This window comes from Epargyreus clarus, unplaced genomic scaffold (genome assembly GCF_041222505.1).
Source record: "Epargyreus clarus isolate Ecla_fem2 unplaced genomic scaffold, WU_Ecla_fem_2.2 ptg000014l, whole genome shotgun sequence".
Lineage (NCBI taxonomy): Eukaryota > Metazoa > Arthropoda > Insecta > Lepidoptera > Hesperiidae > Epargyreus > Epargyreus clarus.
Window position 1 is genome coordinate 9092250 of NW_027332222.1, and position 72089 is coordinate 9164338.

General features: G+C 34.8%; 2 protein-coding genes and 1 long non-coding RNA gene across 12 annotated transcripts in view; 2 read left to right on the plus strand and 1 right to left on the minus strand.

Moving 5' to 3' along the window:
• Positions 1-812: 812 nt before the first annotated feature.
• LOC140747471 (uncharacterized) lies at positions 813-2407 on the plus strand. Its single transcript, XR_012102874.1, has 2 exons — positions 813-1187; positions 1848-2407. It is a non-coding gene; the product is annotated as an uncharacterized LOC140747471 (long non-coding RNA).
• LOC140747470 (ATP-binding cassette sub-family C member 4) lies at positions 1531-35292 on the minus strand. Its single transcript, XM_073079935.1, has 24 exons — positions 34869-35292; positions 28764-28895; positions 27927-28131; positions 25947-26172; positions 24719-24816; positions 22748-22945; positions 21550-21676; positions 19082-19237; positions 18426-18607; positions 14935-15099; positions 14215-14352; positions 13411-13578; positions 10863-10982; positions 9924-10168; positions 9460-9509; positions 7395-7604; positions 6922-7152; positions 5925-6031; positions 4990-5113; positions 3433-3606; positions 2774-3024; positions 2429-2551; positions 2194-2354; positions 1531-2106 (listed from the first exon to the last, which is right to left on the minus strand). The coding sequence occupies exons 1-24, from the start codon at positions 35084-35086 to the stop codon at positions 1827-1829; spliced, it is 4089 nt and encodes a 1362-aa protein (XP_072936036.1). The 5' UTR covers positions 35087-35292; the 3' UTR covers positions 1531-1826.
• Positions 35293-50137: 14845 nt separating this feature from the next.
• The window catches only part of LOC140747472 (potassium voltage-gated channel unc-103), a 42600-nt gene continuing 20648 nt past the window's right edge, over positions 50138-72089 (plus strand). For 7 of the 10 annotated variants that reach the window (XM_073079937.1, XM_073079943.1, XM_073079940.1 and 4 more), the window contains exons 1-2: positions 64477-64976; positions 67449-67932. In XM_073079937.1, coding sequence (XP_072936038.1) covers positions 67666-67932 — 267 coding nt within the window. In that variant the 5' untranslated portion in view covers positions 64477-64976; positions 67449-67665. Of the gene's footprint in view, positions 50426-51138; positions 51440-64476; positions 64977-66380; positions 67933-72089 lie in introns of those variants that run through there. The other 3 variants (XM_073079946.1, XM_073079939.1, XM_073079938.1) reach the window with 3 other exon arrangements.

Genomic DNA, 72089 nt, shown 5'->3' on the forward strand with positions numbered 1-72089 from the left:
CAGCCCACCTAATGGTAAGTGACTACTGCCGCCCATGGACATCTGTAATCAACCCCAGATGGGATTAGATATTCCTACCTGAGGTCGGCCACAGATGCGCCGCTACCCCTGAGGACTAAGCTGGAATGCCTCGGAAAAGTATGTCTCCCTTACCACACCCTTCAAAACGGAACACAGCAGCTCTAACACTGCTGTTATTAGGCAGAAATAGGGGGTGGTTCCGCCGGAGTCGAACCACAAAGGGTTCTACCACCTTCAACTTTCACACTTAGCTTACACCTACATGCTAATAATGATAGAAAGAATTAGTGAATGGAAATAAGAATGTATTTAATGATGGCGTCCCTGGTTGGAGAGAAAGTTGCAAATTTCACGATTTATTTCCGCGACTGTGTGCGCGGTTATTTTTTCCCCTCTGTAACAGTGGGTAACTTGTATCCGTCTCTTTCTGTCCGATCAACAATCGTATTTCACCTGGGTTTGCGGATGCCTCCGTAACCGCAGCGGCTATGTAAACGCATAAAACTGTAGAGTGAGTTTTAAAGTAAAACAGCTATTTTGCGCGATGAAAACGCCTGGAGTTCTCACGCTATCGCAGATGTAAAAATTTTTCTGACTGGCTGAAGTCGATTCTACATAGATCTTGTACACGGGATAACCCTTCTTGAATAAGAAGCAGATGAATATACATATAACAATGTTCGTCCGATTTCACACTATTATTATAAACAATGAAAGTCCCAAATCAAATAGGCTGTCGCTTCAATATTATTTATCTGTATTTATTTTATATCTGTAATACAAACGCCAATGATTATATGTCAGTTCCGTCGATATCTGACACGATGTAACTTTTAAGTATTCGAAAATAATCATTACCAATATGATTCCCATAGTACTTATTAAATAACAATAATTAAATAAAATATGGAAAATGTAAATTATTTTTGCAAACAAAGGAAGACGGGATCTACATTGGCACTAGTGGTCATACCATGAGTTGCTGTTCAGACTGTTATGATGATTCTTGGAGGGTGATATTAAAAGACCGGAATGTCCAGGGATTTTTGTTAGGATTGGTTATAATTGCTCTGTTCCTGGGTTATCGCTTGTTTCGATGTCGACATCCCAGAAGGAGACTGCTATGCAGTTTGTAATTTAAATAGATATTCCAGTTTAAATTCAAGGTAAGGTTTGCCGTTACAGATTTTTGGTTTAAACTTTCAAATTATTCAATATAAATGAGAAAAATTCTTATTTTGGGCTTCGGTATACTTGCACTACTTTTTATATTTTTGGACTTGGGTATACATCTTTAATAATAAATAATTGAGATAATTGTATTGTAGTTCCGATTTCTTTCTGTTTTTTGTAGATAAAAGAAGGGATTGGATCTATTAAAAGAAATTATGAAATGTAGATCGTTTAGATGTCATATTGTAAACATGATGTAAACTGATGATTTATAACGTTGAAGGTAGAACTAGACAAGGAAAGAAATTAGGATTATCAAAAATTAAATTTATTCATTACAATTAACACACACAGGCACCATGCTTAGATAATTCTAAACAATTTTTAAATGTCCAAAGATATTGAGGTTATATAATTCAAACATTATTATCTATTAAGGCAGTATTCGCTAGTATTTGATTTTCAAGGAGCTGACGATAAGTAAAGAACGTGGTAACATTACGTCTTCAACGTTTGTTTCACACTTTGCTTTTATCACTTAGATACATTGAGGTTACGCTCACTTGGGAAATTGATTTAATGTCTATAAAGTTTTTGTCATACACTGAGTATATTATGAACTATTATTTTATTCACCTAACATTTTCTTTTAGATTGCTCTCAAAGTACGCGTCCCTCGCGACCTGCAACAGTTGATCGCTGCTCTTCTTGCCAGTTTCTCGAACTAGAGATGAGAAATTGCTATTGGGATCTGATAATAATATAAATGGGTGCTCGAATTCCAAAACTTGGCCGCTACCCATAACGATGACCCGGTCGGAATCCATAATCGTGTTGAGGCGATGAGCGATCGTTAAAACTGTACAAGATGCAAATTGCCGCCGGATTGTTTGCTGAATAAAATTATCCGTCCTGAAAAAATGGCATTGTTAGATTAAATGTCAAGAATTCAATTTGGAACTGAATTACATAATGAAGCTAACAATGTACGATACTTACTGCGGATCCACATTAGCAGTCGCCTCATCCATTATCAGTATTTTGTTCGATCTTAATATGGCTCGAGCGAGACACATCAACTGTCTTTGTCCAACCGAAAAATTAGAGCCACCTTCTGTAACTTTGTAGTCTAAAGAGGGGATTGCAGATTTCATGTCAACCTGCAAATAGATTTACATTAGAACGATTGCAATAAAATACATAAGGATCGCAATCTTGATGTTTATTTTCTCACCTGCTCAAGTGCTCTCCAAAGATCATTGTCACTGTACACATCGAAAGGATCCAAGTTATATCTTATTGTAGCAGAAAACAGTATTGGCTCTTGAGGTATTATTGAGATTTTCGAACGCAATTCCTGTAAGAAAAAAAAAAGGTTTAGTGTGCGTAATTTTATAAAGTGGTTAAATAAAAAACGTGTACTGAATTAGCCCCTTTTGGCGTAATTGATAAGTAAGCACTACGTAAAAATATGGGTTACATCGGCGCATGTCCAAGCTCTAAATACTTAATAAATCTGTTTCCCTAATGCATCAAAAGCAATATATCTTCCAAAATATTTGATGCGCAAATAGTTTACCTGTCTGGCTACCAACGATATGTCAATGCCATCTATCGAAATTGTGCCTTCCGTATACGCAAATCTAAATAAGGCAGATATGAGCGATGACTTTCCAGCTCCGGTGCGCCCGACAATGCCCACCTTCCAGCCACTCTCGATATTAATGTTTAAATTTTTTAACACCGGTTCTTCATCTACTGCGTATTTCATATTCACATTGTCGAACACTATTCGTCCTTGCGATGGCCATGTGGGCGATACTGAGATTTCTGGAAAAGACATTGATATTATGAGTTTATTTGAATTTATACTTTCGTTTTATGAAAACAGTTATTGAAATTCGGTTCCGGGGTTCTAGTGAGGCAAAAATCTCGGATATTTCAATATTATGTGCATAAGAAAAATATTGTATTAGAAATTTATTATAACTTGTTTTTACGGTGAAGGAAAACACAACGTGAAACGTGGAAACCGACATTCCCGGTAGCTCTGTAAAAATAAGATAATGGCTGAGACCCATTACCCGGCAGTGGCACTATTATGGGTTAACATCAAATTATTTTATCATTTTTTAGTTTACCTTCACCTTTAAGCAAAGTCAACATTATTTCTGGTCTTTATCCATGGAAAGGAATGATCTACGTTAAGTCCACACGACACTCGGAAAAGCTACTTACTCCCTTCAAATAGATTGGACTCGGGTTCGATGCGGGTATACTCGAGTATTCTCTCGACACTGGTGAGCTGCGCAATGAATTCGACCAACATGCGGGCACCGTGCTGCAACATGGCCGTCAGCGTGTTGCTCTGTGTTACCGCCAACCCCACGCTGCCCACTGCGATTGCATCCCCTGCAGCGAACGAGATAATTGTAAATGGACTTACGTACGGATAATTGTTATTAAACGATATAAGCACGCATAGATTTACAGCTCGTGTAGATAACAACCGATCTGCAAAGTTAAGCAACGTCTTCGAGGCTCTATAGGTGGTTTGAAATAATTATAGTTTAAAAACTAAAAACCACGCTAATATAAACCACGCACAAGGAACATCGTTAGTCCTGATTCCTGACGATCCTGATGAGGAGAAGGGGATAAAATTATTAAAATCGTGTGATGTCATCGGTTCTTGATAATCGTTCAAAATTTTAAATTAATCGGACCGTTCAAAGTCGGTAAAAATCGAGTTCAAAGATTCCGTTACATACATACAAAGATACAACCCAAGCTAATAAAAGCGTGGTAAAAAGCTGAAGCGTGATGGATATTAACTCGTACCACCTACCACCGATATCAGCTTTTATATATTTGTTACATATTTTTAAAGAGGGTTGCGGCCAAATGATATGATTATTTATATCAATCGACAATCTCGACGAAATGGAAGATTAAACGAGTCTATCGTCCCGAAACGTTATTATGACTAAGCTTAAGCCCTATTACTAATCTTTTATATTCTTTATATTGTATAATGTACATGTAAAATTACTCACAAAAAATTCAAGCCAAAAAGCAGTTCAACCAAACATTTCATTACAGACATTTTCCTAAGGAACGCAGCCGTGCAATTTAATAATAAAAACGGAAAAACATCTAGCGGCGCAAGAAAACCACATCGCCGACCAAAATCACCGCTTAATATGCACCAAACAGAGTCTGTTCATTCGAAATTGGTTCTGCCGCATAATGGTGTTGCCGCAGCTTGCCGTATGGCGAAAATCGAATAAATGTTATGTAAGAGCGATTACATGCATATTTTTATATTTTTACAGAGGTTCGAAAGTAACTGGTAATGGTTTTGTAAAGTAGATTATGACGTCGACCAGAACTGACTTATCGTCATATTTGAAGGATGGAAATATTAATTAACTAAACATTCATACGTAGATACCTACTGAGGTAGATATTATTGGTTTTCGTATGACTACGTGTATCATAAATTAATTTAATGTTTAATTGTTATTATTTATCATCGTGTATATTCGTGTATCGTTCTAATTAACAATAAATAAATACATAAATAAATCATTTCCGATGACCCACCCAATAGCATACTAAACTAGTTACGATCTTTAAATTACACAGTATAGTCCGCGCCAAACTGCTAGTCCGCTCTGAAGTGGATGCGAGCAGGTGTAGTCATACAATTTACAATGGCGACGCGATTCATTTCTATATTCAGAGCGGAATAGTAGTTTTACGCGGACTATACTTGCCATTTTAATAACTTACCGAAGTCCAGATACAGGAAGACGAAAATGACTGATGCGAGGTAAATTAAACAGATAGTGTCCAAGTAGAAGCCGAGAGTAGATCCTCCACAAATAAAAGCATTCCATGCTGAAGTATGTAGATCCTAAAACCATTTTTAATTGTTAGCTATTAATAAATTACTTCAAAATTATAAATGACTAGCTGACCCGGCAAACTTGGTACCGCCTCAACATCTATTTATCAAATTTATTTCCTATAAAATATAGCCTATGTTTGTCGTGGATAATGTAGTTTTCGAATGGTGAAAGAATTTTTAAAATCAGTCCAGTAGTTTTTGAGCCTATTCATTACAACCAAACAAACAAACAAAGTTTTCCTCTTTATAATATTAGTATAGATGAGCAGTGATAGTGAATTTAGAATTCCTTCGATCAACAATACCAAATTCAGTCCTAATTTCTAAAGTCCAAGGTTCAAGTCCTAGGCCTCAGGCTAGGCGAGGAAACAAATTATGGGAAGCGATTATTTGATTCACGCGATTTAATCGAGGCACAATATGGATATAATATTAAGTGGGCACTCCGATTTATGTATACGTTATACGTGTAGCCGTTACCTTCCAATTACGGCATAAGTGCTACCTAAAGCCAATTACAGATGCGTTGCTATCCCTTATGTAGCATACATACATAAATATGTTTCTAATACCATTGCGCACAATTAATTTCATCACGAAGTATTCCTCCACCGATTACGTAAAAGATATTATTTTTTTACGTATATAACTGAAAAATTAGAGGTGCGTGCCTTAGTTTCGAACTTCGCTCCTCAATTGTTCAGTTTAAGCTATCACTGCCTATCACGCTCTATCACTTACCTATATGATTGCTGTAGACAAAGAGTCCTACTATACCTTCGATTTTAAGTAACAAAACAAACACGAGGCCACTAACCTGATGGTTATCGAACTCATCGATCAGTCTATTTTGAGCGCCTGCGGACCTGATTGTAGCTATTCCATTGAGAGACGATGACACCATACCGAAAACAGGACTCTTTGCTGCAAAATAAAATACATTAGTGGCCCACAAGTAATATTAAAGCGGCACAAATAGCATAAATCCCAATATTATAAATACGTACTTAGATAGAGTTACTTTTGACTCAATCCAGAGCTTTTCTTCCAAATTACAAAAAATAAGGGCTAAGATTTTATTAGACTATATTATTCATATCTCTTAAAACATGCAGGCTATAGGATTTTAGCCGATTGCTTTCAGTTATTTTTAGAAGGTATCCTTGAAAAAACATTTGAAATTCAAATATTAGGGGTCGAAAGGGAAGGCAATTACACTTGGCGAAACGACTTCGTACAATTTTAGGAGGAAGTACTCGGTTAAAAATTTAAGAACATTAACGTTCGCGCTGCGAACGACAACGAGCCGTAAAAAGAACATTCCCCTCCGAAAATAATGTGTTCGTGTAACGAATTTTGAATACTATGCAGGAAGGCCTAAAAATTAAAACATCTCTTTTATACTTAACCTTTTGGTTGTTCAAATAACAACTTGTTTTTGTCTGTATCGAACTAAAATTGTGCAATTGACAGTATTCTATTTTACTTATTGAGGTGTTAAATTACATGTCTCAGAACAAGTAACTTCGTATAATAGTATGACTGCACAATTCCTGTCTTTGCGGCTAAGTTACGAATGTTACGATAAATACAAATACAGACTAAATTATTTTTATACAAATTATTTAGTTTGCCACAGCCCGTGTCTGGCACATTTGATGTTTGCAGATGTAAATGAAGCTTAACCATCTCCATCAAACAAGCTAGTCCAATATCATTCTCAATTCAATATCATTAACTTCTATCCTTAAATAGCCTACACTTAAAGTATTAAACTTTCGTTATGAAAAAAAGAAAAACATCAAGAAACTTACTAACTCCTTCCAATCGCTTAACACCTTGAGCAGTACGTAGATAGATCTTGACGAAGAAGAAGAATATGACCAGAAGCACCACAGATGGTATGAGAGTCCAGTAGAGAGCGATCGCGTTTAGAACCAGAATGGCCAATAGGGTGCTGTAAATCTGGCCCACATCTAACAATGTTCTAGGCAACATTTCGTCCAAAGCACCCATGTCCTTTGTGAACCGATTCAGGATTCGGCCTGCAATAATTTTGCTGTGTAATTCTTGGCACAGACGTGAAATAACGTGGAAAGTAATAAATCTTTTAACAAATGTAATACATACTGTGTATATAAAGTTAATAAAATTTCCTTTAATATTTTATTGTACTATTGCTTAAACACATCTCACTCTGAGAGGAGACCTGTGTCCAGTACTGGGACAACAATTATGTGTTAACGAAAAACTAGTATAATATTTATAGGAACACAAATACACGTACCCGAAGAACTCGTGTCGAAAAATCGCATGATCGATTTTATCATGGTAGAAAACATGAAGTTATGTAACTTTCTGGATGCATTAACACACATGCTGGCGAACGGGATGACTCTGAGGTTGGTGAGGAGGATGCAAGTGATGATTATGCATCCGTGGATGATAATGTACTGGCCCGTGGTGAATGGTCCCACTTGTACGTCCAATCCTGGGTCTGAAAAATTAAATAAAAATTTAAATAAAAAAATTAGCAAAGTAGTGGTATAATTCGGCTGGGAACGTACCGCTACCACGCCTATTTCAAGCGTAAAGCAGTTCTTGCATTTCGGTGGATGGGTGTGTACGCTGGCTGACATATAAGACGATCTTAGTCCGTAGGGGTGAAAACTCTCGAGTTTGTTACAATTGTTCCTGATAGGATAGTGATCATTTACCATGTAATTGGTTTATTAAAAGTTTTACGATGCAAATTATGTTATTTTATTTAAACGCACAAAATACGACATCAATTCGGTTTTTTTCATTTATAAACCTTAAATTGTTATAAAATTAGAAGTAACATCTTTAAAAGTTTATAAGTAGAACATAATTCTATTCCTATTAACAGTGAACCACAGAGGCTCGTTCATTATTCAGTCTGTAGCTGCAAATACGCTTATAAGACCCGTAGTCGGGAAGCGCCTGTCCACATTAGGTGGTTTCGAAACAACACCGCACCTCCTACTAGGCGATTCTGGGAGAATGTACCAGTTCGACCTAATGTGAGCGAGGCCTCACCGCTGAACAAAATTTAATGCGCCTTTCATTATTCTTGACTGAGGAGTTTATGCATAAATCACGCTCCCGCGACGAGTTCGCAGGGCCTGTTTAATTATGAACTATAATAACGGTTCCCGTGTCTGGATTTCGTTGAAAGTATTTTATACTAACTTTTCTCTTGTTGTACCAGATTGGGTATCTATCAATAATCGAAGACTTCTTGTGGAGGCTTTCAACATAAATACTACTTACAGGTAAAGTCGATTTACTATTCTGAATCGACCCTTAATATGCTTAGATTAATTTATTTTTTATTTCCAAAATGCACACTGTAACCTTACATCGTCTCGACGATTCCCTTAGAAATAGCAAAATTCTATAATTTTCCAGACAAAAGGCTCAGGTTATTTTTATTTTTATACCAAGAAACACATACAACAATGAAATTTAAAAAAAAATGCATGATTTAGAATATCTTTTTTAAAATTGTTAAATTATATGCAATTAACAACACATAAAAATATTAATATTTACATGTATTGTATCCATACGTTGGACCGTTATGAAAGCGATAATATACATATTCTGTAATATTTTTGCGCTCACAGTTCCGATTTTAGAAACATTTTGTAACTTAAATGACTGAACCAAAAACACTGTCATGCTTCGTGTATCAATCAGCTGTGCTATTTTTATTTTTTCGTTCAAACCTACCAACTATTATGCAACTTCTCTGTCCGTTGGAATTGAAAAATGTAGATGTACCTTTTGTAAATCAATGTAAAAAGTAACGATGTGCCGTGTAAAAACACCAAAATCGTTCCAATAAATGTAAGTAAGGGATGATAATGCCTTTTTGGAAATTACACTAGAAATATTTTATCTGGAAGCACCACCGCTACACCTGTTTCTGTCTAATACCAATATTATTAAGCGCTTTTTTCCGGTTTGAAAGGTTTGTAAGAGAAACATACATATCTAAGGCATTACTACGTAGTCTTCAAACGTAACATCAGTGGATAAACTCAGGTCAAACTTTAATCTTTTCTGGGTTTGATTACAGACCAACTAACTAACCATTACATAGAGTTTGCTACTTCTATAATATATTATACAAAAGAAAAAATGCCCAAGAGTAGATCTTAACAACTTGACGACGGAACATGATAAACAACAACCCAAAATAGACAAAGAATTTATTTCGTGAATGGTTGCGGGCATATAGTCCATTGTTGCGGAAATAATGCGGCTTTGGCAACGAATTAAACCGACTCCATCCATTATATAACACTGAGCACGTGAACACAAACCTAAATCAACACCACCCATCTCCTCTTCGTAAATCGCCATTTGATTCGACCTGAAACAATCAAAGATTAATTGATTATAACTTATAGAATTAACTCTATGTGATACTTGTGTGTAGGTACGGTTCTGATAGATTTAATAGCATGAACGGACACACGTGAACGCCGTATAACACTGAACTGTCAAAATCAATCCAATTTGTTCGAAAAATGATCTCCTTAAACTCCCTGGATGACTTGTATTGGGGACGGCAAAATTTAACTGACGCTTCCGGGTGACATTTTTAAGAGCGGCAAAAGTTTTAAACCTTTCGACGACACTTAGTTAAGTAAACATCATGTATAAGGCAAAGCCACTTGGCCAGCGCGCGTGACTATGGCCTAATCCTTCTTATTCTGAGAGGAGACCCCTGCCCAACAGTGGGACAATAATGGGTTGGTGACGATAAGGCAAAATGCGTACATACCAGAAACTAATCCAATAATCAGCTCCCGCCGCGCACGCCGCAGTCAGCAGGATCATGAAGGCGGTGAAGAGCAGGAAGCATACGTTCCCGCCGGCGTTGAAGTACGCCGCGATCACCTCCCAGCGCAGGTTGCCCGACTGCCGCTCCTCCGCCGCCTGCTGCTGCGCTTCGAACTGCGGCAGCTCCTCGGCTTCGTTTGCAGAGATACTCCTTAGCACTCCAACTTTTTCCTTGTCGTCTGATGCCTGTTGCGATTTTTTTATAATATTATTTTGGAAGTAGCAAACGAGCATGCAATCCATCAGATGCTATGTGGTAACTGCTGCCCATGGACATTAGTAACCAACTTCATATAGGCGGATTTCTTTCTGAAGTCGATGTCAGATATGTTGCTACTCCCGAGGACGGACTTGTAATAAAATTGTTTCATAATTGTGAAAGACTTTTTAGTCATTCACGTATTAGGAATTAAATATCATACACGTAGATTGTTTCTCATTCTAAGTAAAGTTTGTTGCTTCGCCTATCGTGTACCTCGAATACGATACACTGGTGCCTCAAAGTTATTAGGACAAGACCCTACTTAACGTTAATTATAGCTGCGTTGCCCCGAGGATTAAGTAAGAACGACTCATGAAAGTTTATGTGCCTTACCACACACCTTGAACTAAGACATGACACATTTCTGTTATATGGTAATTAGATTAATACTTTTAGTTACTCACGTTCAATGTAACTTTTGAAATATGTATATCTAAAGAGTATTTACTTTACATGTAAGCTAAAATTTAATTAGAGATTTTTTATAAAAATAAAACCTATACTGTACGTTTTTGAGCTATATATATGCTCGAAAAACACTTCTCTCCACAGCCGGGTAATAAAATATACATGCTAGTATATAGTGGTACTCTCCACGAACTATAAAATTCAACTTACTCCTGATCCGACGCTCTCAGAATCCTTGTCTTTTCCTTCTTGTAAAGTTGCCAGCAACATGGCGAAATCCTTCCCTGATGACACGAGGTCGTTGAACGTGCCCATATTTTCTATACTGCCCTGAAAGTTATTCTTTTATAAGTGCCAGTGGATTCGGGCAGAAGTTGACCAAAAAATAAAACTCTATATCAAGCCCACCTATAAGGTCCAAAAGTATATGTCAACTGTTACCATATTAGTAGATTATTTGTTGCAATTCAATTTATAATTTTCTTATTTACACGTGCCACCTATCGAAGAACATCTGTGCTACGATATATATGTATGAACTTAACTAATTTATAAAACTCTATGGCTATTCTACCATTCCTCCAATGGTGTAGTAATGCATAATGAAAAGATAAAGTAACATTAATGATATTATTAATATTGTACGGTATTTTTGCTTCTTAATAATAATAATAATAATAATAATCATCTTTATTTGCAAAAAAATAAGGTACAATTTGGTATTAAATAAGTCAATAGGTACAATTTCCTCTTATTTTTTGCCTGTAAGGCGTGCAAATTCAAATTAAAACATTAATACAATTAATATCATTCATTCATTATCATAATTACAATTAAATATCAATCATTCTACACGAAAATACTTAATACAATATAAAATGTCAATACGAATTAATACTAATCAAATACAGTTATATAATAAATATAAAGTCAAATACAATTGTCATAATTTGACATACATTAAAAAAAGGGAATTACTAAATTAACGTGTAATAATTCTTCTTAAATTAACGTGTCTATTTGTTTTCCAATTACAGTTCCACTATTGATAAGTACGTTAGCAAGCGAGCATGTAGTCCGTAACGTTAAGTGCCCATTGCAGTCCATGTAATTTAATTAAAGGCCGAAGGTCGGGTAATGCGCTTCTCTATTTTGCTTTAACTTCCTTAATATTAAAACTGACTAATCAAGACTGAAAAAGTTTAGTGATATAAACGCATATAAAACATGCGCATGTTACGGCATCTTGACACGACCGTAAGTCGTGACAAAACGCGACATCGTATATATAAAATTAAACTGTCAACTTTTGGAAAACTAGGACGTGCTTCGTAAAAAATTACGACATCGTCAAAATTGGTGTTGCATTTTTTTACAAAGTGATTTCCGGCATTTATGAAAATACGGACTCATTTTACTTCATGATGAACGATCACTTTAAGAAAAAATAAGATTGTAACACCAATATACACGACGTTTTATAATTTAACGATGCGCGTCGTACATATCCACTACACGACATCGCTACATACACGTGGTCTGCGATATATCGTGTGTGTTTTCTCTGTAATACGAATACCGTTCATATTACAGCTATCGTTCAAAACACACGGAATGTTACCTGAGCATGCCGTATGAATAAAAACAACAGAACAATCTAATCAAATTTTATTGCTGCCGTTAACGCAACCCTCAAAAAGCGGTTTTGAAGCTAACGCCCGCTTCCGGCGACAAAAGTAGGTCACCTGTGCTGGGAAATTATAACTGATGATTACGAAAATGGGAAAGGTGTACAAGGCTTCGGCGGGATTTGGTTTTACCGTCACGTATGTATATCTACTACAAAAACTACAAGTTATTTCTAATTCCAACTTGGTTATTAAATCACTGTTTTATTTGAAACTGGAAAATGATGGCGATGTCGCCTGATATTGGTACTATTTCCGTGGATTCGAATGTCGACTGTGTAGATATTTGTGTGTCTATCTGTTCCAATACATAATAATAAGAACAATAAATAGACGCTTTACATACCTACCTACTTATAGCTCAGAAATCAATTTGTTTGGTCAAAATATGTATCCAATACTTAGGTGCAAACTAAATGTCTAAGTTCCTCTGATCTACTTAATCTAACCTGGGTTTCTAAGTACATCCATTTTTATACAAACATACCTACAGAATGAGAAGCGACTTGCCCGCGCCACATTGTCTACAGCAAGCCTCGCGTTTTATACGTTTTGTACAGAAGTGGATGAAAGGCGTCGTGTTCGCGTCAGTCTCCCTCTCTATGGGACTCACATGTGGTTTGCAAAAAGTAAATACAACCACGGAACACCTGCCAGCCACATATAACTTCAAATACGTGAATACGAACAAATGTATATATGCATGGTGTTGGTATACCACCAACATTCTAAGAAATTAAACGATTGCGATATCTCCTTTATGTTTTCTGACATTTGTGAAACACTTGAATAAGTTTCTTTGCTAGTGACTATCCTTGTTAAGAACACAGTAGACTAGTAGTTAACGATACATGAAGTTTACCAACAAGTCAAGCTAAACTTATTTGGTCTATTAGTTAAACTAAATTATTTATTCTCAAAGAGGACATTAGGATACACGTACCTAACAGCTGGTCTGTGGAATAATAAAAAAGTGTTCAGCGATGGGACAGTTAAGTACTGTTTTGATGAAATGCAATGCGTGCGGTACTTATTATAATTTTAACACGTTTAATAAACAAGTAACAAACCTCATTCAACACAATAATAACGTCAGCCGCCTTCAAGAAGTGTATCTGGTGTGTGACGAGGATCCGGGTTCGACCCCGCAGGTACCCATTGATGCACCCTTCAAACAGCTCGCGGCCCACGTTCGCGTCGACCGCGGAAAGTGGGTCGTCCAGTAAATAAATGTCGGCCTGCAAACGAAATGCACTTCTATAATTAAAACCGAAACAGTCTTAGAAATGTTGACGACTTATTCATACTCTCGTCGCTCAATAGCAATTTTGTTAGTAGATGATGGTTTTCAGCATAATATTTGAAACCTTCGAGACATACGCACTACAAATGTATAAGTAACTTCTGAGATGCTGAAATAAAAATCGTTGCAGCATTAATTTAAGTGATTGATCATTGAATCCATGAGTCACCGACCCTAAATAAGAGAACAAAGAGTTAAGCATTGAAAAACACATCAATACCTTCATATATTGAAGAACATAAAAGAACGAAAATAAGACAATAAATAATATTTCTTTTACATTTCGTCTTTTATATCTCGAATCTACCAAAACATGAATTGCATAAACATTTACCTAACATTGAGTAAAAATAAGGTTATTAATGAAATAAATCATATTGATTCCCCAGCGTAAAAACTTGTTATTTTCCGCGCTTATTACAATTTTCGTATTCCCTAGACGAAAGTCAACCTGGCAAGAAACTATGTAGTTATATCCAATTTCCACTTAATTGCTTTTCGAAAGAGAAAGCCATGTGGATTTTTCGTTACAATATGAACTTGTTTGGAGAACAAATAAAAAATCAATTACTTCTCTGTAGACTGCTCGAGCTAAATTGATTCTGGCGCGCTGACCCCCCGAGAGTGAGACCCCCCGCTCCCCCACTATCGTCTGGTCGCCGTACGGGAATTGCTTAAAATCTTTTTCCAAGCAACACGCTCTGCATACCTAGAATGAAATGCACTTAAGATACTCAGCTATTTCCACTTTGAATACAAATGGGGCATAATGTAACACTCGATACAAAAGTAGTCTATAAACGTTTTAAACCATCAACATCGATTTTTCTAATGTAAGCATTTTACTAGGTGACTTTAACCTTTCAAATGAGACTACTTGTTGAAATAATCAGATTTAAGAAAGTTAAAATCTACCCTGTTTGTTGAAACTCTACGTCTCAGTCGAATTCAAGTTTAGAATTCTTCATTTTTGAAATGTGCGTTTATAAATTAATTATCACTTGCTTTAACGCTTAAGGAAAACATCGTGAGGAAACCTGCATACCTGAAAGTCCTTTAAAGTTTTCAAAGGTATGTGAAGTTTAATAATCCACACTTGGCCAGCACAGTATACTATGGCCTGGTCCTTCACATTCTATGAGGAGATATGCCCAGCAGTGAGAGTATGGTGGGTAATGGGTTAATGATGAAATTCGTTTTTTTAAGTAATTAGAACATTTTATTACATATCCCATAAGTTCAGCTATTATATTTTAAAATACCATGTACAATTCTACTCTATATTACTTACCATTTTATATTTATCGGGGTCATAGGACAAGCCGAACAGAATGTTTTCCCGAACAGTGCTCGGAAAGAGCCACGCCTCTTGGCACGCGTAGGAAACGTTCCCGGATACTGACACGGTGCCAGCGGCCGCGGGCAGCTCCTTTAGCAGCAGTTGGAGGATCGAAGACTAAAAACGAACGTAACTTATAGTTGCGATGTAATCTCAGTATTTGGAGGATACGGTAGAATAAAGGCATTATTGGTTTATACTATTATACCTAAATGTATGTAATGTATGAACAAAGAAATAGGATATTTATGCGTATTGTTTTGGTAATATCAGATATTTTATAAGGACTTAAAAATGGATTACTTAATTCTAACAATAAATAAGTCGGTTTTAATGGAACTTTTCGTAAGTTTATTTGTAGAGTTTGTAAATAAAACAGGTCTAGTACTTTAGTAAATTGGTTTTGTACGTTTAATAAGTTTAATTTTGCGTTTTGAGTGGTTGCAATGGGCAGTCCGATGCCATTTCAGTTCTGGTATACCCAATGTCCTCGTTGTCCTGCTCCTCGTAGTCGTTTGATATGTTATTTGTGATAATGTCATTACAGTATTTAAATCAATACTAGGATAAACTGAGACTATACGACTCTTTCAACTTTAATAGATCATCTAACAAGATTCAGCTAGAAAAAAATATATATGCGACAAATAACCTCTCTTCTTTGGGAAGATAAAAACAAATGCTGGCTGAACCCTTATAGACATTGCTATTAAAGGTTAATCTCAAAGTTATTAGCGATTCAAATATAAGACACTTTGCGACAAAAAAGTTAGATTACCCTCCTTAACGAGCGATTGGACATTTTACTTCAATAATATGATTTATATGAATAACATTTATAACCAAACTTTTCTATAATAATAGCACAAGTCATTTCAAATTCATGTTAGAAGTAGACCAAAGTAATAACAAGTGAACTACGAACTAGTTATCCGAACCACTTGCCTTGCAATTATAGTTCAGATACCTAATCTATTTTGACATGCAAATTTCAAATCAAATTCAGATGATTCTGCGAACAGCGGGCTATATTGACTATTGCCGAACTATTCAGATTATTATACGATCAAATGAACTGGACAACACAATTTGGATTACACTGGAAATAAATCAGCTCTGCATTTAGTTGAAATGCAGAATTTAGATGTAACCGTTGAAACGATTAATACTACGAAATATACCTCGTAAATGTGAAAATATTTTTGACGAAGTTTTTGTGGTTGAAAATAAAATGAATAATGAATATAAAAATATGCGGTCAAGGGGCTGCCCCGATGAACGAAGTTGTTCCAATTATAATCAAAATATAGTGTGGTGCCAGCTTATGCCAGCTTAATCCTCAAAGGTAGCGGCGCATTTGTGACCTCAGGAGGGAATCTAATCTTATCTGGAGTTGATTACAAATGTCCATGGACGGCAGTAGCCGCTTACCATCCAGTGGGACTGCATGCATTGCAACAGACAGGCAAATACATCGGACAGGCAAAGGATGCAAATGGGAAGGGGACTTAACGTTTTTTTCTTACGTGACGATTTCTACCATTCAACTCCCACCAAAAGCCACGTTAAAGAACTTCATTCCAAAAAGTAAGCGTGTACCCGCTTTTTTATAGTAAATATATTTTTTCTCTTAACAAATACCAATCTAGAAATTTCATTACTGGAACGTTTGTCGCATAACAGCAAATACGTGGAGCGCAAGAAAGCTTTGTACGGGCGAAAGCTTCTAATTAGCGAGCTTACACGAAATTACAGTAGGTAAACTATGCCAATTAGGCCAATCGCATTATGGAATACCGAAGAACGTATTTTTACATATTGCACGATGCAATTTATAATAAATTGGGCACTTACTACTGTATCAAATTTAGAGCACATAAGTTTCTAATGAATAGTATTCGGACTCTATTTTTACTTACATCGCGCACGTTATATCTATTTATTTTATAGCAATAATGTCTAAACACAAAGAATGGCTAAATAGTTGTAGAAGAATCGTAGGATTCTTGGGTACACGAGATTTAATTCCTTAGAAACGTAAGGGTCATCTAGGACAAATACATTGTGTAGAAGTACTCGCATATTATACTCCATTTTATTGCCCTACTAGGATCAAACTCGAGAGAAATTATGTATTTATTTAAAAATTATGCGGGATTATATAGAGAAAAAAATGATTTACCACGAGAGAGAAATCTTTAGAAATATTTGAAAATCTGGCGATGTCGATATAAGTTTTTAAGCGTCTTTCTTATACCAAACCTCATAACTAATTATTATTAAACTCTCGATAAAAAATATAAAATATTTTTCCATAACACTAAAGTAAGCAATGAGAATACAACTTAGAATTAATACTTTTGTACGGTTCTTTAGCGTGCTTACACCGCTAAGCTGTACGACGGCACTCCAGATTAGGGTTGCCAACCGTACTTTATAATAAAGTATTGTTCGTTATTTTAAGTAATTGTACTCCATACTTTATGAGAACGATAAAGTACACGAAAATACTTGATTTCGCATGATTTGATTTAAACGTTTAATCGTAAGTATTTTTTCTTTAAACGAAATTTATCGATTGGTGCTGAATCGATGTCGTCACTCGCCAACGCGACATCCTTTAACTTAAATATATTAATATTATAATTTATATATATATATCTATATATATATATATATAGTGTACTTTATTTTGATACTAAGTACTTTTTTTCTTACCTATAATAATCAATATACTTTATATGCAAAAAAAAGGTGGCAACCCTACTCCAGATCCCCGTGAATGCGTAGAGATGCTGAGTGGCACCAGATTTGGGTCACTGGTCTCGCGGGCACATGGCTTACTGGAATCGTTGTATTGTCCAAATCCGATAGTCGTTTGAGCGGAAATTTAACTACTTAGAAATCATTTTGTTTTGTTATTCTTTCCGTGAATCGTTATATTGTCAACACCGGATAATACTTTAGTAAACGAACTCTTAGTTTATACTAACGCGAAAAATTAACGAAATACATAAGTAAATTAATTTGTTTCGTTATTTTTTCCGTGCGAAAGATATTGGAGTGTGTGATTTTTAATTATTAAGTTTTGTTACATATTGGCACAATGCCAAAACGTCTTCTTTTTAATATTGTTTTGTGTCTCCGTAACACGTAACTGGTAACTAAAGTCTGACCAAATATACGACTGCCTTCGAAGTGCGATATGATATTTTTTGCGTCATAACTTAACGAACTGTTATTGTTTTTATCTGTATTGCTCATTACCTTTTCTTTTTTGTTTGTTTTCCGATGTCCTTTTTCTTTAAAGGAGTTTAGACAGCTTCTTCTTCTTTAAAGGAGTTAAGAGCTTTTAGAGAGCTTTCATGTTATCAATAAAATCAAGAGGAAAATTGGAATTTTTTTGCCTATGTTTAAATTAACCAATAAATTCTGGCACTTACTTTGCCGGAGCCCACAGCCCCGATGATGGCGCACAGCTTCCCCCTGCGTATGCGTAGGGAGAGGTTCCTGAGTGCCAGCATATTGGGGTCGCCCGTCCAGCTCGCCGTCACGTCGCTCAGCTGTATCACCGTATCGCTCTGGTGTGATAAGCTTCTGCGGAATTGCCGATTTGCAGGGGTACCTTAAATAAAATTATAAAACTATTTTTATATATGTTTATTATGGCCCCTGAAATTCAACATACAAGAGAGTATATAAGTTATTTTATTTACTTCTTACTGTCCCATTAGTGAGCTCGTTTTATATTTCAAAAAATAAAGTTCAACTTACTGGCCAATTAATATAATCACTTGTGTAAATTTAACTACGATTATATTACCATAATGAATTACTCGTACCATAACCATAAATATTTTTATATACAAATAATTTTTCAAAATCGGGAATAAGACCCATTGGCCTGATATTAAATGGTACTGCAGCCCTTAGAGGTTTACCTCCAAATGCAAATATGACCTTTTTTATATTAATGGCATAACAATACATTAATAGAATCTCATATACGTCAGAAGCAACCTCCGCATTGCAATCAATAAAAAGACCAGCTTCTCATGTATTCAATCTACAATCTTTCGCAATCACTGACGTCACCTACCATTCGTGAAGCCGTTGCTAATGAGATCAGGCTTGTAGTGATAAGAGACTGGTCGCACGCCATTGTCTTGTTTCTCCTGCTCCTTGAAGCTGCCCGTGACGTTCCGGAACAGAGTGGTCGGCGCCACCGGACTCGCCACCAAGTCGGATCTGTCGTCTATAAATATAAAATTAAAAAGACCGGTCAAGTACTTTGGCTGTCGTGCAAAGGGTTCCGTAACTGGTTAAACAAACTGCAATTTCTAGATTTACAAACTTTATTTGGTTTTTTTTTCAGTATTTAAAAGCCGTACTGATGAGTTTCTTGTCGAAATTGCTCAATTATATCATATTTATATAATAAAAAAATAGTTGCAACTGATAATTTGTCATGTAAGTCAAAATAAATTAATTATATTGTACTTATATGACGTGCATGATCAGATGGGTGTCATCATATTTTATCAAAACATGCGATTTCATTAACCTGTTTTTCAGCCCTGAAAATAACTAAATTTTCTTATTTATCGTACATATAAAAATAAATCGCAAAACTTGAGCAAATAGTGTTTGATAGACAAACATAATATCTACGGACTCAAAATATTATACTTAGGGGTTTCAACAAGAGTTAGGGAACTCTAAAATTGTTCATCTTGGCACCGAACAAGAAGTTCATGCCAACGACTCGTTGTCTTAATACGCCAAACTTATTACCAGCGGATTTCTTCGTCTCAGTTTTTGTATTGTGCATGAAATTTCCTCTTGCGTAACACCAGACATAAGCCTTCGTATTATCGTTTCTATAAGCGCCTACACGAATAATCTCTGCAGTTATTCTGTACTCTCTATCAAGTGATTTCTTTTTTTATAGTTTTTTGTACGAAGTTGGTGATGTCTAAATTGGTTTAACTTTTTGAAGTTTGGAAGAAATGATTAAAAGAAAAGGAAAAATTCTAAGTATTCTAAGTTATTGGTGTATTTTAATTTTTGTCAATATATTTAGTACTTGTCGTACCTTGTAAATACCGCCAATGTATCATCAACTTAAAATAGTTACCAATATTCGCTGTACACACAAAAATCAGTCTATAAATACACATAAAATTATTTTGAGTGAAGCCACCATTATTTAAAAATAGAGTCTGGCTGTATTTTTTTAAAATAAAATTATACAACAGTATATTACGTAAACAACTATATAGTTTATTTATTTTATTGAGCCTAAGAAGACATTATCACAAAGAGATATTGCCGTTGCATAAACTTCTTGTTTATTTTACGATATCAAGTGTAACAACGCGTTTATTTACCACATGAAAGTCAACTAACAATACTATGATAAACATAAGCGTATGAATGGTAGATAGGTATAGTCCGTGCGAGCAGTACCCTTACCACGAGTTTTTACGTTTTGACAAATATGACTGTTTTGGTATTTGTTTACGTATTGCCCATACAATTTCCAATCAGCGCTCCTAGCGGATTGTATCAGAACTATAGTGTCAGTAACGTAACATTAAATGTCTAAATTGACAAAATGGCGCTTTATGTTTTGTCTCTCTTTTTTGCGAACATTTGAGGCAGACAAAAAGACTTGAGCACTTACTTATTGTTACGTTTACTCAGTCTACTAAGCAAACAAAACGGAATAATGGATTGAGTAAACGTTACGTAAAATTGTGGGATGTTTTGATAACTCATGGTAATGGTACAGGTGTAGTCATACAATTTGCTATGGCGACGCGATTCATTTCTATATTCAGAGCGAACTAGCAGTTTTACGCGGACTATACAGTCAGCTTCATTAGTAGATGAGCACGTCAAAATTTCAAAAATACCTATACACCCAAACGTTTATAAGTGTTTAGCTACTTATGAGCTACTTATGATATTTTTGAAACCTTAATATGTTCATCTATTATTGGAGTTGACTGTACCTATGTATATAATTAGAATACCTATGAATTAAGTCTTATGATAAATTCAATAAACTTTAACGTATCTTATACACATATTTAACATATGCAAGGATACAAATTAGATTGTGTATTTTATAATTTACGTTGTAACTGTGGGTTGTATAATTTTTTCGTTTTCTTTTTTGGGGATTCATGTAGCAATTACTAGTTTAAGACACTACCGCCATTAAACATCAGTAATCAATCTCAAATAGTATTCTTCTTCAGGTTAGTCATAGGCGCATTTTTATTTTTGAGGAATTAGTTGGAACGCCTCTAATAACGCCTCTCCCTTAGTACACCCTCAAATTCGAAATACATCAAGGCTTAGCACTGTTATTAAGCACAATATGGGTATGTAATAGTAGCACCACCAAAATCCAAATTAATAAAATCAAATTGTCTTTAAAACCTGATTCTTGATAGTGATTACTTACCATTGCTTCCCGTGGACATATATGTAAAAATAGCCTACGTAAACGAGATTGCTGTGTTCTACAAAAAAAATATATTGAAGAGATGTTCTTACCCAATGAGAGGAATTCTTGAACTCTTTTGAATGCCACTATCAACTCAGCTGTAAACACCAAAACCAGTGGCAGCACGAGTGTAATGTTAATTTGGGCGGCATTCAAAAACTGCTGTAATGGGTATATCTGAAAAAAGATGGCTTTTAACGAAGATATATCTGTGGATCGATTCGGGGGGCACTGCCACACCTATTGCTGCCTATAACAGGCTTGTTGGGCGCAACTCGGTTCGACTTTGAAGGGTGTGGCAATGGAAAAATATTTGTCCAACTTAGTTTTTAGAGGTAACAATACAGCTGTGGCCGCCTCGGGTGGATTTAGACGTATCTGTACCTACCCTTACCATGAGTTTTTACCTTTTGACAGATATGTCTGTTTTGGTATTTGTTTACGTATTGGCCTATACAATTTCCAAGTTCTGACACAATCCGCTAAGGGCGCTGATTGGAAATTGTATGGGCAAATACGTAAACAAATACCAAAACAGTAATATTTGTCAATACGTAAAAAGTCATGGTAAGGGTACTGGTCTTGATTACACATGTTCATGGCAGCATTAGGCAGTTACGATCAGATGGAGTGGATAATAAGATAAGATAAGATAAAATACTCTTTATTGCACACTTACAGTTGAAATTTTACAATACACAATATACTATTGTGTATTGTGTGATAATCTTATATATAAAATTCTCGTGTCACAATGTTATTAACCGTACTCCTCCGAAACGGCTTAACCGATTTTTACCAAATTTTATATGCATATTCAGTGGGTCTGAGAATCGGCTACTATCTATTTTTCATACCCCTAAGTGATAAGAGTTGTTCACCCTTAACATATTTTTATTTATATGGCAACACGTTTGCCGGGTCGGCTAGTTATAGTAGCTCGACTTGGCGGAGGCATTGCCGTGCCTCCAGATGTAATTAAAATGTTTATGTCATACAAACTATATGTAAAGACAGAATATTTATGTATTCAAAATAACATTAACTTTCACTTCAGGCTAACATAATTTCTATTTTAGAAAAAGAAATACGAATAGAGTAATTAGGCACAAGGTTAACAAGTACATTACAAATTAGTATTCATTACATATATAGCCGATAATTATTAATTTAATTGGAACTGCTACTTTATAAGAACTCATTTCGAGTTTAAGAAAAAGGATGATTATAATATTTTTATATACTTACAACGTTCGCAGTCATAACATTTCCAAAAAGAATTAAAATAAGGATTGTTATGAACATGGTAGCCCTCTCGGTGAAAATCATAAAACCGATGAAAATTGCCCTCAAAATTGTAGCAGTTTTTACTTCCTTCAGCTCTTCTTTTCTCTTCTGAGACACTACATTCGTAAATGGCATCTCCCATGCGTACATTTTGATTACCTGCAAATATGTTATTTTTTATTATTACATAACTGCTTAACTTCGCGGTTTTAGTCCGGCGGCACCAACGCCACGCCTATTTTTTTCCGTATAAGAGCAATAAGAGCAAGAAGACATGGCAAGAGAAAGACTAGACATTCCAAATTAGGCCTCAATGATATCAATATCTTTTGCCGACCACAGGTAGGACTCTGACCCCACTTGAGGTTGATTATAGATGTCCATGGACGGCAGATGACACACAATTAGTATTAAAATTGAACGTTCATTTAGGTACATCATATAAAAATATATTTCGTCAAATTCTAAAATTCTCACCACATTTAACATTAGCAGACCTAACATTTTCAATTTATAAATTGTCTATGAATGTCTAAGAAAATTTCTGATATTTATTTTATCGGAATTAACAGAGAGAGAACTCAGAACCAACATGTCGGCGCCAATAACATAAAGACATCGTTCTAAGAGAACTCGCCACTTTTAATTATGAACGAATGAAATTCCCGCAAACTTTTCGCTCGCTCGATCCCCTTTTATTAGGATAACGCCTAAATCTACGATATATTACTACGTGTATTCGTAATTCATAAAATATGAGCAATGTTTAACTATTTTCATATGAGTGTTGATTGATTGATTGATTGATTGACCCGGTATAATGATGAAAATTTCTACATTGTGAACAAAAATATGCATAGACGAGAATATTTGTGTAAATTTATACAATTTGGAAGTGAATCGGCGTCGAGCACGACTGCATTCGTTTTAATTATTTCTAATTAGCTTTCCTCTGCGTCTTCGTTAGCGCCTGCTGAAAATAATTTGTCTAGCTTCGTATTCAGACATAAAGTTAAATCTTATTGAATTAAATTTTCAATTGATGCATCTTGCCCCTTAAGTTGATTGACATTAACACTCGTCAATGTTGTATCTATAATTCAATAACTACAACTATTATAATGGTGATAATCCAAAGGTAGAGCCAGTATGGGTCAAACAACCTTCCTGTACCCTTACCAGGAGTTTTTACGTTTCGACAAATATGACTGTTTTGGTATTTGTTTACGTATTGGCCCATATGATTTTCTAGTTCTGACACAATCCGCTAGGGGCGCTGATTGGAATTTATATGGACAAATACGTAAACAAATACCAAAACAGTCATATTTGTCGAAACGTAAAAACTCCTGGTAAGGGTACTGTTTACGATACCACCGTTATACCTGCATACCACCGTTACAGCCATCTCTAACGTAAAACAGTTCTGAAGTTAGGTAGAAGGGTGTGAATATCGTCTACCTTTCTTAATAGGTAACTTTCTTTGTCCTCAGGAGTATCTATGATCGATTTCAGGTAGAACTATATATATAGCTCTATATAGAACTGGTTGTAGATGTTCACACCTATTTCTGCCTAATAACAGCAGTGTTAGGCGCTGCTGTGTTCCGGTTTGAAGGGTGTGGTAAGGGAGACAGACTTTTCCGAGGCGTTCCAGCTTAGTCCTCAGGGGTATCGGCGCATCTGTAGCCGACCTCAGGTAGGAATATTTAATCCCATCTGGGGTTGATTACAGATGTCCATGGGCGGCAGTAGCCACTTACCATCAGATGCCTGCTCCTCTGCTACTCCTATATTATAAAAAAAAATGTTCATGGGCGAGTGTGACCACTTATACTTAGAATGGGAGACTTTATCGTTTGCTACTACAATGTAATAAAAAAAATCACACGAATTGAACGTCCGTTAAATAATATAATACATTCCACCCACCTGTATTCCATTTATAACCTCGCTCATGGTCTTAATACGTTCATCTGTTTTCTCAGCTGTACGAAATCGTATTGATCCAATAATTGTACTCAACCAACCTGTAATGTAAATTATAATTATAAATTACAGCTAGAGGGATTTTGGTTCGACTGCGGCGGTACTGCACCGTCACACTTATTTCTACCTTATAACAGCAGTTTTAAAGGGTGTGGTAATGGAGACATACTTTCCCGAGGCGTTCCAGCTCAATCCTCAAACGTAGCGACGCATCTGTGGCCGAGCACAGGTAAGAATCTCATCCAATCTGGGGTTGATTACTGATGTCCATGGGCGGCAGTAGCCACTTGGACTGCGTTCTCGTTGGCTACTACTATACTATAAAAAGGATGTAGATCGCTTTACAACGATGTTTAAGACGTCCTAGGTTTAATCATAATAATATACGGATACTTTATATTATCGAAGTTTCTGGTATCATTTTGCTATCATTTGACCTTAATAACACCTCACTGAAATTTATTTTTGACTAGTTTTTGCCCGCGGCTTCGCCCGCGTTAAAGAGAAAATAATATGACATACTAACATACATAAAACTGAAAATTCGTACCTTCATTGTAATGAAACGGGCGAAAAATGGTCGTACCAACTCTGCAACCTTCCTGGGCTCATGGACAACAACTTTGTTAAAGATCATCACTTGATGAAATGCATAGTTTACGATTCTAATATCGATTAAAATAATCGACTTTTTGATCCTATTCGATCTTAGATCGCTATCCCTAGTTCCCGTGTGATTTCCGGGATAAAAACTATCCTATGTCCTTTCTCGGGTCTCAGACTATCTTTGTACAAAATGTTATTAAAATCGGTTCAGTGGTTTAGGCGTGAAGAAGAGACAACCAGACAGACAGAGTTACTTTCGGATTTATAATATTAGTAAGGATTCCCAACTTGTAAGACTTTTGTCGTTCTTGATCATTGTCTCAATAATAAGCAGTCAACCAGAAAAATCTAACGTAAGTCGCCATCCCATTTATATGTTTCCAATACTCCATGTTTGATGCTGTAGCAGCATGGATAATGCATTTTTAACTTGAATACGTACTAAATATGGGTCTGCATCTGCCTATCTATATCATTTATTATGTCGCGTATAACTACATTCTTATCGCTATAATATAACTAAGATTAAATATCGTAAACAACGAAATTAGTTTTACTACGTTACCTTGGACTGGTAGCGCTATGATAATCAAAGCTACAAGGCCAACCAGAGCCGCGTATCCTGCTTGGAGATAGCCCAGATAGCTGACAGCCGCCAGTTGGATGGGTATGATCCACACATAGTGCATGAACAGGAAAGCCATGTCGAATCTTTGGAGGTCATTCGAGAGCAAGTTGACCACTTTACCAGCGGTCGTTTCGCCTAGAGAGCCATTGTTCATTCGCATTATCTGAAATAGATTTCGTGGTTTAATTCTATCTATAAAACAAAATACAAAATTTCCTAGGACGATGGAATTTTACAAAAATGTATTTACATGTACCATAGAGAAGTATAGATATCTCATCACCTTGAAATTGAAGGAAGCCATTAAATGGCTTAAACGGCTGACAATTCTGTCAGCCATTTAATGGCTGTCATGGTGTAATTTACGCAGAACAATGCCGACATGCGCAAATAAGTGGTGCAAGCACTCGAAGAATAGGTGCGGAGAAATATCGTTTCATTCGTAAATTATCCAAAAACTACATTTTTTTAATATTTTTCAAACACGAAAATAGATGACAGTGATAATTTCAAGTGTCAAAACTGGTTACATTTTCTTGTTAGGACTGAGTAATCTTTACTAATCTATGACATGTACAAACATATTTGTCCGTACCTAGTACAATTTTTTTTTAGGACAAAAATATATTTTTGTAATAATACTTCATGTCATAATATACGACGACAAAATGTTTTGTGGACAAAAATGACTTAATAACTTGAAAATTACTGTTATAAGTAATACTTTAACAGACTGATTGACTAATTTAAATTTGTTTTGAAATAAGTCTCCCTTATTTAAAGCAAACCTACAGTTCCTTATTTTTTTATAACCTAACAATATTAGATACAATCATTAAATTATTCGTACGCGTGACTTTGTTGGTTTACAATATAAGATAATTAAATTTGATTAACAAAATGCCATATCATTATGACTTTTAAAATCAGTAGTTACGCGATAAAGAATTATTGTTTTTACAAAAAGTGGCACTTTCATATATTTTCTGATGTTCGCAATAAGGAACAAAATTATACATTTATTTTACTCACAGATATGACCTTAGCAACTATATAGTACTCGTATACTTTAAATATTTAAAAGGTTTATCTTTCGATTTTTTGCGATGTTATCATATAGATTAAGTACTTAACCATATCTAAACTGACTATTTTTTAATAAAAACAAAATAAACAATATATTCTCCAGTGGACGTGTTACAAAGCAGCGTAATTATGGCTTCTATATAACCTGAATACTGAATAGTTACTTTGCTCAATAACATCTATAAACGACGCTAAATTTATATAAGAAGTTGAGCCTGAAGGCCGTTGTGGCGACTTTAATCAACTCTTCAAGATATAGCGCCACTAGTAATAGGCATGATGACAAATTTTGAAAACCCCTTCTATAACGTAGGTACATGTCTACTGATTCCAAAAATCGTATTATTTCGGAAATAAATTCAGTATTAACGAAAATAATAGCATTTGTTTATAGCCATTTTGAATTAGGCGCGGAAACGCTCGCGAGGCGTCCGTTGGTGACGTCACGTTAGAACATCCCATACAAAATTTCAAGCAATTATGTCACTGATACCCAAAAATGATGTCATTCGCGCCTCGTTAGCGTTTCAGACAAGATAGCCGACTGCAGTATTTTATACTTTTATTTAATTGAAAATATAGTAAATCTTAAAGTTTTTTTTTTAAACTGAGTACTTTTTGAGAATCCTTCCAATATATTGTGTTTTCTTAAATCATTTATTCTTTGATTTTTTAATACTGTCATCATGCCAATTCTAAATCAAACGCTCAAAGTTTTTTAAACATCTTGCATATATACAAGCTCCGAACTCAGTTAGCCTGCTTCCCAGACATGCTCACCTAGTCTAGCAGGAGATCTTCGCTCTCATATAGATATATTGTATATATTACCTTTCTAAACATCAAGGAACTGAGAGCTACTCGAAGTTTCATTCCGAACTGCTGACCATACAAGTTTCCATGATGGTTAAGGAAGGCCGCACACCAATTGCCCAGGATCATGGCAATGCCGTAATAGGACGCGGTCTGTCTACTCATCGTGGAGTTCACTGACCAGAAGCTGAGTAGCTGTGCAAAGAGTAGCGGCGTTACTGTCCTGTTGAAGACAAAATATTATTTTAATGAAGTAACTGTCTATAACTTTTTGCATGCCTTGACAGGTAGAATTTGGTGAACCTATTCTATTACCGTCGATCATTTTTACCCACTTTCGGGCAATAAATGATTTGAATTTGAATTTTCTACGCCAATGTATGTTTGTGCAGTAGCTAAACATTAAATTATTTTATTTTTATGCATTTAGTATAAGGAACTATGTAAGTTAGGAGAATAGATGAACCGATTTTTCTTGATTTAAAATATTTTTATTGAGTATTGAGGCTTAAAGGATATTTGTAAAATTGAAAATCACAGATACACACAAAAAATGACATGAATATAATATGAGAATAGTCGAAGTTACCAATATAATTTGTATCTCGATGACCGAGCTTTGCTCGATGTTTTCTTCCGAACTTAACAATTAGCGTTCATTAAGTTTATATATTTTTTCTTATATTTATTAAGTTTATATATGTTAATTAAGGTTATATATTTGTTTATGTTTATATATTTATATCGTTATAGAAAAACGATAGATATGCAAGATATCTTTCTTTATAACTAAATATGAAATGAAATATCAATATAATAGTTAAGTAAAGTGTGCCATATTGTATCATTACGTACCTGAAGCCTACAGAGAGGAACTGCATGATGCCAGCTGGCAGGTACGACAAAACGAAAGTTTTAGTCACAACTTTCACAATCGACGGAGTTCTGCCAGCGGCCTTCGCATTTGCTTCTTCTTGGAGCCAGTTTCTGCAACGTTTGTATTCCTTAAAATATCATATAAGACTCCATATTCTATATCACGAATAACATTAACGATACAAATCATTTCAGTAGAAACGATACCTACATTACGACGACAGCAAGATTTTCATTAATCGATAATTACATTTTTTCCTTAAAAGTAAATTGTTAGATTTTGGCCTATTCCAGAAGGGAAGGCTTTACCGCATGGCAAATACTTATACGGAAAGCAAGACTGAGAGTGACTGGGTCACGACGTGCGACATTCAGGGCAAGATAGGGTGTATTACTTATTCTAGGCCACCCCACGTGTGTGTACATATTACGCATTTTACCGAGGTTCTGTTCCAGTCTTGACATAGTTATTTTCCATGTAAGTGTGCTTAGACAAAATATCAAAAGTAGTATGGGTTATGTGGGATTTTACCCATTAACTACCCAATACACCACGTAGAGGATTTCAATCCGACCAGTACCCTTACCATGAGTTTTTACGTTTGGACAAATATGACTGTTTTAGTATTTGTTTACGTATTTGCCCATACAATTTCCAATCAGCGCCCCTAGCGGATTGTGTCAGAACTAGGAAAACTCATGGTAAGGGTACAGATTACCCCGAGCGCGCTGCCCCGGTCTCTGCCCTGATGAGCATTTCCTGACATCACACCTTCAAGTGTTTACGGTGTTATGCCATATAGAATAGCCCTAATGTCCAGCTATTCCGAAACTTGTGCGACTGTTTTTAAAACAAGTTAGTTTCTATAGTTCCATTCCTATTGGAAATACGTTACAAACAATGTGTGCGATCCACTACGAGTGGCATTGGATCACTCACGTGTTCGTTCGTCCGTTTATCACAGTGAAATCTGCACCAAAACTATGTAACGTCGAAGCTTCAAATTTTGAATCGTAATATTTCATAGACATTTTGTACGTAGTAGTTTTTTTTAAACGTAGAATAATTTGTACCTATTTTTCAGGACAAAATATGTTGTAATATTTAATTATACTTTGAATTAAGTGAAAACGCCTCAAATAAGTCCCCTTACAAGATTCATAATGCTATTATAAGGCTGATAGATGTGACAGTAGTGCCTTCGAGTCAAATCATAGAGATATTTAGATCTTTAAACTTGTATGTGAATAAATACATATAGATTTATTAAGAAAATCATAAGAGCTTGTAACAAGAAATTGGAAAAAGTTTGGCAGCTTTGATGGAGTAAACATGTGTGCAAGCCAGATGGATTATACTAAGTTCAATGTCCTCACTGTCTTTGTTATTGAAACGTAAAGTATGTACATAAGGTAAGTGCTATCGATATATACACCTATATTATACTATCCATATGAGCATTATCAATAAGATTTAAACGTTTATAGATTATACTTTTATACCAAATGTCCCTTTTTAGTTTTGTCTATTTATCTGTCTGTGTGTCTGTATGGGCTAATCTTAATAACGGCTGAGAGTAGGAAAAGGTAAGAATCGACATATTTGGATCACATCCAGGACTCTATTAGACTCTTTATTAATATATCAATTATATACATATGTATGTATGAAAATTTTCACAACATTAAAAATTAATAGATACGTGTAATTTATACTGCCATAATATTCAGATTCACTAAGTTATATAGTTATTTGTAAGAGCAATACTGTAGTAAATACGTCGTGTAAACCTACGCAGTACCTACATATTTGATTAGATTTGTCCTGCATAATACGTGCAGTCTGAACTGAGCGTAGCTTACTAATTTTACCTTATAAGATTCTACTCACATAATTTGACCTCCAAGAAAAACAACATCGACAAGTAAATGTCTCATTACATTTGCAGTACGAGCAAAGATTTGGATCGTTGTAACAGTAACCTATTTCTGCCCATTTGACAGTAGTGTAAAGCGCCGCTGTGTTCTGTACCGTTACCAGGAGTTTTTACGTTTCGACAAATATGACTGTTTTGGTATTTGTTTACGTATGGGCCAATACGATTTCCTAGTCCTGACACAATCCGCTAGGGGCGATGATTGGAATTTGTATGGGCAAATACGTAAACAAATACCAAAACAGTCATATTTGTCGAAACGTAAAAACTCCTGGTAAGGGTACTGGTTTGACGGGTGTGGTAAGGGAGACATACTTTTCCGAGTCGTTCCAACTTAGTCCTCAGGGGTAATCGTATCTGGGGCTGATTATAGATGTCTATGAGCGGCAGTAGTCACATACCATCAGGTGGACTACATGCTCTTCCGCTACTCCTATGTTATAATCTACTACGCCTAAATTATAATATTGCACTCACATAATTTGACCAATAAGAAAAAAAACATCTACAAATAAACGTCTCATAGTTACACATTACATTTGCAGTACGAGCAAAGATTTGGATCGTTGTAGCAGTTTGCGAGGAGAATCGCGGTCTATATCCGTCGCTACGAGCGCTCTCCGCACGAGAGGTTCGGGCGACCCGCTACTCCGCTGAGTAGCCGCTAGTAGTTTAAACACACTTCAAACTCACACGAATGCTACAATTTATTTTTGGCGGATACCTACTTATAGATTTGTATTTTTGTCTTTTTTATTGCCTGTCGTCGTTACCCTTTTTTAGTTAAGGCGGTATAGGTCTTATTTTACCTGTAAGATTATATGTAAATGAAGGAATTTTCAAAATTTGACTAAATTTGTTCATGATCCGTAAACTTTTAATCAAATTCCTGGTTCATGGATGTTGTTGAAAACAATGACTTTATTAAAGAACACTATGTTTATATCTGTACATTTAAAATTTACGTCATTATTTTATATGGTTGTACATTCTTAGGAGAAGAATATTAAATTATATATTAATTAATATTAATATAATATATTAATATTAATATATTATATTAATAATAATTATATTATATTAATAATAATTAATATATTATAATTAATATAATATATTAATATTAAATTATATATTAATATAATAGCAACAACAAATAATATAATAAAGTTAAATTACGTATTGAAAGAAGCAAACAATTTATTTTTACTAAATTCCTGGGTTACTTTCTGGGATCACATCGATATAAACGATCGAATTATCACAGATGAAAAATATACACGAGAAGAACGTAGGTTAATGTGAAATGTCAACATCTTTCTATACGGGATAAGACAGAGAACGTGATTTGACTATGCATTTTTAGATATCGGAAGCTCTCAGCAATACGCTGAGGCGAAATGGATATCGCTCTACTCATTTCAAACTGGATTCCTGTCGTGGTTCCGCATAAATTAATCGCGTCTACAAAATTTATTAATTCAATATATTTTTATACGAACGCGATAAAGATTGTAATAGAATAAATGTTTATTTAAATTACAATTACAATAGACTAAAGCAATTACATATATGTGATATAATTAATGAAATGATTATATTCGTTCTCAATACACACGAGTTTAGGGATTTTGTGAATATAAACTTATTTCTAACTAATAATGAAACACTTGATTTTGTTTTATCTTGAATTATCTCAAATTCATTTTCATTAAACAGACATCTGTATAAAAATCATATTTATATTAAGGAAAAAACAGTCTTACGTCTTGTATTTTTGCAAACCAGTTTCATATAAAGTAATTAACAGATTTTCACTCTAACACAATTATTCACGCGAACATTTTATAAGTAGATAACGCTAATGAGAACAGTATACTCAGGTGCCTTACAGGCAGGTTTGGTAAAACATTGAACATATCATGAAATAATTAAATTGAAAATTTTATCACTTTGAAACAAAAAAATATTTTTATTATTTACGGATTGTTTGTTCTATGTTAAATAACACTCCTTTAGACAATTAAAATTTAGTTTTTAGTTGAGTATAAAATTTATTTGATTAGTTAAAAAAATAATAAAATTATTCTCTAAAAAATAATCATTGATTGATGTAAAAACACATTGCAAACTTCTATATAGTATTAAGACAATTCGAGCCAGATGAAAACTTTAAATTGCCTTTATCAAACACACAAATAAAACATAAAACAGAGTTAATATGTCCCCGCATAGATAAGTCCACGCTAATCTTTACTTTATATTAATTTAATTGGGTACTTAATACTGAACGACTTACCGGTTATACTGGTATTGGCAATATATTAAAAACTTAAAAAAAGAAATAGCAAAGTAGAAATGTGTATTTTCCATCACATTTTAGGGGGATGTTAACTAGTCATTGCCGCAATTGCATATGAGGTGGATATGCAATTGCGGCAATGTAATTGCGGCAATGCAAATCAAAACAGTTTTGAAATAAATCAAAAACGTAATGCTACTGCCAAGAACTGAATTGGTACCCGTAGTGGAAGTATACCGGTATAAATATACCCTTATAACACAGTGCTACACTGCTACTACGAGGACAAAGTGACGTAGCAGTGGTATACAGGAACTTGATTACGAGTTTTTTTTATAATATAGGAGTAGCAGACGAGCATACACTCCACCTGATGGTAAGTGGCTACCGACGCCCATTGACATATGTAATCAACCCCAGATAGGATTATATATTACTACCTGAGGTCGACCACAGATGCGCCGCTACCTCTGAGGACTAAACTGGATCGCCTCGGAAAAGTATGCCTCCCTTACTACACCCTTCAAACCAGAACACAGCAGCGCTTGACACTGCTGTTAATAGGCAGAAATAGATGTGGCGGTGGTGCCATCAAAGTCGAACCACAAAGGGTTCTATCACCTTCGATTCCCAGTAACTCAAAACAAACGATATGAAATATTATTATATTGAATGTTGGTTCCCGATTGAGAACGTATCGCTATAAGGTCAGCCAATTATGAACAGTTCATTCAAGCGTCAACAGTTTGCAGTTTGGTCAACAAACAACAAACTCAGTTTAACCGCGACAAGCATTCCACAAACCGAGCAAATTGTCCCTCTGTGCAGTGATTTCAATAAATTTATATTTTATTTATGTAATAATGAATAACATGTATTTCATATTTTTATAAAGTACGAGTATAAGTAGTAAACGAGCTTTCAATCCACCTGGTGCTGAATGGCCACTGCCGTCCATAATCAATCATACTTCCTTAATCAATCCCAGATAAGATCAGAGTCTTATCTGAGGTTGGCCATATATGTGTTGCTGCATGTGAGGAATAAGTTGGACCACCCTGTGTTAAATGTGAAATTTACCCTCTAAATTACTCTAAAAGGAAATTAATAGGAAGTATATATACTTTACGTGTGCCTACATTATGAATATTTTTATCTCTTGTATATTTTTAGTGTAAAAATATAATATACCGAATAAAAGATCCGTGCGTCAAAACATTTTATTTGAAACTTTGTATGTGTATAGCTGGAATATTTTATATGCGTCTGTTATAAACACTAAATTATTATGCATATTTTAAATCAATATCATTAAAGTTACTTTAACATTAAATGGCATACGAATAAATTATATTATTTAGACAATTGGTACATTTAGTATTTAGTATTTGCTTATCTTCCCACTTTTACGGTATTATATTTTAATTACATATTAACATTATAATTGGATCAGACAACACCGTCTGTGGTATTTTAACATGGAAATAATTACGACATTTGACGGCGAATTTTAATTCATACTGAACTTTAATAATATTTTGGCATCATATCTATGACGAAATACTAAATAGTCCACTCTGTCGCTTAGGAATACCAGGGCAGAGATTCCTTATCACCACCATTCAACTCCAACATTAGACCAAGTCTGTGATTCCCGAATATTCCGTTATCATTTTTATATACGCGTAAAGAAGTAATTGCCACCGACTTTACTGACTGTTGTGAGTACAACCTGTACTCTAAGGTCTAAGTGGTTACACCTTGTTAAAGCGTGTTCCCTTTTACGCATTTTTGAGACCGAACACAAAGCAGCCACATTTAAGATAAAATAAAATACATACGTACTTCTCTAGTTTATCTCCAACTCGTTTTGAGTCATATATATCTCTTGCAGGGACTAGATCAAATTCCTCCAAATCCCTTCGGTTCCCATAATAAAACAAGGGAAAGGTCCAGCAGAAGAGAAGACGCGAAAATAAGCCTGGCGGCGATTTTGGACCATTTTCCTTTTTTATTTCTGCGGTTTCCTTTTGAGTTTTATCCTTCTTTTGTTTCACACCCATTTTCGCAACACTCACTTATTTTACTTATTGAACAGTTGTACGACTATTATAATTAAATATTCACTTTATTGGTACTTATCTTGTATTGTTAACTTAAAGTCACATAGTTAACACAATGTTTTTATAAACATGTTGCGCGGCACGAAATTCAGATGTGCGCGCGTCTCGCGTGAGTAACATACTAAATTTAGTTTTCAGAGTTTCAGCGCCCCGATTAAAACTTTATTTATTATGCATTATGCGTTATATATGTCGCCATAATTTGTATTAAGCGATAAATAATCCACACAAATGACGAGGTGGGATTTCTTATCGAACGACGTGACGTTACCTCACGACACAACGAAGGAGACAATCATTATTACTGACAACAAAAGAAATGTATCAATTTCAAAGATATTATGGGCTCCTGGATACCACACGGTGAAACAAAACATGAAATTAAAAGCGCGTTTTTACGCTCGTTTGTAATAACAAAAGATGGTTGGTTACCTACCCAAGTTCGAACATTGACAATTATTGGATAAAAGTTAATTTCCAGGGTGACGGCGCCAAGAGTGGGAGCTCTAACCGCCCAGCCAGTAGCCCGCGTAAGCAGGACAAAATGTGTGGTCTTATTCATCTGATAGGGTCGCCCAAGAACTGTTTTATATTATATGTTTTACGCTAGGAATGGCTGTGGCGTTGGTGCCTCTCCGGTCAAATCATACTGAGTCTAGCATCTTTCAATCGGATACCTTTTAATATATTTTTGAACCTAACGTTCTGGCCTATCTAGACGGTACAATATCTGTAATTAATTTATATTGAACACTTAAAACAAATATAGACGCTAACAATAGTTACAATATTTTGATTGTTTCTATGCAACTTGTTTAAATATTTGCCCACTGTGTTACAAAGTGACCCAAAAAATTTAGAGCATACGCTTGATGCATGAAAACAAATGCGTGTTTTTACAATTTGATATTTATTATCGCTTAATCTACACCAAATTTAATGTGTATAAGATAAGAATACCTGTGATATTTGTAATATAATAAAAATGAGTTTAATTTTCCTTCAATCTTTTTGTGTATTTACGTAAATGATAAAATAATTAAATGCATGTCGTATACGCACGAAGGTTTCACCACACCATATATTTTTCAAATAGAAATTAGCGTCTAGGGGGATTCCAACCCCAAGCATTTCTAATTTTTCAAAGTTATGTGCATATAAGAACTTAATTTTCGATTATTTAAAGGTTGAAGGAAAACATAGTAAAGAAACCTTCGCTCCTGAGAGTTCGTAAATAGTTTTCATCGGTATGTGACATTTATAAATTCACACTTGGCTGTCTCGGTGGCGCTTCTCTGACTTTAGGAGGAATGCCGTGGCCCAATAAGCCTACCAATAGCTACCAGAAGAGAAAAAGTACTGTATTCAATCAGTTATCTATTGTGCTTAAAACATAGTGGGTTTTAAATACGCCGATGAATAGACAGATGCACAAGACGTAGGACGTATGTACATATATTTAAAGAAAAAAAAATTCAATATTCATAAGTTGAATAAGTTGTTACTAGTTCATATTATAAAAGATGACATTCATGCAACACAACGTTGTGTAAACGTAAACCTGCGTAATGTTAGCAGAATATTGACTTATTTATATAGAAATAAATTAGTTTGTTTATTTCTTTCAAATTGAGTATTTTTTTAATGCGAATAAAATGCCAATTTGCCACTACAATTCTTTGACCGTTTTATACAAGTAGCAGTCAAAGATAAGTCAGTTATTTATTTTTAAAAGAAAGTAGAAATTTTATCAATTAACTTTTCCTTATGGAAAGAATTCCTAATTTTTTATTGATAACAATCTCGCGCTTGTGCAACATTACAAAAACAAGGAAAATCAATAAACAAAAGCGTAGTAGACTGTTTTGTCTTTGTCTATTTATCTATAAATTTTCCCAATAATACAAAAATGTTCATAGCTATGTATATTAAATAACCACCGTGAAAATTAACCTATAAATTAACAGATTTATACGAATTTAGGTCTCGTTACCTTATCGGGTTGGGTCACATCTGATTAGGCTAACAGTTTTGTAGCCGAATCTAATCAGCGTCGTATCATTACTGAATTATGATAAACGAAATACATCACACGAAACCATTAATCAAATTTTGTATTGAAATATGAAAAATGCTAATTGTTTGTGATATTGCAAATAATATTTTGCGTCAGATTCTACGCACACACGTTGCGGTGAAAAGGAGTGATGAAATATTTACATTTCTTTATTCATAAAAGAATATTAATAATTACCATTATTACAGCTCAATTTAACGGCCTTCAATATTACTTTATTATTAAATAACGTCTAGATAATGTATCTCTGGATGCACTAATCGATGGATCAATATTTTTTAACTTAGGAATTCAGTATATTAGAATATATCGTAAGATTTATCTACTGATTTTCTGATAACAGAATGTATTAAATACTTGTAAGGTTCTTCCGCTTAAGAACTACTACTCGTACATTACATGTACTCTGGTAATACTTGCCACTATTTCGTTTAGTCTAAATTAGGTAGAAAACTAAACTACAATAGTTTAAGAAAACTTAAGTTAGTCCTCAAGTAACAGTTGTAAAATCTTGCGTATGGAATATAAAAAATCTTAAAGAAAGCCAATAAACTCCCCTTTCCACTAAACTTTAAGATTGTACGACCCTTTACAATTTCTACTCGGCAAGAAATCACAAATTCTCGAGTCGGCGCCTTTACGGAATCGGTAACGTATGTTATCGTATGACACCGATAGAATTAAATTGCTACGACTTGGTTTCCAGTTAAAAGTTTCAGACAATAATATTTTAGTCGAAAGTTCTTCTGATATTCTGTATTCTTAGAGAGACATAATATAGCCTAAAACGTATGGTGAGACGCGGACTCGGTTTTTTCTAAAATTAGGTTAGGTGTAACGCCGATTGTCCCTGTAGTCTCGGGACGAGAATAGTGCTACGGTATCCTGCCTGTCGTATGAGGCGACTAAAAGGGGGCTTCCGGGGTTGCGGGCGGCAAGAGTGGGAGCTCGAACCGTCCAGCAAGCAACCCCGAGAAGGACGACGGTATGTTTGGTCGCATACCGTCGTAAACACCAGATGGTATGGGAGGAGCCAAGAGCCTTGGGGGAGCACCAAGGCAGAGCCCGATCGGGGCATCGCGCTTGGAGGACTCCGGTTGTGTTCCCTTGGAGATCCCGGAGTTCTCCAACAAGCGTTGAGGACGGCCACCGGGGGGGTTTTGGTGCGGTAAAAATCCCACATAACCCGGCGTCGCTCCCACGTCGTCGGGTACCTTTTGAAGGTTTCCCCCTCGTAAACAAAAAAAAATGGTGTAACGCCGATACTCTGTCTCAAATTTCACTTTTTAGATCTTGTACCAGGTGCGCTAGAAAATAACTGATATCTATAGGGGGCGCTAGAAAATAAGTTTATTTGCTGAAAATTTTAAGTAAATTGTTACTGACGTAGGTACTATGTTATGCTGGTAATAGAAGTGCCACTGCAGCTTATTAAGCGTAAACAAACAACTATATAATGGTTGTTACCACCCCCTGGGATTTAGACGCTAAGCAATTTACGTCAGCAATATTAATGGCTATTTTAAAACTTGAATAGGATACTGAAAATTTTCCACTAATCTACAAATATATTGTACCTACTCTTTTATTTAGAAATGTGGTAGTCGGTATGTCAAAATTAAACACAACATCAGAGCCTATATGACTTTTTTGAAGTTTGAATCTAAGACATAGATCTAATTTTTTAAGGAATTTTCCGAGGACTCGGAATAATCATCTTTTTTATAAATTACAACTACCTTTATATTCATTTCCGTATGTACGCGTGCGCTTTTAAAACAAAAAATCTATTCCACGACCGCAGCGGTGCAAGAAAAACGCTCCGTGAGTCCTAAGTCTTCCACCAAAATCCAAGTACAATAGTTTCTAATCTATGAATCATAATTATGTGGTATACAAGTGTATTACATAATTAGTCAACTGATCTGGTTCAATTTCTGTCCTACATTTGCTAATGCTTTAATAAATTAACCCACTTTTTTATTTTTTTTTTTTCATTTTTAACGTACGTTATTATAAAAATAGAAAATTTACTCATTCAGAATTCTTTTTCGTTGTAAATTTAAGCAGAACAAAACAATAGCAAGGATTCTCTTTGTTATTTAAGTTGTACGAAGGACTTAATCGTTTTAATCTCTGTACTACATGTTTTCCATGCATCCTCACAATAACGCAATGCGGATTTCACCATCGCCAAGCACAATCGTATGCTAACGACAAAGCCTTGATATATTATTGAAAATTCCCGGTAACATGTTACATTTTGGGGCTTATATGCTGTAAAATTTACGTGTAAGCGGCTAACTTACAGGATTTAAGGCTCTACACATGTAATAATAAATAGCTATCCGTCCCGCAGTTACTGTTGTATTTTCTTAATTTATATAATCAATGTTCGTGTAATGGCAAAATACGAGCATAAAACTATGTATTTTTTGTTAATACTCATGCTCGTTAGTATGTAAAAAATAATTATAGTTTAAAAACTAAAACCACGCTAAAAACACACAAAGAAAATCGTTAATCCTGATTCCAGACTATCCTAATGAGGTGAATGCGATATAAATATTAAAATCGTATATTGTCATCGGTTTTTTATAAGTGTTCAAAATTTTAAATTAATCGGACCGTTCAAAGTGGGTGAAAGTCGAGTTCAAAGATTCCGTTACATACATACAGGTCAAGCTAATAAAAGCGTGGTAATGTAACTAAATAAATTATTATGAAAACGAAAGATTCGTCTGCTTAAAAATAATATAGTGGTAAGTGTACTACAATAATGTAATTAATTTCTTACAATAAAACAATAAATATTGTAAGATACTGTCATTCTGATTAATACTCAACCTACTAAATTTGTAGACTTATAACCGTTATAAATAGTGGAAACGAGTATGCAACATATACGAAACACATTAAAAGGCTGTAGTAACAAAGCTCATAAAATGTCCATCCAGGATTGATTAAAAGTGGGCGGTCACTCATCAAGAATAAATGTGAGTTTATATTTACATACATACTATCCCTACCCTTACCAGTAAAATACAGAAGCAATGCGGCATTTTTGCTGGTATGAATATAAATATAGTCTACAGTAGAGTACAACAAACGGAAACAATCATTAACCCCGTTTCGTTTTGTGTTAATTAACTTTACTGTTATGGAAGTAGCTGCTAAGTGGTCAATTTAATATTTTTTTGCGGATGGAAATCCTGCAGATCTTTCTTCTACTTTTAAGCCAAGTTTCTTTCTTTGGTATTTTATGGTTGGTGCAGCGTTCTCTTTATGAGGGGTTCTCCTAAGTATTAGGACGGAGGTAGAATTACTCGTCTTGTATCTAATCTATGTCTTGTATATGCATGTCTTCTTCCTTCTTTACAGAAATTCCTTCTAAATTTTACTAAGGTTATGCGGATTTGACACATACCTATGTAAATTTTTGGACACATATTGACGTGATATTTCAAATTGTGTAACTCGACAATCACGCATGTTTCGGCTCTAGAGAGCCCAAAGGCATGTCCTTGTATTATTCAGAAGAAGCTATTATTACTAACGACAACCTGTACCCTTACCAGGAGTTTTTACGTTTCGACAAATATGACTGTTTTGGTATTTGTTTACGTATTTGCCCATATAAATTCCAATCAGCGCCCCTAGCGGATTGTGTCAGAACTAGGAAATCGTATGCTACATGTACATGTACACTCATATTTGTCGAAACGTAAAAACTCCTGGTAAGGGTACTGATGTCAGGAGACTACAGTAGAGTATATTGATGGAAATGTAGTACGTAAATGTAGTATTACACAATATTATACAATATAGAGGATGACTATAACATACAAAAATTTATATGAGCAGTCTAAAAGATAAAAACGAAGGATTTTGTGTATTCATAATGATCGAGCAAAATCATAATGCCTTCCGATATTGATTGAGCGATATTTATTGCAGCTTAACAACAGCTTATGTTATTTCTTTTGTTCAAATTTCATACACAAATATGATACTAGTTATAAAAGTATAAAACAATATACTAATCGTAATAAATACTCCCACAATCATTATTATTTTTTGAATGGTTGTAGTCTTGTAGAACTCTTCGTGGTAAGTGCGATATCATCAGTGAAGTACGACTTTTTTTTTTTAAATCTAAGAACTATGCGTACAGGGGGGTTACTACCACATATCTTAAAACAATATTATTTTAATCATACATTGAAATTTTATACCACGACCTCGTTAAAGTAAGATTGTTTTTATAACATTACAATAAGCAGTTTTGTATATGTCGGTCGAAATTATACATTCTTTTTTTGCAGGAAATTTAACTTTTTTTAGCAAAATATGACAATTTCAGTTGGTTTTATACAATGGATAAGCGAAAAATTAATAAGGGTGTTTATTCAACTGCGTATGACGGAATATTTTACTGTTTTAAGGAGGTCGTGGTACGAAACAAAATAATGTTGATGCAATATTTAAATAAAAGTTTCCTAAATTATGATGGTTTTTAAAAAATGGTGGTAGGGCCCCTAATCATGTTGATGTTCAATATTAAGTTCAGTATTACAATATTACATTAAGGGCGTTTTAAGGCACATTATACTTATATGTGTATTCCAAGTTAGTATTAAGGGGAATAGTAATTATTATTAGAAAAAAACAAAAATCCGAGCTGCTTAAAAATAAACGAAGTAGTAACCGAATGCGTTACTCCCACAACTTCAACAAATCCCACGATTCAACATAGACGTGTTAAAATCCGTGAAGCTATTTTGGCGCCAAAAAATGAGACATAAATACGCTTCAAAAACATTACCCTCTGCAGTCTGAAGACGGGTCATTAACGCATCTGCAATCAGTTTCAGGTAAGATGTCTCAATTAGAAAGCCAGGTTTCTATCGCAAACCGTTGCTATTAACCTAAAGATGTAATTCTCATCACATAAAAACGTATACAAAAATAAAAGATTTTCTTTAAGCAATACTGAAGATTATTACATAACCAGCTTAATTGGGTTGGCATACACGTGAGAAATGTTATCATTGCGGTTAAGTATTTAATAAATACATGAAAACGGCGATACAGAATACAATAAATACAGGAGTATTACGTATGTATTCGTAAATTAGTGACTATTTAATGAAATTTTTTAAATGTTGTAATGTATCATGACATTTATTGAATGCTTCCTGTTCTCATAAAATAGTGTAGAGATCGATACATATTATATACGGAAACGTGGTTAAAATAACACGGAAAAAAACATTTTTACTATGTTATGATTTAATAGTTACCTATAGATTAAAATTAAGTTTAACATATCTTATACATCGTATAGTATTATACTCACTATTTTTCATACCCCTAAGTGATAAGAGTTATTCACCCTTAACATTTTTTTATTTATATGGTAGCACAACGTTTGCGGGTCAGCTAGTATTTTATAATATTGTTCTATCAATCTGCTGACATGTTAATTTGAACAAATTCGTCAACAAATTCTTAAATTTTGTGCAATTTCTTCTGTTATTCTTATCAAGAAGATAAATCATCAATATCGCATTATTATCGCATCAGGTAACATAAAACCACTTTAAATATTACTATTAATTAAAAATTGGTATTACTACGAGTATGATGCTACTGAGAACTGAAAAGCAATGCATTCTGCAAAAGCATATGCATATTTGTTTGCGAATGAACTCGAATTCGTATGCATGAATTTCCATTCGGATCGCGTAAATTCGGCTACGAGATGAAGTAAGCACTGACACGTGATTATGCCTTCTGCCCATCTATTAATAGCGGAAACAAACTTTGCATCACATTTTTGTCATTACCCTGTAAGGTATATGGACAGAAGACTGACATGTAATATTGTACATGCATGTGGGCGCGCCGGTAGGTAGATCTACAATGGTATTTCGATTCAACTAATTTAACCAATATTTTTAAAAATATAGTTATAATAATTAAATGCCACCATAGTAACATTAACACCCAAGCAAAACACCAAACAGTTCAGAGCACCACCGTGCCGTGCCCACTATTGGACAACTTCTGATCTGTTGACAGTTGCGCGCCCCTTTTTTATACCATGATACAGGTAGCCAATTGTTAATACGGAGCGGTAGTTCGAAATTAATATCATGTGATTTTAAAAACGGAATACATAATTGATTATTTCCTGAAAAGAATTGCCAAATCACATGGCTAATGTCAAGTCACATGACATCATAAATTCGCTAAGTCACATAGCTTACGTACGTAATTGATTATTATCTGAAAAGAATTGCCAAATCACATGGCTGATGTCAAGTCACATGACATCATAAATTCGCTAAGTCACATAGCTTACGTACGTAATTGATTATTATCTGAAAAGAATTGCCAAATCACATGGCTGATGTCAAGTCACATGACATCATAAATTCGCTAAGTCACATAGCGTACGTACATAATTGATTATTTCCTGAAAAGAATTGCCAAATCACATGGCACTCGGGTTATTATCAAACATAAACGTGACTGTTGGCCAGACAATCATCGATATGCAAGACAATCCCGATAACACAGAACTTACAATCCACATACCGTTCCAAAGTTCGCAGGTACTCAAGAGAAACACAAAGTTTTTACCAGATTTTTGACTGTCGATACTGTCATTGCTTCTCAGGGTTCACAGTCATCTGACATGTTCAAATAGTTTCCTTTCCATAGCACATGTTCTCGTAGTCTGAAAACACATTACATTATATGTATAGTCAATAATTATATACGATATAACGAGAGAGCTCCGCGTTTCGTTCATGGTTTGAGAGTAAAATCTACAGATCTTTTCGTTTGGCTCGCTTAAATCTATGGCATAGTCTTCTGCATCGCCAAACGTACACTGGGTAGACTCCAGATACCCTTGAGAATATATTTCCTGTAAGATCCCCGATGTGTAGTTCTTCACGATGTCTTCCTTTACCGAATTTGTTATAATGTGCCTGACTATCTCAGACAGGATTTCTTTAAAATCATTAATGCCTTTTAAGTCAACTCATTTGACTATGACAGAATTTTATACGAAACTATTCGAGACCTGCTCGAAACCATGCACGAGTGCTTTTCTTATTTAAAACTGTAAACAAATAAGCTGTAACAAGCATAAAAATAAAAAAGTAAAAGTTAATTTCAAACCGAAAAAACTGATGTCTACAACACAAATGTGTGAAAATAAAAATAAAGTGAATTGTCACGCTCAAAACAGATTTAATGTCAACTTTACTATATGTAAAGTAAAGAAAATATCAGAGCAGTAAGTACTGCGTGATCGTTACTTAATAAAATAATTAAAAGACTATTGTCTTACCATAACATGAGCTATAATTCGTACCGTTCATGTGATGACGTCAAATGTCAACGAAATAACACTCTGACTCCATAGTTACATTACGACGAAAACCAGGTCATTTAACGTAAAAAGTTATTGGAGTCATTCTACCTTTAGATATTATATTATTTACCTTATCTCATTTTACCTTTTACCTTTACCTTGACTATTACAATTATCTTCGTTTGCGCGATACGCATTGCTACAAAGTCTTACCACACAATAATGATCACGCATTGCAAAGTCCAATTTGACAGTAGTGTACTCTTGTCTCTTTTTCTTTTTGCAGTATTCGATTTATCGAATTCTATCAGAACTTGCAGTAGGTATATAATTGCTCGTCCGAACCTGACTTTGACTTATAAATCTGCAAAGATATACCATTTAAATTCGTAGAAAAACAAACAGCGGTCAAAACAGTATGAACACAAAATAAAAACGAATATTTTCTGGTATGAACCGCGAGTTCCAATAGATACAATATCTGATAATAATAGAATTACTTATTTCAATTTAATATAACACATACGTTACAGTATCTGTTATCACCAGAAATTGTGAATAACTTCCAAAAGTTATTGTAATTAACCATTTGCAAGAATAATAAGTATACCTACAAATACCATTATTTCGTCCCGGATTGATTTATACATAATACTCGCTCACACACAAAAACTTTAAACCAAATTTTAGAAGTAGCAGACAAGCATGCAGTCCACCTGATGGTAAGTGGCTACTGAGGCCCATCAATATCTTCAACACAGCAGAGCCTAACACTGCTGTATGGTATTGGTATTGCCGGACCATAAAAGTTTCTACCACCTTTATAACCTTTATCTGCTTGAGTGTAATGACGACAAAATTATGAATAGGAGAAAAACACGCCGAATTGTTTCGTATAATATAAACATTGCGTGCGACAATATTCCGAATTTGTTATATCCACAGCCGTATATCTAGACGTAATGTCGTCATCTGCACAGTAACAAAACTAAATAAAATAACAATAAACTCCTTATGTCAGTGAATAATTAAAACGTTTAGATTGTTAGCTAGATTACATGATGGTATAGTTGACCTACCACTGTTAAAGTATTCACTAAAGGTACCAACATAATATAATTTCACACGTAAAGTCTAGGATCGTGATGTACGTCATCTCGAAAGGTATTATTTACTATGACACAAAATAAGAAAGAAGATCCAATAACAATTTAGACTACTGTAAAACAAGTTCAAACTTTAAGTTATTATTAAAAATACTTGATCGACTCCGAGCGAGGCTGATGAATTGTCTTTATTAAATTAAACCTTTAAACACATTTGACCGATCAAAATGCTTACAGCTTTGCACCATTATAGTAACTGTTTTTTTTTTCTACAGTTAGCTAAGCTTCGATTCTCTTTACTTCTGCAATTTTTAAAGTGAATAGCAAGTAATAGTTACACATTATGTCACAAAACAATGTGAAAAACACATAAGACTAAATGTTTATTAATAAGTTATAACTTACGTTAATTCACCTTTTTTGCCTAGTCCAATACACTATTTGGGGTGATGCGAACGTTACCATACTCCTTTTCTTCAGCTTTACCTTAATGTATCCTTCGCAAATTATAACCTTTATCAATAACTTTAAATACACAAATTTGTAAGAGCACAAAGTCGCTTACCGATAAACAACTTACTGACTCACCACCAGAATCTAAATGTTACATTTTCATTCAATTTTGGTCCATGTCTACGGCCATCACAAGTCAAGTGTTGTTACAAAACCCCCATAAGCAGCTTTCATTTTAGTTACAGATTCTGGGAACAAACGCTAAGTAAATATTATTAGATAGCACTAAAAATGACAAGCGCTGGTTGAGAGTACACCTTTCAATGAACACAATACATATCTCACTATCACGGTGTTCCAGGTGAAACTAGAAATAAAACTTACGAAATTTACGGGCCATGGAATTGCGATGGCAAGAAGTATGCTACCTGATTTATCAAACCTTTTACTTCAATAATAATCTTCATTGTGACTAGTTTTATTTTAAGACTGGGAGTTTATTAAGAATGTTAAATGCATTACAACGAATAGGTACATACAAAAGGGTAGATATCAGAACTTGTATTCACAATCGTAAAATATTTTTTGTAGCGTAATAATTTAAAACAATATGATTGTTATTCGTTTACTTATTGAGCATAAGCAAGCATCGACTCTTAAAGAGTTGATATAAGCAACGAAACTGTGAAAAGCATAGTTGAAATTACTCGAAGATTTTAAAAACCCAAAACATTTCTAAAAAAATGTCGGTACCTACGAGTGTGATTGTTAAATTTTTCGCGCATAACCAAATATTTTCATATTAGTGATTCTTATAATCTTTAACAACTTTCAAATAGCAAAATCGAAAATATAAAAACCATTGGTTTGATCATACCGGAGCGCCAATCGTTCGCCAATGAGTCTCGGCGACAATGAGTCTTAATTACGTAGACGGTTAACATGGACGATGCTAACCACCTTCCACCTCCTCAATTTTCATACCCAAGCTTGCGGTACCCAAGCTTGCGGTTGCTTTCACACGCTTGCTAAAATAATGCACATAAAATTATTACAATATTTAGACAAACCGTACACGTTACTCACGCAACCGGTTTCGTCATGTGTTTCACACACAGCTCCTCCAATGTCGAAGGCCTTGTCAATATCGCCTCCATTGCGCGTCCCAAACTGTCGTCAGGAGTACAGCCACGATAAATTCTTCAGTTGAACACTTCCTATACACGCGGTTGATTATCTTCTGTTACCGTTACTTTAAAACTATTACGTAATAAAAGGGCGTATCCTATCCCGATTCTGATGTGGGCGCGCCGGTAGGTAGATCTACAATGGTATTTCGATTCAACTAATTTAACCAATATTTTTAAAAATATAGTTAAAATAATTAAATGAATAAGCGTTAATGCCACCATAGTAACATTAACACCCAAGCAAAACACCAAACAGTTCAGAGCACCACCGTGCCGTGCCCACTATTGGACAACTTCTGATCTGTTGACAGTTGCGCGCCCCTTTTTTTATACCATGATACAGGTAGCCAATTGTTAATACGGAGCGGTAGTTCGAAATTTATATCATGTGATTTTAAAAACGGAATATTTATATATATGTATATGAAATGAAGCATTCTCCCACATGCATTGTATATCATTCATCAAAATTATGAAGATCTCTCAAGGGAATAAGGTAATAATTATGTTTTGTTTTATATTGAATGGGGTAAGTAGTATTCATATTCCTATAATCACATAATTTTGAAAAGATTTTGATGCATGAATGGGATTCAAATCCCGAATTCCCGAAACTGGACTGTGATTACTTACAAATTAGGAATTTAGTGCTACATACATTGAATAAATTTCCATTTTCTATTAAAATCTTTTACGAAATTTTCACGTTCCTGTTACTTAGTTTATAGTACTTAAAGAATTTTAAATGCAACTTGTATCTGCCATTCACAGAAATCTCAACATGTAATATAAGCACTATCACATTCTGTAAGCAATGCATGAATTTCCATCTGGCAAATCCGGCTGAGGTTAGGAGCACAGCCAGTGACACGTGATTATGCACTTCGCTCGCTCGACAGCTCATCATTCCCCTGCGAAAGGTTGTAACAGAATATATTATTTAATATTCTAGATTCGATTTAGTTTGCTGTATATTATGATATTTAATTTAAAAGTCGTAGCTAGTGGCAATGGTAAGCTTTAAGCCAACTTTTGCGGCCTCAAATAATTTATTTGATCTTGGTCACCACTATGAATATTATTATACAAATAACAAATATTATTTATAGAGTACACGAAAAAAACCTCTTACGAAGTGGTAAAACACATACGTATTCTGTAGGCAATGTATGCATTTCCATCTGGTAGATCCGGTTGAGGTTTGGAGCACGCCCAGTGGAACGTGATTACGTATTTCAGACAGTACGTCTTTCAAAGTATACTATTTAATATTCTGGTCCATTTTATCTCATAAAAACAATCAATTGTACTTCTTCAGTAAACGCGTCACATACACATGCAACTGTATCTTTGGTGCCAGTATACCGAACAGAGGACTGACATCTAGTAATAATACAAAATATAATATAATAAATAAATAGTAATATATTATTATACGAAAAGTCACTTAAACGTAATAAAGATTGTCAAGAATATAAACGACATAAAGTTTTGTGGAGTGCATGTCATTTTCTGCAATTTATCGTGCTTTGTAGACTGCAATTATGTCTGCTGATCACTGTGTTTATGATATTAAATTTATTTAAATTTATACAAAATGAGGAAAAAGGTAGAGAATTAGCAAAATACGCGTAAGTTGTCCATCTAAATTCAAATATGGTATAGATTTAAGGCTAAGTGTTCCGACAAATTTTAACAATTAACTACAAACGGGACCCAGTACTAAAAATTTCCTTCAGAAAATTTCCCTCCTCTGATAATTCACCTGGCCTAACGATTTCTTAAAATGATAACAAAACCATATCATTAAACTACGAATTCCGGTTCCGTGCTTTATCGTGATTAACAAATAGATCTAAAATTTATTAAAATACCATGCTTGGTGTTACGTCTCATGAATACCCATCACAATTTTCCGCCCCTTCGGATATGGGCGCTACATTCTTTGCGGTTACCCTTGATTACCCAGTAGCTTAGCCTTGCACTTATCGATTACAAAGAAAAACACCTTAGGCACAGCGGTGCTATGTTGTGTAGCTAAACCGGTGGAAACTCTTTTGTTCTAACATAAACAGTACCCTTACCATGAGTTTTTACGTTTTAAAAAATATGACAGTTTTGGTATTTGTTTACGTATTTACCAATAGAATTTGAAATCAGCGCCCCTAGCGGATTGTGTCAGAACTTGGAAATTGTATGGGCAATACGTAAACAAATACCAAAACAGTCTTATTCGTCGAAACAAAGGATACTGTTTACTGTCATTTTTTTACTTAATTACTTCTTTTTCTATTTATAAAAAAAAATTAATTAATGATAATTAGAGAAAAATACTTAATTGTCATTTTATTATTTAGTAATCAATTAATAATTTTTAATGCCTCGGAATTACATAAAATAACATCGTCAATTTTCCGCAATTGTTCTAAAAATGCATGAAGATTTTATACAGATTTTTATAAGATAACGTATTTATCCTAAATCCTTAAGCCCCAAATTTAATACTGAGCGTACCGTGCCGGTAATATCCACTTTAACGGCACTTAAGTAATCTGCGATATAATAAGTGGAGTTTCCACTTTGGCCTACAGATTGTTGGTGGGGAAGAAATTTGAGTATGTAGTCCAAGGTCCATCAATAGCTCGGCATGGTGCGTGGGGCGGCGATGGTGCTCCTCGGTGGTGGCAGAGTGCGGGTATGCGACGGACGCGCGCCCCGAGCCGCGCCACCGCAGTATGACGCGGCCCGCGATCCGCCTGCCCGCCACACCGCGCACGCCCTGCGCCCCTAACTAACCGAATACGTCGCCTATTAACATAATTATTATAAACTATCCCGACCCCGACGTGTGACCCCGTGTGTCGACTAAACAGTGCCTTCTACGTTAACGCTAGATAATAAATCGTAATCGCCACTTCAAAACTATGTGATCGAGTGCAATTCCTAAAGTTTCTCATAAGTTCGCGCTTCTAACTCCGTATTGTAAAATTGTAAAATGACAACGAAGTTCAGTGATACAGTATACGGTTCACGTAATCGCAAAAATCGAGTTATTGAATTTTGGTGCGTGTGAAAGAACAAAGAATTATGTTTACAAAGAAATGTAACGTAGCAACGGATTTTACGTGATAGCACTACACGTATTATCTATATTTGCGAAACAATTAGTGGGAGTAGTTTTTCATTAAAAAATGTGTTAAATATCAAAAAGAAAAGTATACCCATAAATATCTAGTTGTGTTGATATAAGTTAACGTTTCCGCTGGAAGAACGCAGCAACGGTTATGATTTCTTTTTCAAAAGTACGGATATCCGTTAACAATATTTGCGTTTGTAAATAACGATCAAACCTTATGAGGCAATTGGTATCGTATCAAAGTTTTTAATCTTAATCGTCGATTATAATGGTATATACAAGAAATCTTGATGTAGCATTAATTAATAATTACTGATAAAATACGTAGGCAAAATTGTAGAGTGCGAGTTATTTTAGCAAATTTATGAGTATCAGTAATTTATGTTATAAACCGAAAAATATTTAATGAAGTTTCCTCTATTAATAAACTTCAATGCTATAAACGAAATTTGGATTCGAGTTGAGAGAACTGCAGTTATACTGCATTAATTTGCATATTTTCATTAATTCTCGTAATATCCAGCAAATTATGCAAACTGTATTCACCTATTTAAATTATAAAAAGTAGATAAATACTCCCGCATTATATTAAATTATCTTTAAGTATCGTATATTAATATTATAATAATGTGTAATTCAGGAAATGTGTGCTATTAATATCGAAATCGTTTACACGAAATATCTAAGAAATCAATCTTGTGAGCAGTAACGACTGTATTTTAAAGCGTTTATAAAGTGTATTTTACTCCAATATACAGTACTTAATATATAAAACGTATCACATAATTCGCGTGTACAAAAACAGGACTACAGTGTTCAATATATATGTATGTATAGTGTAAATAATAAAGCTAAACTGGCTGTCACTTGTGGACATGGAAAACGGTGCCTTAAAACATGGGAGCAACAACAATAACAATGACATCGTTGAAGAGAAAGTGGTAAGTTGGTTAAATAGATAAGCTTCGGCAACACAAACATTATATATATACAATTATACATGCTTACTTAAGGAAGTAGCCAAAATGCACTAGCACGTTGACGATAAATAAGAAGTTAGTAGACTCTTTGATTACGCTGTTAAGCAGAGAACAGTAGAGACGCTGACAGAAATGAGGCGAAATTTTCTATATAGTTCTATGTAGAGTTGATTACAAATATCCATGTGCAGCAGTGAGCATCAACTGGGCTGCGTGCTTGTGTGCTTCTTCAATTTCATTCTGAATTTCAAACTGAACTGAACTGACTAAACTGAAACTCTTCGTTCTTAAATAACAAAATTTGTTATTTAAGAACGAAGAGTTTTAGCAGTACATTAACTGAATGACTATCATCCAATAAAATATGTTCATAAACGTATTTAAAGCATGTTTAAACGTCTTCTACGCTTTTTAACTGTCTTTTTTAAACTACTCACTCTTCGTGGGCATATCTCTCAATCCATAACAATATTCTAAATTCTCAACGCAATATATTGAGTATTTAACGGTGGTAGTATTGATAAACTTCTGTGCTGGTGATGAAAGGTAGAAACGCCGGCACACACTTATAATAAAAATACTTTATTTTTTATATTATAAGTTTAAAAATTCTAATGATATTCTTAGATTACACATTAGTTTCCCTCTGTGGTTTCCTTTTATTCAAAAACTGCGTTATTAACAAAACTTTTATAATGTGCATTATTTGAAAGTTTTTATTAGCTCATGTAAGAAACAAGACGGTTGAAAAATAATAAAAAGAAACGAATATTAATCAATTGAATAATAAAGAAAAACAACTAACTGCAAAGTTGCCGCATCTTCTCAGTTGAGGTTGTGTTCCGATCCGATGGTAGTGCAAGAAAAAATATTGTAACAGACAATTTGTAAAAGCCCTGTACAATAAATAAATTACATTTTAATTCGTCTATATGTCGAAATACGATTTTGCTGCATAGAAACATATAATAGTGATAGTAATGTAACAAACGATGATTACTGCGACAACGTTGAAACAAATGTCTATTAATTTGTAGATAGTTATGTTAGCTATAAATCATTTGTCGTACCTCATAGTTAAGACTGTGTTGGAAGGAATTGTGTTTTAATATATTTATGTTTATCATAACAAAGTTAAATAAACTTTAAACTTAAATCATGCCTCCTAACACTTGTCTTCCGCTTTCTTATTAAAGCAAAACTTGAAATTTTAGTTTACGGTGCACCGTGGCCTTAACCCTTCTCACAATGAGAGATTATTAGAAACTTAGTAATCAGGCATCTGTAAACCATTTTTACAGTAAAATTCCGCCTGTCATTTCGACGATATGCTTGAAACTGAACAATTAAAAAACCTTGATCCAACTTTCATTATTAATTGAAGTGTCTTGGAATTGTTTTATATGGATGATTGAAGCTCAGAGAGTCGTAGCAAAATATCCGCGGGCTGTAATATTAAAATTCTGCGAAACGACGCTGTAATAATCTCCATCTGTTTATATAAAAGAATGATGACGATGAGAAAAAAACACTTTTTCAGTCATTGTTTATATAAATTCAAATTAAAAACGTTTTGCCCTAGTGACCAAATAAATGTATTTTTTATATTGTAGGCGTGTTATTCTTGTTTTTATAAAAGTTCATAATGTTCCTATTTTCTTTTATCTATAACAATAAAGTGTGTAAATATATTAATATGTGAACTTTGTGGGTAACTATTACTCAGACTCCCAACGAATCTAAAGTTGTCGGGAAAATAATATAATTAAGTGAAGGTCCTTCATAAAACTAGGTATAAAATATTGATTAATAGATTATTGTGTATTCTAACACATAGGAACCAAGAATTAAACTAGGACGTAAATTTTTTGCCAAACCATATTATAAAGTAAAAAAAAAATGTTACGGTATTCTGAGACCCCATTACTGTAACTATATGATGACAATTTGATGTTATTATACATGATGCACTCATTTTTACTATAAAGATTTATGATGGATGAATATATTGTATTTTTGGAATCCCGTCACAGCGTTTTAAATCTAAGGACTAGTAAATAGATGTGCCTTATGTGTTATGTACCTTGTGATGTACCTAACGACTTAAATCACACGTGTAGACTGATATTACGTGAACGCTTAAATTAGCAACGCTACAATCTTGTTAGAGGTGTTTCTTGCTCTTGTTAATTAACATTAATTTCTAATTAGGAATGGATGAAGCAGCGCCGTCGCCGTTCCATGAAGATTTCTATCACCTTGAAATTAATATTGTTATGATAAAGTATAAACTTATTGCAAATAATTAGATAAGTCAATTGTCGTCAACTCATTCCTATCCCACTGCTGGGCATGGATCTCCTCTCCGAGTAAGAGGTACAGTCCACCATGTTGACCGTATGGAAGACGCGTGTGGTAGACACACATTAGTGTCTCGGAGGCACCTTTTCTTAAAGAACCTTCAGGTGTATGGGTTCCTCGCAATATTTTTCTTCACCATTATAGTGAGAGATAATACAGAATTTCTAATACGTAAATCACTGACAAATCAGATGGACCTGGGATTGAAATTTACAGCCCCCAATTGATAGACCGAGTTTTAATTACTTAACCGCTTTTCTTATCAGTCTCGTAAATAATTTCACATATTTAGCCATTTGTCAAACTTTTTTCGATAATAACATTGAAAGTTAAGAAAACATGGTTAAAATGACGCTACAGTTACATGAGTCGGATGATCGTTATAGCAGACTGCATGTAGAGAACCCTAACAAGTTTAGAGTTCATTAAGGCTGTGGAAGGGCTCTTGTCTCCGCTCTATTTTCGTGCTTAGTCAGTCCACTTGACTTTTCGGCCCGTGTACACTTGTACAAAGTGGCATACACCCTAACACACACGACAAGATACGAAATGGATACACACAATCTAAACATATCCAGATTTTTAAAAATATGATACTGAAGTGCCCGTCTGCGATTTAAGTAGCTACTGAAATTGTAACAAGTTCACGGTCCCAATTTGCACGATTGACGATACTTAAACATTATATTTGTTATAAATTTAATTTAAAATCACTGAACCTATTTTGCTTCACAGACTTTTTAAGAATGACAAAAACTTCTAAAAATATTACTGGATACTTGTTTATAACTAAAAAATGTATGTACCTACAGGAATAATAAAGGGTGCTATTCATCATTGTAATCATCTCTATAATATATTGTAAGATTTTGTAAGCTCTATGGAAACCGCTGTCGCTGTCGTCGCAGTCACCGATGGTGACCATCGCCCATACATCAAGTGTGTTCTGGGTTTAAATAATACACTTCTTAGAATTTATATTTTTATATTTAATTAATATTACTCGTAAGCTGTAGTAGTAACTCGTATAGCTGTTTGCCAAATAAACGTATATTTATGTAGGTTCAGCTGGTAATTGGGAAATATATTATTCATATCTCATCTTTTTTGTAAGTTATATGTGACGTAAAAAGTTTAAGAGTGTGCTATCACTAATTTTTTTTCCTGTCTTTATCTAATCTAATTGACTGTCCGGACTCACTGGCTTTACCTTCTTAGCTCAGGTTACTCTTACGAATAAGAAAACACGCCACATTATGAATACGACGTTTGGGTCGACAGCTGTGGCACCACTGTAACCTAAATATTTAGTGCATACGAAAAACATCCAAAAGTCAGAAAAAACTTATAAACAGTAACCTTACCAGGGGTTTTTACGTTTCGACAAATATGAAAATTAGCGCCCCTAGCGGATCGTGTCAGAACTAGGAAATCGTATGGGCCAATACGTAAACAAATACCAAAACAGTCATATTTGTCGAAACGTAAAAACTCCTGGTAAGGATACTGTTTGATTCGACTGGACTTTGCGACCATCATCACTAATTTAGAGTCAGTCACACGTACAATCACGAATTCATTCAATTTATTATCTCAAGCTAGCTGTGCTTGATTAATAATTTTAATAATAATCTTCTTAATTATGAATTAATACGAGACTTTACACGTCTTCTAAACATTGGGTATACATAATTCTTTCAGATATATGGGTATAACTCCCTCATTATTAGTAAGCGTCGTTCCCAAATTGTAAACAATTAATATTGTAAGCGTAACTGACAAATTAATAAATTATGATGATTATTTCCCTTCATTATTAAAGCACGTAATCACGTTGTAATACACATAAGGCTTCGAAAAATCAGAAAAGGAAGGCCAATTTCAACACCACTATATTCTATCAACTATATTTACTCATGATTAATTTGGTCACGCATATGAATTTCCGTACTTTTGTCCATAAAACGTACGTGTTATATTTTGTTTAAAATATTTCAGTTCTTTTAGCATTGCTTATTCAGGAAGGACCCCATTAATATTTAATTACCAGGAATAAATAGCTAATGATGAAATGTCTAGTTACTGATTTGCAAATTAAATAACGTTAAAAATGATATATTTATTATTATTCTAAGATAATAGCATTCTCACGATAATCATTTCATGTATATAATATAATGATAATTAATTTCATGTATATATAATTAACACCTGCCTCCATTTTCTCCATTCACCAAGGGTTGACTGGCAGAGAATGCCATCAGGCATTAAGTTTTGCCCTATTGTATCTGTTATTTTTATAGAGGTGCAATAAATAAATAAATAAATAAATAAATAAATCATGAAATACGTGCAGACGAATTAAACATGAGTATTTTAAAGGTCTAGTTTATAAGTTAGGAATGTAAATTACGCGCTTATCATAAAGACTGGCCTAAAGCGGTTTCTTCTCGGTATCGGCTCGGTGATGGGGGCGGTGGACAAACGGCCTAAACCCCTCTAACTGAACACAAACCCGTTGATGGGTTGACAGGAGTGGGGTGAACCACGACCTACTCAAATATTATGATTGTATCCAGTAATTTATATCTTAGTATAGGTATTAGGTAGGTATATATAAACCTAAATGTTACACTAAGAGATACTGAGTTATATCTTTTATCGAAACCAACTAACATTATAAATGCGAATGTAAGTTCGTTTGTTGACTACACTATCACTCCTAAATACACAAGTCTTGAACTTTGTACACACGTTGTCAGGGGTTCAGAAAAGGACATAGACCTTTTATCCCGAAAAACAGTACCAATCCCGAGGGACAGATAAAACAACTATTAAAGTGCCACTTACTAATCGATGTCATTAACCTCTGACCGTGTGCAAAGCTGCAGTGAGAACCAGTAAATAACTTTGTAAAAAATAATTATAAAGTTAGTTAGTTATTGGTATACCATGCAAATGTACCAGGGAGAGCTGTAAATGATATTAGACAAAACGTAAATAGGCCGTGGTCACTTACTATCAGTTCCACACAGCTACTTTTAAGTTATAAAAAACATATTAATGTCAACCCGCATTTTTTTTTCACTTAAGTCCCACACGAGGATTACCTGTGTCGTGGGTACTATAGACACACGCAGAGACAAACACCCAGACCCAGAAATAGACACCTAAATTCATCATTTAGATATCTGTCTGGCCAGGGATCGAACCCAGGACTCTCTGTGCGTCAGATCGGTATGGTAACCGGTCCGCCACGCGGGTTGATTTACAACTTTTTTTTTTATAATATACGAGTAGCAGACGAGCATGCAGTCCACCTGATGGTAAGTGGCTACTGCCGCCCATGGATATCTGTAATCAACCTCAGATAAGATAAGATATACCTACCTGAGGTCGGCCACAGATGCGCCGCTACCCCTGAGGACTAAGCTGGAACGCCTCGGAAAAGTATGTCTCCCTTACCACACCCTTCAAAACGGAACACAGCAGCGACTAACACTGCTGTTATTAGGCAGAAATAGGTGTGGTGGTGGTGCCGCCGGAGTCGACCCACAGAGGGTTCTACCACCTTCCAAAACATCACAGCGCACATTTTAAACTGAATTATAAATTTATAAGTAATTACGGTATAAAGGACAAATTTTATCTCCATTTAATTGTCGTCATTATGAAACAATTTATTTTGATAAAGGTTGACGTTTCTAACAAGCCTACTCAACCTTCATGTTAAAATTTTACTCGAATATTTGAATAAATGTAACCTAAATAAAGAGTAAATGTAACCTTTACATAAAAAAACACCCTAAGCATCTATGAACCTAATCATTTTTCCCAAAACTTTTGGTTGATAACCGGTTGCTTTTCCACCAGAGATGTGCAAGGTAGCTAAAGTATAGATATCTTTAAAAATCCACTTATAAGATTACATAAAAAAGAAAATTAATTGAGAAACATGACAAACATGAGAAAAAATTGTTTTGTTACCAGATTTAAGTTTTAAGCACTAGTAACTAATATGAGACCCATATTAGTTACTAGTTACATGCAGATTAGTGCCTACCATACTACGGTGCACCGGAGAGGTCTATCTGTTCAGGTATGCCTGCGCGAATATACCGGACTATGTGTGGGACCTGTGCAGTTTTTTGAACCTGTGCAGGGGACTGGCGAAAAATAAAAAAATAATTTATTTTGTGTGACACCGTACGGTGCGTCATCGTCTTCAATCGACGCCATCGCATCTACAGGATAGTTTACCTGCGCCGGTTTGCCTGTACAGGTTAACCACACGTCGGTAGTATAACAAGGGGAGGGACATTCCGGTGTACCGGAACGGTGTACAGTACCCTTATCATGAGTTTTTACGTTTCGACAAATATGAGTGTTTTGGTATTTGTTTACGTATTGGCTCATACAATTTCCAAGTTCTGATATAATCCATTAGGGGCGCTGATTGTAAATAGTATGGGCAAATACGTAAACAAATACCAAAACAGTCATATTTGTCGAAACGTAAAAACTCATAGTAAGGGTACTGTACACCGTTCCGGTACGCCGGAATGTCCCTCCCCATGTTATAATACCGACGTGCAGTTAACCTGTACAGGCAAACCGGCGCAGGTAAACTATTCTGTAGACCGTAGCGTATGGCTTACATAAGAAAGGTTAACCCCATACTCTACATTAGAGAGTTGCAATTTAAGTTGATTGTAAATATTTTTACTTTTCATTTTCTTTCTTCTAAGCTTGTTAGAAAATTTCAAGTGCATTTACACATCTTAGATCCGAAGTTCCTAAGCGAACGAGGGTTGAATACGAACTGCTTTTAAAAGCTATAGCTTATATGTTACCAGCCAACGGTAGGCCAACTGCAAGGCACGTCTGATTTAATGATGATCTTTTTCAGATAAGACAGTAGGTAAGGCCGTGGACACAAAAGCGCTAAGGGTGTGTTTTTTTCATTCAGACGTCAATAAATATCATTATTTCTTTCATTCTTTAATAAAACCATCGGTCAGGCTTAAAATTCTTTTGTTTTAGATTCTAGTTTGAAACGAATATGCTGCCCACCTGATGGTAAGTATTTAATGCTGTCCATGGTCATCTGCGTCCTACTACATATTTAATGTGTAGAACATGGATTCTGAACATTGCCAACCCTGTATACTCGTCTAGCCACATAATTATGTAACAATTTCAGAACCTTCGGTCACAATTGAGGTCTGAGAGTCATTATGTTTTTCGTGATTTTTGTAATAAAATTGTTTTTTACGTAATTAAAAAATATTGCTATCGCTTGAGAACATTATAAATTAGTATAAAAAGTCACCACTAGCGCCATCTTTTGCGAAGTGTGTGGAGTAATCCAGCAATTTCGACAGGCAACCTGCGAAAATGAAAGGTGTGTTGATAAGTGATTCATTTGTTTCAGAAATATCAAGATTTTCTATTATATTCGTCTTGAAATAAATATATACCGAATGAAAAATAACTTATTTTACATACCATTACTGAATTATGTGTATAATAAATTGCGATATTCGTTATGTCTACAAACGTGGACCAGGGGTTTCGATTAGATTTATTTTTCTAAATATTCATAGGAATCAATAAAATATTTTCCTTTTGCAATTCACTTTTAAATTTGCTAGAATTTTGTTGTGTATTATATTAATAGTGTTTTTTTAGCTAATATGTGCTCCAAAGATGTTCTAGAGGTTCTGAGAAATAATAACGTGTTGGACTTTGAGTTACCTTTGGATGATGATAATGTGGGAAATAAAAGTAATATATACAAGACATGTTTAGCTAGGTGCCTATGTAATCAAAAATACTCTCCTTCACTCTTTCAAAGATATTCGACTCACTCGAAGACGGAACTGAAAACGAAGGTAGACAAAATTTGAATTTTGCGCCTGGCCCTGAGAACCCATGATAGCAGGACGTGGAGGATTTCGAGGAGGGCCAGTCTCCATCGACTGGCGAGATTGTTACCAACATCATTCATTCATTCATTGTTATTCAGTTTTATTGGCGTTGGAGAAATTATTATGAAGTGAAATAGTCTAAAACCGAGAAGAAATAAAAGTTGAGAAGTTTGAAATTGCGAACAAGTACAATCTCGTGGCAATGGGATGGGAGGAGTTGATCAATTTGATACACTTATGAGGAACTACAGGTCCATCATAAAATCAAAGAAGTGTCCTTTTCGTGTGACATTTCACGAATTTAATCAGAGAGATGAAGCTACCGCAATTAAAATAGTTTGTTTGGAATACAAAAGGGAAACGACACGTATTTATTATTTATCGACAAATACTTAGCTCACAATTTAGTTTTCAAATTATAGGATGAGCTCCTAAAAGGTGTCCAAATAGTAGCTGCAGTCCTTTACCGGTAGTTTTTCCACAAAAACACCGACGAAGTGCCCATAAAGTGTGATAGCTCGAGATGCCCTTGGTCATAATGATTGGTCTAGTCTAGAGCATACTACTTGTTTCTGGATTGTAAAGGAACAACCTGCATCAAGCGTGAATAAAGTGAGAATGTGCTAACCAAAGACGAAAAATGTTTTCATTAATTCGTAATTTGAATACATATATCTAAGTATATAGAACATGATAAGGAACTTGGATAGTAACTGTATCTTGTGAAGTAGTGGGAGATATACATATTCTCAAGGAAAGCTAGACTACTCCATATACCTTAAAACCATTTAAAAAGCACGCTATACCGAACTTCTATATAAATGGTAAAAAGATATGCGTAATAAATAATTCTTCATTAGAAAATATATTACCTATATTGATGCTGAAAATAAATAATAATAAATAAAACACTTTCTACACTTCCAACCCCACACTAGGATCCACTGTATTGTGGGTATGGCTATGGACTCACACAAATACATAAACACCCAGACCCAGGAACAGAAAACTACATTCACCATATAAATATCTTTCTGGCCGGGAATCGAATCCGGGACCCTCTGCGCGTTAGACCGGTACGGTGACCGCCCCGCTACGCGGTCACAATACAACACAGTACAATACAAGTTAAAAACCCGGGAACGGACCGCTTTCATGTGGTATATATTAAACCTTCTGTCACCTTAAGAGAAACTAATCAAAACATATTTTCAACTACTTACGGAAGTTGTACGCGCCGATGTAACACTCCATGAAGTTAGTTTTCCGTAACTTTATTTTTGTTGTGGAGTTACGGAAGCTGCGTATAGGATCGACGTTATTAAAGATAGATTTTATGGAGAACCAATATAACTATATCATGTTTTAAATTTTATATTTCTTATAGGCAATTCTATGACTGAAAAGGTTTGTAAGCCAAAATCACCATTTTTTTCAATTAAATCGCGCGAAATATCGCGCACTAATGTGTTAATGGCATCCTTTAAATCTGCCGCATGTGCACGCAGCGGGCGTTCCCTCCGGCCGGCGACCCGCCGCGGGCGTCCGTCGCGTGTAACACGCAGTATGCGTGGCGGCGTTCAACTGTCTTTGAGAATGCGAGCGAGCGCCCGCCGCGCACCGAGCGTTTACTACTCATACTATTTTTAAAAACATACATGCGAGCTTATACCTACATTTCAGTTTCAGCGGAAGCCCTAAAGAAGATAAATCCACACATAGATGATAAATGTGTTCAGTACCCTTACCAGGAGTTTTTACGTTTCGACAAATATGACTGTTTTGGTATTTGTTTACGTATTTGCCCATACAAATTCCAGTCAGCGCCCCTAGCGGATTGTGTCAGAACTAGGGAATCGTATTGGCCCATACGTAAACAAATACCAAAACAGTAAAATTTGTCGAAACGTAAAAACTCCTGGTAAGGGTACAGCTTGCAATCGGCATGATTTCGAAGTATACGTTTAAGTAATTCGTGTTTCCTACGGAAATCATCGTCTATGATCCTTCAATGCATTACTCAAAAGAAATATCCGGTGAAATATTTTTCGCGAACAGTGCGCTAAAATAGCACATTACCTTCTAAAATTAGAATTAGGCGCCAAAAAGGCCAACGAGTAAATAAATGCAAGTTTGCACTGCTTAATACTGCTCAACGGATTCCAGTTGTGGCGCAAGCCGAATGATAGAAGGATCAAAGTGTAGAGACAACCTAAAAAACCTTACGTTGATTGTTGCATTGAAGGAAAATCTTATTTTAGATAGTCAGGATGGAGTGGCATTTACTTCAGAACACCTACAAAGTTACTGGTATTTGAATACAATATTATTCTTTGTGTGTGTTGTATATTAAATATATTTTCCTTTTCAAAACGTTTTGCAACTAAATACATAATTACCCCGGCCCAGAAATATAGATATGTCGATAAATTCATCATTTGGTATTTAATTGCTTAAACAAAATCGAACCCAAAGCCTTTGTTTTGCTGAGCATTAACACGCCACATAGAGTATTAATAATTGCATCTTCCTGTATATTGTTAACCAAATAACCAGTGGTATTATGCTATTTTGATTATATTAAAAAAATTAACGAAAATACTATTTCTTATTTAATTTAGTCACCAATGGTCACCCATCCAAACCCCGTCCACACCTCACCGTACTTAACCTTTTAGATCGAATGAGATCTACAGAAGCCGCGTTGCTGTCATGGTATTTTATACTTATCTATCGTACAGAGCACAGATATCTATAATAAGTTTAAGTAAGACATCTATGGTAGAGACGTTAATTATGAAATGCAACAGAATGTGACACATTAAGAAAAAAATAAATTATATTCTAAAAAAATAAATATCCCCACACTGCTTATCTATAGTGCTAGTTGATAATTTCAAAATAGATATAGAATAAATCATAATCACTTCTTGCTTTTTATAAAATAGAAACTAAAGGGAGAAGGTACTTATATGATGTGATTAATATTTTTTTCAAATTTTATCATGTATTTTATATTGTATTGCATTGTATTTATATTGTATGTAGGCAGTGTAGGTAAAGAAACTCCACCTCTCGATCAAAGAGTTCGAGGTTCAAATCCCAGGCACGCGCCTCTGATTTTACAAAGTTATGTGCGTATCAGAAATTAATGATCACTTCGAAAACATCGTGAGAAAATCTGCATACCTGAGAGATTTATAAAAACAAAAAACTCAAAGGTATTTGAAGTCTATCAATTCGCACTTGGCCAGCGCGGTGGACTATTTCCTAATCCTTCTCATTATGAGAGGAGACCCGTGCCCAGCAATGGGATAGTAATGGGTTGATGATGATGATTTGATATTATATACTCGTACTGATCATACTGTACGTAATACTGGCACTAAATATAATACGTATGTTTTTAAAAAGAAAATATTATAAAGAAAATATGGAAAAACAAATGCAGGCTGCTGTGTAATGTTTTTTCTAATAAGTGCTGTGAAATGCATCTGTAAATACATACTTAGTCGTTTATTATTGATCGTAAAATTGGTATTGGTTTTACATGTAAATTATGTTTTACGCTGTTGCCATCCCTTTAATAAAATTGCCACGAAGATAAACCTTAAATAAAAACCACAAGAATTATATATTTACTTATTACCTAGGTAACCTATCTACCTCCCCTATTTTATTTACAAATGTAATCAAGTAATATTTTTACAGATTCTTTAGATAAATACAATAAATAAATTCTTACAATACATATATAAAAAAAATCTTACAATAAATAGATTTACAATAAATAAACAAAGATAATTTGTATCTTTTTTTCAAGGCGCATATGTTCCAGGTAGAGTCCCCATATCACATTTTTTATACAAAATTTAATATAGGTACAGGGTGTCCCGTAAGTACCACGACAAACTTGGGAAGAACATAGTATAGGGACTGACCTCTGAGAGGAATCCCTGTATAAGTACAATAAATTTTGTACAATCTTACATACTCGTAAATATTTCACGCCTTTGTTGATACATTTCGTGACGTAACGTAATATAAATTTTAAGCAACTTTGTTTCATGAGTACGAAGCATATTTACTCCATTCGATACTAGATGGCGTTACATGCATGTTCCAAGTGAAAATTCTACATTACGCTCCAAACAGATAATATGACTCGTAAAATGACTACAAATATTTTACTACTTGCAAAAAAAAAAACAAAAGGGCATGTTAATTTTAACACAAGTGGTATTAACGCTTAATTTACACTTTATTGTTCGAAAATATTTATTTTACTTGTTCATTGAAAATCTGAATATAATAGTTACAATATAATTATTCTTGCAATAAAAACACGAGAACCAAAAATAATATTTCCAAACAAGTTATTTTAATGGACTTGCTTTACATGTAGTACGTTCGATAACTGTAATGTACGTGAACAATACAATCGAGACGTCGATTCCATATTCATGGGTTGATATCGAATGGTCACGTGACCGTCGTAGTACATTCAGGAGCGCGGCATGGCGACAATGCGTTTCAGCTGAAATGTTCGATGAGTGGAAGGGGAGGTTGTGCGAGGTCACGCCTGTGTTCGGGCGACTCCGGGCGCGCTCGGCCGCCGCACAGCGTCGACGCGCGCACAGAGACCTCTTGCGTGCGCCGCACAGCCATCGAGTTAGTCCCACAACCACGCTGCGGACTCTGCCGCCTCTCACACTGCCAACGAAATTATCTTATATTGTTCCTGGGCCCTCGCCTCTAGTGAACGACTACGCGATTTATATCATTAACGCATCTCACACGAAACATATACCGAATTACGTCTAAGTTCTGATATAATGTGCAAACGTATATTAAATGAGTCGAGTGCTCGTTTAATCGATCGACTGCATTAAAAAGTAAAAACTGTGATTATCATTATACGGTCGATTTTTGCAGATTTTGTTGCGCTACGACAATTATAGAGCTTTACTATAAGATATTTGTAAGAAGTGATCGGACAAAGCTTGTGCGTACCGTAAATAATAAGTATAGTGTTGCCGTCCCGTGCTTAGTTCATTCAGTGAACAGTGCGTCAATTCCGGAGAGGTGTTTTTTTATCGTTCGTTCGGTTGCGAGCTTAAGCGATTATTATTTATTTAATTTCTTTTGGCCTTTATTTGCTATTTTTGTGAAAAACGCGATCCATGCTTGGAGTTATGACTACCATGGTATGGTTTCCTTTGTCTACGTTATGTACTTTTTATTCTTCTTAGTAAAGGAAGTTAGCTTATCGTATCATCACACCGAGTTGAATCATTGACATCAAAAGCCTTGTATTTGGCAAGTTACGTAAACCATAATATTTATTTATATAAGTATTTAAAGAAATTAGATAATTTGAGACATGCAGTTGAACAATGTAGAGTTCCGTAGAATAATGTAGTATTCGTTACAATAGTTTTTAACAATTTTTACGTTTACATCTTTTTTCTAATTTGCTAGAAGTCATTTTGCGACAGAACATGCATATGTAATTCATGATATGTACGTGCAATATACACTCGCTGATATATAATGGCAACGCCTTAACACAATTTCACCGGCTACAAGTTGTGCTTTAAAATGCTATCAGCTTAGAACTACCCATTGTTTCCTGCCAATCGATACTTGAGAACAATGACAGAGCGTTTCTGCTACAAAAATTGGACTAGTTTACCTACTACCGACGAATTATGTATTTCAGAAGCCACTTGTAAAGTTCATTGACCGTTGTATTGATTTTGTCAATATTCCTGTAATGCCCATGGTTTTTGACGATAGTACAATTATTATTTACTCAGAAAGTTACATCCATTCGTGACGGATCGATATTTAGTCGACACAACCCATAAAAAGTGACGTAAAAACCATGCAGAGCCCCTCCCACATTCCGCACTTCGAAAGAATGCCAACTGGATTCACCTGAGTACATGAGAAGCTTCTATTGCATACATATAGATCACATTTCTGCTAAAGCTAAGCGGTTGAGCATTATTTAATGTAGTCTCTTAGAATTCCTTACACATATAAGTTTAAGTTATATTAAAATTAGGAAATTAGTTATAAGTATATGAAGTTATACTTCGATAATACAATGTACGAACAATGTAATAACATACGAGTATAATGAAGAGCAAAATCTACAATGGTGGTAGTAGATACTATGGTACTACCACATGCAAAAAAACTTTGCCGTGAATATGAATGCTTCAGATTTCTTAAACAGGCGTCTCCTTGCATATTCATCAACGTTTGAATTTTCAGTAGACGTAACGAACTTTGTTTTTAGAGTTGTGACTGGTTACGTAAACAACGTGTAACATTTGAGGTCTAGTGTTTACCTATACATCGTTATTGCAATTTGTTGAAGTGCCCACATGTATTCCCTAGGCACAAATATTCTTCATGCTGCATCGAAATGGGAAAAATAAACTTTTAATGTATAATGATTAATCGAATATATTTTCAAGTTACATAATAATAGTTACACTTATAGACAATGATTTCTTTATAAATAAGTATAAAATACTATCATTCATTTTACTTTTTCATTTTTTGTGATTGTGGTACCTGTAACTAGTTTTATTGCAAAATAAAATATTATATAACATTACGTAACAACAACATTATATAATAATGAAACGTTAAAAGACCGCATTTTATAATATTGTATGTGTGTATTAAGGGTTTAGAACGGAGAATTGACGTCAGGTTGCATAATATTTGGTCGCGGAGTAAGAAAATCATTAAGTTGTTTACAATGGCTTCTGGCTAGCCAGCCGGTGGCCCCGTCGGCTTACAGAATAATATTATTCATAGACCCTAAAACCAGCAATAACAATATTAATCTGTTTATTCTGCTCGTCGTTTACTTAATAAGTCAATGTAAATAAACCTTTGTTGAACCACAATAATTAACATTATATTAGCCCATAAACACCTTTATGTTAATTACTTTGACGGTATATAAATATAATCAAATACATACACAAATATAACCTGTGTAAACATGAACTATAAGGATAACTATAGTTCTTGTTCTAAAGAAAAATAATTCGTATTTCCTAATGAGAAAATGAAAGATTTCGAATTACAAGCTACGAAAATACGTAGAAGAAAAGTGTAGCGCATATCCGAGTAGGTACAAAACCGTTCATGTTAAACAGGTTGGAGGAAAGAACGATGAATAGGCCGACTGCCCGTTGACACACTGTTGAATAAGGCACGGCCTCGTTCTCCGCTTTCAACCCCTCGCAGGTCGGTGCCTATTAAGCGCGCACTAAATATACATGCCTATTCTACATCTCGATCGACCCTATCTTAAATAACTTTTTGCACCTGTTGCATTCGAAGACAAAACTATTAAGATTAATTACCATTACCACTCTCCCGGCTTTGTAGTGACGATAAAGTAAACCCTACCGTCATCAATTCGTCCGATTTGAATCGAGAATGAATAGTTATTCTCCTATAGTTATTATTTAGTTTAGAACTTATATTTTAGATGATATTTTAGGCTTCATTCGTCAAGTAATTATACCCCTAGAAGCGACCTGATTGAGGACATTATCATATTAATCACGATTATGAAATAGTTGCCTATTCTAAGTAAAACGTTGTAAAACCATACCATAGTATACATACCGAAATTTATGTTATAGATGTTTCTTTAAACGTTATCTTATACTATCTGAACGTAAACAAACATACGTATCGAACTCAGACGGACCAGTGGAGATAAAACCCGCATCTATGCAAAACACGGCAATCGCACTGCTGGAATCAGCATCGGCGTTCGAGCGGGCCGTGCTGGAATGTGAGCACCTGGAGGCATCTGAGCACGGAGGGTTTCGGTGAGAGCGTTGGTGCGGCAGCGGCATGGAGGAGCGCGGGCCCCCCGACGTGCCGTTGATCGTGACGCCGCCGTGCGCGGGCGGCGGCGCGGGTGGCGGCGCGGCGCTGACCACCTCGCGACGCGCCGCTTCCGCGCGCGGTTCGCGCGACGATCCGCCGCCCCCCGGTCACTCCACCTGGCGCTCCTCCGTGCGGGTCCACGACACCGGCTTCCGCGGCTCGCGCAAGAGCGTCGTGCGTCTCGAACCGCCCTGTAACGGACTCAACGGGCTGCCCGCCATCGGCAAGGAGGTAATTCACGTATCTCTTGCTGGTTTACCTACCGAAACGGTCTCCCGATTACTTTCCTTCACTCATCTATGTATTTTACGATAAATTGTGTAAGTGTCGTAAATTTTTGATTGACGTATTCTCATTTTGTCACAAAGCTTGTGCTTATGATCTGTGTCTGTGTACTTTATTTTGCTGCAATGATATTGGGACCGCTTCCCTAATGAACTTTATAAATTAAACAACGACATCGACCAATAACAATTCTAATAAAAATCTTATTTTTCAATAAAATTAAATTCTGATACTAGTAGAAAAATATTTTATATTGATTGTGCTGAGTACCTATAGTATAAACGACATATCAATAAAAACTCTTCCACATTTCATTAACTAATCATTGCTTCTTGTTATTTGCCACCGCAATGTCGTGCAGTGGAGAGGACAACAAGAGCTTCCAGAACAAAGACAAGGCTAAGTTAAAGAATAATATTTAATACGTAGGCATGTATACATTTTTTAAATAAATAAACATAGAATAATTTAGTTACACTTTTGTAACTAATAAATCATTTCATGCTAGAATGTTACAAACATTATATAAAGTTAGATATATAATTATTCCTATAATGCGTAAGCTAGCAATTTCGCTCATAAAGTATATGACCGCGTCATAATATAGTCCCCGTGAGAGCCCGTAAGCACTACACCTATGAAATTTCAGTGTACATCAATTAACAGCCGAACTGCAACCAATATTTTAAAAAATAAATTTCTGAAGCCTGAGTGTTGTGCACCGAGTGATGTTCCATTTTACAATTTTATTTTAAATTAATGCATAAATTGCACAAAGTATAAATCATGCTTAACACTGGGTAATATTATTGGAATAAATATCACTGTTTCGTGTAACTAACCTTATTGGCAACTGCGCTTCTTTATTGCACAAATCTCACAATATTTCTTGTATCTTTATTCCATTCGTAGTTTTTATTCAATATTAAATTGATATTTTGACAATAATTATACAAATTATTTTATAAAAGTATAGATGTGATATAAAAATATATATATCATAATATACTGCGGACGTGCGTGCTACGCCGTAGGCGTACATCTACGAAATTTATATGAAACGTAATAATGACAAGGCCGTGTGCCGTGTAGTATATAGAGTAGTAGTTGTAGCCTGAAATAGATCCACTCTCTCTTTTCGTGGTTATAGTAGAATGTATTTAATAAATGTTTCTAATATGTACTCAGCTAAGCGCGATGGCTACCGTACAATTCCTCCTTATTGGATACGCCTGAATAACAATATCTGCCTTACGGTATTTACGGCGTTATGATTAAGTGTTAGGACTTTTTTATTTTTATATACTTTATTACTTGCTATACTCAGCGTCTGTGTCTATTTATAAACCAAATTTGGTGTTTTTAATCAATCTAAGGCAAGGCAATATTGACGATATACCTTGCCTTTGATTTATTTCAAACTTTTTGTTTAATAAATGAACAAATAAACAAGTTCATATTGTTATTGTATATAGTTAAAAATATTTCTGTTTTCGTGAATCATTGGTTAAAAGTTAATTTATTTTTATCGTATTATTATCTTATATATACAATTCTCGTGTCGCAGTGTTACTTACCGTCTTCCTCCGAAACGGCTTTACTGATTTTCACCAAATTTTATATCCAGTAGGTCTGAGAATCGGCTACTATCTATTTTTCACACCCCTAAGTGATAAGGGTTGTACACCATTAACATTTTTTTATTTATATGGCAACACAACGTTTGCCTGGTCAGCTAGTATAATTATAATAGTTGTCCTTCAACATTGTTTGGGCGCGTTACATTTATCTTAATGAGCGCTGTGTGTTGAGATTTTCAGGGTCTAAAAATTTGTTAGAAAAAAGTCACAGGACATTCAACCTCGTATGCCATAATCCACAAACGTGTTAAATTTTAATTGCGCGTGGAATGTATATGTATATACATAACGTGTACTATATTTACGTGTGAATAAGCTAGTGTAAGGACTTGGGCAGTCCCACGCATAAATGGTAACTCCTTGCAACATACATTAGGTCGACGTGCATTCGTGAAATATAACAATATAACCCAATATATATATATATATATGCTCATCACCCAGGTTTATTTGAACATAATATATTCATCTACATGAACATTATAACAAAAACCCGTTGAGATTATGACAATAGAAAATCTTAGGTTTATTATTCTTAAGTAGCAGTGTGGTGATAATATAATAATGATCGATCGTGGCACGTGACATCTCGATGAAACCTGTATTCACGTTTTCGATTAATAAAACCAATTGTCGGTATTGTTGATCGAAAATTAATATGGAAGATCAAATTAGAATCTAATCTTATTAGAAGTATTTCCTTACTAAATAAATAATAGTTATTTTATTTTCTTGCGAACTCTTGACAGAGTTTTCGTGATAATAAGGAAGTTGAGATGGAATCATTAAAATTGTTGAAAATTGGCGCTGTTTGTGTATGCAAGAAGTATATGGGTATTAAATATAGTTATAACGACAAATTACAAAAAAAATGCAAGCATGGAAAAGATAATTTTTTCCATTGTTCCCGAATTTATTTGAAACGCAATACCACAGATTATTTTCATCGTCTACGCATTATCCGCTGTTGCATGTCTTTGATATTTAAATAAACTATTAATATATTACAATTATATTTATATACTAATATTACCTTTTCAAATAATTTTATTTATAATATTTAAAATAACATAATACAGTAGCAAGGCGTAGGAAAGAAAAAACTAGTGATATAGGTAGATGACAACTACAGAAGTCTGTTCTGAAGATAAATAAATAGATAATATTAATCACATACTTATTATGTAAGACGGTGTAATCACAAGTGGTACAATTCTTTGTGATACACCTGTTTCTGTATGAAGGTACGGAGAGCATACCAATCCGAGGCATTCCAACTAAGTCATTTATGATTAATACTCATTACAGCTTATTAAATTCTGCAAACTACAAGTAATATTTGTAAAGTAAGTCCACGTAACCATTATAGCACTGATGGCTCTCAAAATCACTGTATGTGAAATTGAGTTAGTCAAATAAGTCTATAATATTTATATTTGCATTTTTAATGTAGACTTTAATGAGTAGTGATAGCCTAGTGGTTAAGAAACTCCGCCTCTCGATCGAGGGGTCCTAGGCTCAACTTAGAAATCACACCTCTGATTTTTTAAGTTATGTGCGTACTAGTTATTAATTATCACTTGCTCAAACGGCGAAGGAAAACATCATGAGAAAACCTGTACACACAAGCGGTATTATAAAAATCTCAACACACATTTGGCCCACGCGGTGGACTATGGCCTAATCCGTCTCATTCTGAAAGGAGACCCGTGCCCAGCAGTGGTACAATAATGGGTTGATGATGATGATGATAATAGTCTTTACCTAAAAGTTACATCAACTGTAATGTAATGTAATGTATGAATGTAATGTAAATGAAATATAATAAAATATTTTGCTCTAAAATACATGTTATTGTTATAAGAAATATACAAGGACTGCCGTGATTGATCATGACTGGAAGTCGTTTACACGAGAAGGGTTCTATAAATAATCTGGGAACGTGTCGTACCTACGCCCCAGTTGCAGCCTTTCGCTCTATCGCGCTAAGCCTTCTTTTATGTAACAGAAGTATGTAGTGAACGAGTATGAGTCTGATTTTAAGAAGTAATTTTAGACCATAATTATACAATATCCAAACAAGATACATTCGCAAACTAAATACAAAATATTGCTTCGTTGCTTCTCAGGAGGTATTTAAAGTACCCCAATAGCTGTCCAAGTATGTACCCAAGGAGGCTAAAAGTTTAAATTTGTTTTGTTAAAATGTTGATGAAAATATAAAAATAATAACTACTTTGATAAAATGTTCTACAATGATAATCTTAATCATTGTAGAACATTTAATAATTATTATATACTAGTGGTGCCCGCGGCTTCGCCCGCATTTTAAAGATATAATATGACATACATAAAACAGAAAATTCGTACCTTCATTGGAATGACAGTGGTGCTATCTGTCGAAATTTGGTCTTACCAACTCCCAAACCTTCGTGGGCTCTTGGACAACAACTTTGCAAAAGA

What these genes read in the sequence shown, in the direction of transcription:
- LOC140747470 (XM_073079935.1), bottom strand. Translation starts at nt 35,086, where the DNA reads ATGGGTGTGAAACAAAAGAAGGATAAAACTCAAAAGGAAACCGCAGAA. An exon ending in CTCGAGCAGTCTACAGAGAA is followed by an intron (nt 13,579 to 14,214) that starts GTAATTGATTTT and finishes TTTCGTTTGCAG; the next exon opens with GCCGACATTTATTTACTGGA. An exon ending in GATGGGTGGTGTTGATTTAG is followed by an intron (nt 7,605 to 9,459) that starts GTTTGTGTTCAC and finishes TTAATTTTTCAG; the next exon opens with ACCCAGGATTGGACGTACAA.